At 49.5% G+C, this 71753-nt stretch overlaps 2 protein-coding genes across 3 annotated transcripts in view; both read left to right on the top strand.

The window, feature by feature from the left end:
• Positions 1-2178: 2178 nt before the first annotated feature.
• Positions 2179-35052, top strand: rab10 (RAB10, member RAS oncogene family). Of its 2 annotated transcripts, XM_031901511.1 has the most exons (6): positions 2179-2640; positions 21976-22036; positions 28154-28292; positions 33107-33196; positions 34196-34297; positions 34486-35052. In XM_031901511.1, the coding sequence occupies exons 1-6, from the start codon at positions 2514-2516 to the stop codon at positions 34567-34569; spliced, it is 603 nt and encodes a 200-aa protein (XP_031757371.1). In that variant the 5' UTR covers positions 2179-2513; the 3' UTR covers positions 34570-35052. The 2 variants fall into 2 exon arrangements, with proteins under 2 accessions (XP_031757371.1, NP_001120218.1); NM_001126746.1 differs by lacking the exon at positions 34196-34297 and having other exon boundaries at positions 2366-2640; positions 33107-33175; positions 34652-34744.
• A 25486-nt stretch (positions 35053-60538) lies between these two features.
• The window catches only part of garem2 (GRB2 associated regulator of MAPK1 subtype 2), a 50162-nt gene continuing 38947 nt past the window's right edge, over positions 60539-71753 (top strand). The window contains exon 1 of the mRNA XM_004914970.4: positions 60539-60884. Within this exon, the coding sequence (XP_004915027.2) occupies positions 60773-60884 (112 nt within the window). The 5' untranslated portion in view covers positions 60539-60772. The remainder of the gene's footprint in view (positions 60885-71753) is intronic.

A 71753-nucleotide genomic window follows, 5' to 3' on the forward strand; every position in this document is an offset into this window, starting at 1 on the left:
TGGGTGGTACAATTGGCTGCCCATGATTTCCTTCTTTATTGACATGTTTTTAACTTCTTCACTGGAACTATGACAAACTAGATATATAAATATACCGTGCTGGTTGGAGAGCAACACTTCAGACTTAATACTGTTAACCCTATGTAAAGGGTCAATGTAGAAGCCCATAGGGCAGGAATGAACAAGGGCATGGTGGGAAGGGGGGCATTTCCCTTTTTTGGGAAAATAACTCCTCACCATGATGCAAGTACGTTAGGTGACCCCTCCCCAGGGTTGTGAGATTTATTTTTCCAAACCAGCCAAAGTCAGTTCTAATACCAGCCCAAAACTAGCCAAAAGCCTCTTTGAAAATAGCCCAAATATAGCCCAATACGCGCAATGAAAAAAATATGGGAATATATGGGAGTATATATATGGGAAAACTTGCCTTTTTAAAGAGTATAGTCACTACCATACCCCCCAACTGTCCCGCTTTTCGCTTGACAGTCCCGGTTTTTACAGCGCGTCCCGCTGTCCCCGATTGTTCAATGAATGTCCCGCATTATGGAAATGCAGAACATTCATTAAACTATCCAGGCCAGCGGGACGCACTGGCTACAGTGGATCGCTCCGGCTCCTTCTTCGGCTCCTCGTACGGCGGCGACAGGTCCTTTTATAAGGTTGCGCCCGTGCGTACGTGTGACGACACACGTACGCACGGGCGCAACCTTATAAAAGGTCCTGTCGCCGCCGTACGAGGAGCCGAATAAGGAGCGGGAGCCCAAGAAGTCTATGGAGGCCGCAATGGGGGCCGCTATGTATGAGGTACTCACTATGGGGGCAATTGGGGGGGGTACTGTGTATGGGGGGGCTCTGTGTATGGGGGGCTCTGTGTAAGGAGGGCTACTGTGTATGGGAGGACACTGTGTAAGGAGGGCTACTGTGTATGGGGGGGCACTGTGTATGGGGGGCACTGTGTATGAAGGGCTACTGTGTATGGGGGGGCACTGTGTAAGGAGGGCTACTGTGTATGGGGGGGCACTGTGTATGGGGGGCACTGTGTAAGGAGGGCTACTGTGTATGGGGGGGCACTGTGTATGGGGGGCACTGTGTAAGGAGGGCTACTGTGTATTGGGGGCACTGTATGGGGGGGCACTGTATGGGGGGGCACTGTGTAAGGAGGGCTACTGTGTATGGGGGCACTTTCTATGGGGGCATTGTGTATGGAGGGTACTTTCTATGGGGTGCTGTCTATTGGGCCATCGTGGGCACTATTTTAACTATTTTAAAAATGGGGTGTGGCAATTGGGGCGTGGCCAAAATTTTTGGGAGGTATGCACTACCCCTGCCCTATGCCTCCTCTCCAGTTACTGGCATGGCTGATGTTTCCCTGCCCTCTGTGCCCAGTCCATGAGGTTATTGTAGTTTTGCAGCTTCAGCAAAGAGGAATAGAAAAGGGAGCTTCTGTCTACCCAATTGCATGCTGGGTAATGTAGTTTTATATTAATCTTATTCTGTAGGCTAATTGTAAGAGACAAACTACATTACCCAGCATGCACTGAGATGCAAGGGGAAACAAATCCTTGACTAGTTCCCAAACTACAAACCTGCCAAGACTCCAAAAACAGTCCAAATTTGTACCTTGTTGGGTTTGTACTTTGGAAACCCGCCCAATAAGTAGCCCAATTTGGTGGAAAACCCGCCAACCTGGCAACCCTGCCCCTCCCCGTCTGACTTTGGTACCGAACCGTGATTGTCATGTAACTGCCTAATGTATAAAGTTGGATTAAGAAAAAAAAAATCCCTTAGGAGACAGGCGGTAGCGCGCAAACCATCAGGCTGAGGGGAGTGGCCGCCATTTTGTTGACTGCATCGCAAGGTGGGCGGTGCCTGCTCTGTTGGGACGCGCAGAGGCCAGCATTCAGCCAGTGTATGGTTGCGCGCTCCCGCGGTGGGCGGTGCCTGCTCTGTTGGGACGCGCAGAGGCCAGCATTCAGCCAGTGTATGGTTGCGCGCTCCCGCGGTGGGCGGTGCCTGCTGTGTGGTGACGCGCAGAGGCCAGCATTCAGCCAGTGTATGGTTGCGCGCTCCCGCGGTGGGCGGTGCCTGCTCTGTGGGGACGCGCAGAGGCCTAGGGAGAGGCCTGCATTTAGCCAGTGTATGGTTGCGCGCTCCCGCGGTGGGCGGCGCCTAGCTGTGGTGAGTACGCGGAAAGTCTGTGGGAGGGATAGCCATTTTGTCCGGAGTCTCCCAGCGAGGCCGGAGAGGAGGGGCTCAGAGAAGGTGGGAAGAGGCCGGGACAAGCAGGCGGCACTTAGCGAGCCGAGAAGCGCACTGAGCTGGGTGTGGGGCCGCCGGCTTTCTTTCTCTTTTCCCCTGTGTGTGCGTGTGCTTCACCCGGTGCTGGGGGCACCCTCCGGCCGGACAGTCTCCCGTCCCGTCCCCGCTGGGCCTCCCCGCCCCCCCGTGTATGAGGAGCCGGCCGAGCCGAGGCCGCAGCCCCAGGCGGAGGGAGTGAGACGGAAACAGTGCCCATGGCGAAAAAGACGTACGACCTGCTCTTCAAGCTGCTGCTGATCGGGGACTCCGGGGTGGGCAAGACCTGCGTGCTCTTCCGCTTCTCGGACGATGCCTTCAACACCACCTTCATCTCTACCATCGGTAAGCGCAGGGGGGCCCGGGTGGGCTCATTGGCTATGGGGGGGGGGGGCTTTGCTCCTCCCCTTGGGTCATCTGAGAGGGGCAACTTCGGGTTTGATGGGTAACTGACAGTAGGCAACTAACCTACATGGGGCATTGCCAGCTGTCCCTATGGGCATATTGACTGGTCCCTATGGGCATATTGACTGGTCCCTATGGGCAGCTGATAGGGACATATTGACTGGTCCCTATGGGCAGCTGATAGGGGCATGTTGACTGGTCCCTATGGGCAGCTGATAGGGGCATATTGACTTGTCCCTATGGGCAGCTGATAGGGACATATTGACTGGTCCCTGTGGGCATATTGGGCATATTGACTGGTTCCTATGGGCAGCTGATAGGGGGACATTGACTTGTCCCTATGGGCAGCTGATAGGGACATATTGACTGGTCCCTGTGGGCATATTGGGCATATTGACTGGTTCCTATGGGCAGCTGATAGGGGCATATTGACTGGGCCCTATGGGCAGCTGATAGGGGCATATTGACTGGTTCCTATGGGCAGCTGATAGGGGGACATTGACTGGTCCCTATGGGCAGCTGATAGGGGGACATTGACTGGTCCCTATGGGCAGCTGATAGGGACATATTGACTGGTTCCTATGGGCAGCTGATAGGGGGATATAGACTGGTCCCTATGGGCAGCTGATAGGGGGATATTGACTGGTCCCTATGGGCAGCTGATAGGGGCATGTTGACTGGTCCCTATGGGCAGCTGATAGGGGCATATTGACTTGTCCCTATGGGCAGCTGATAGGGACATATTGACTGGTCCCTGTGGGCATATTGGGCATATTGACTGGTTCCTATGGGCAGCTGATAGGGGCATATTGACTGGTTCCTATGGGCAGCTGATAGGGGCATATTGACTGGTTCCTATGGGCAGCTGATAGGGGGACATTGACTGGTCCCTATGGGCAGCTGATAGGGGGACATTGACTGGTCCCTATGGGCAGCTGATAGGGACATATTGACTGGTTCCTATGGGCAGCTGATAGGGGCATATTGACTGGTTCCTATGGGCAGCTGATAGGGGGACATTGACTGGTCCCTATGGGCAGCTGATAGGGACATATTGACTGGTTCCTATGGGCAGCTGATAGGGGGATATAGACTGGTCCCTATGGGCAGCTGATAGGGGGATATTGACTGGTCCCTATGGGCAGCTGATAGGGGCATGTTGACTGGTCCCTATGGGCAGCTGATAGGGGCATATTGACTTGTCCCTATGGGCAGCTGATAGGGACATATTGACTGGTCCCTGTGGGCATATTGGGCATATTGACTGGTTCCTATGGGCAGCTGATAGGGGCATATTGACTGGTTCCTATGGGCAGCTGATAGGGGGACATTGACTGGGCCCTATGGGCAGCTGATAGGGGGACATTGACTGGTCCCTATGGGCAGCTGATAGGGACATATTGACTGGTTCCTATGGGCAGCTGATAGGGGCATATTGACTGGTTCCTATGGGCAGCTGATAGGGGGACATTGACTGGTCCCTATGGGCAGCTGATAGGGACATATTGACTGGTTCCTATGGGCAGCTGATAGGGGGATATAGACTGGTCCCTATGGGCAGCTGATAGGGACATATTGACTGGTTCCTATGGGCAGCTGATAGGGGCATATTGACTGGTTCCTATGGGCAGCTGATAGGGGGACATTGACTGGTCCCTATGGGCAGCTGATAGGGGCATATTGACTGGTCCCTATGGGCAGCTGATAGGGGCATATTGACTGGTCCCTATGGGCAGCTGATAGGGGCATATTGACTGGTCCCTATGGGCAGCTGATAGGGGCATATTGACTGGGCCCTATGGGCATATTGACTGGGCCCTATGGGCATATTGACTGGGCCCTATGGGCATATTGACTGGGCCCTATGGGCATATTGACTGGGCCCTATGGGCATATTGACTGGGCCCTATGGGCATATTGACTGGGCCCTATGGGCATATTGACTGGGCCCTATGGGCATATTGACTGGGCCCTATGGGCATATTGACTGGGCCCTATGGGCATATTGACTGGGCCCTATGGGCATATTGGGGACATTGACTGGGCCCTGTGGGCAGCTGATAGGGGGACATTGACTGGTCCCTGTGGGCAGCTGATAGGGGGACATTGACTGGTCCCTGTGGGCAGCTGATAGGGGGACATTGACTGGTCCCTGTGGGCAGCTGATAGGGGGACATTGACTGGTCCCTGTGGGCAGCTGATAGGGGGACATTGACTGGTTCCTATGGGCAGCTGATAGGGGGACATTGACTGGTCCCTATGGGCAGCTGATAGGGCCTGGTAGGTCTGTGCCACACACAGACAAGTTAGAAGTAAGTAACCATTGTACTGCCCCATGTACAGACATGTCAGTGGGCTACAGACCTTATGTTACCCCTGTTAGGAGTCACCTGCTCACAGAGCCATAGTCGCTGGGATTCGTCTCCCTGTTCCCAGCCCTCACTGGTGGATTAGCACTTTCCTTTCAGGCAGATACTGGCATTCTACAACAGCAGCGCCGCCGCCTGCCCCAGGAGAGGTGATTAATTCACCCCACTCCGCCTACACAGACACATAACTAATGCTCCCAGGAGCCGCACTCGGGGACGCACAGACCTTGCTTGGCTAGCCATCCCTTCATACGGCAACAATCCCCCTAGCCGCCTTATAGCACCTGAGCCCTTCCTGCCCCGGTCTGAGGGCCAAATCAGTGACTGGCCCCACTCATCATGTAGGCTTCTGCTTCTTGCACTGCCTGCTCTCTGTATGCACCAATGAGTATCCTCCTAACTAGTCTAACCCATCTACTGCCCAGGGGGGTCCTGACTCCCCCATCTACTGCCCAGACTGGTCCTGACTCCCCCATCTACTGCCCAGGCTGGTCCTGACTCCCCCATCTACTGCCCAGGCTGGTCCTGACTCCCCCATCTACTGCCCAGACTGGTCCTGACTCCCCCATCTACTGCCCAGACTGGTCCTGACTCCCCCATCTACTGCCCAGGCTGGTCCTGACTCCCCCATCTACTGCCCAGGCTGGTCCTGACTCCCCCATCTTCTGCCCAGGCTGGTCCTGACTCCCCCATCTACTGCCCAGGCTGGTCCTGACTCCGCCATCTACTGCCCAGGGAGGTCCTGACTCCGCCATCTACTGCCCAGGGGGGTCCTGACTCCGCCATCTACTGCCCAGGGGGGTCCTGACTCCGCCATCTACTGCCCAGGGGGGTCCTGACTCCGCCATCTACTGCCCAGGGGGGTCCTGACTCCGCCATCTACTGCCCAGGGGGGTCCTGACTCCCCCATCTACTGCCCAGGGGGGTCCTGACTCCCCCATCTACTGCCCAGGGGGGTCCTGACTCCCCCATCTACTGCCCAGGGGGGTCCTGACTCCCCCATCTACTGCCCAGGGGGGTCCTGACTCCCCCATCTACTGCCCAGGGGGGTCCTGACTCCCCCATCTACTGCCCAGGGGGGTCCTGACTCCCCCATCTACTGCCCATCTGGCATTTTTAATATTCACCGCCTACTGTCTGTGGGGTATTCAGCTCTTGGTACCTGGGAATCAGCATTGCTACTTAGATGTTCCTTAATTGCATGTAACTAAAATAATGGGAATCCCTCAAGGGAAACCCCTACCCCTAGTGCACTGCTGCAATCTAAACTGGCCCCTGGTGTATATTATAAAGTTCCGGTGTAGTAGGTTTTACTCTTATTCCTTAGGGTGTTGTTAGGCCACAACTACTGGACTGGGGTAGCTTGCCTGTGCCATATATATATATATATATATATATATTATTTGACAGGGCTGTTGGGCCGAACAAATGGAACAGTAGAAAGGAGGCCATACCTTGCATGGTGTCCATTCATTCTGCCCACAAGCCAGACTCTGTATAATTAAGTGCCAGCTTTTGGCACGAAACGCATCAGGCTGGAGATGTTTTTTCTTTCAATAAAAAACGGACATGTTCTAATTGCACCACTTTAGGCTAACTGGTCCAGTGCCTTGTTTTTGCTTTGCTGTAGGGGACAGGCCAATGTATGGCCGATAGCAGCCCCAGATACAGCAGGTAAGGCTATAAGCTCAGACTGGCAGTAATACCCTGACTGGCGTCTCTGGGCATATGATAGAACTGATCCCAGGGTATTTAGGGCACTGCCAGGTAGCAGCAGCCTTAGGAGCCGGTATAGCCGGCCCTCGGGGGAGCCCTGCCCTGGGCTGGACGTGGAATCCGCTATTAAATAGCATATTTGTATAGATTGCTTCACTCCCAGTGAGCCATCTGGTTTTTATTGGGCTTTAGTTACGACACAGATGATAAAATAAGCAGCTTGGATTGTGTGAGAAAGTACCGAGCGAGTCTCATTGGGGCGCAGAACCCTGGCTATGCACCCAGCACCCAGTCATTCTGCGTATGGGCTGAGCCTGGTTAATGTGTTATTTGCAAGCTCATTCCCTCTGTACCTACTATCAATATGTAATGAGTGTCACCGCCATGATAACAAGTGTTCATACAATGGCTGTGCTATCAGGTACCAGGGGTGTAGCGGCGAGGGTTTAGGGTTCCTACACGGAGTAACATTACACGCGTGTGCGCCTATCGGAAACTTGTCATTGTGTGCCATAGCGCTACATGGTGTCGACACGACCGGGGCCTTTTGTAAGCAGTTTTTCTTGCTGGGTAAGCATGTGATGTATAGCTACACCCTCCGGATCCGTCAGAGCCCGTACCGTATAGATTCCAGCACAAGGATTGCTTCATACCAACACACGTTCCTTTGTTCCACTGCCGCTTCTGATCAGTCGCAGTTAAACAATGGAAGGTTTGGGTACAGAAGTTTTATACATTGGCTTATAGGCAGCACAATGGCCCACGGCACCCTGATTGTTACATTGCAAGGGCTCTGGGACTGTTTGGTTTGCTCTCTGCTGTATTAGAAGGATCCGTGGGAGCCGTGTCCCCCGGGTTCTGCTCATTCTTCTCCTTGTGCAATAGCCAGCTGAGCCGGGAATGTGCTCACAGCTCAAAATAACCTGACTCACTCTGAACATGTCTGCCCAGTGACGGCTCCTGGCAGCTTTGGTGCCTTATGTTACACCATTGTGCTGCTGGGAACAGAAATGTGATGCCCTGGCAAAAGCTACAGGCTCGCCCAATATGCCAATCATTCCTTTCTGCTCCTCTGTGGCAAGCAGTATGGGAGTCCCTTTGTTTGTGGGGTAACAGACCCTTCAAGCCTTGGGGCGCATAGCTTCTGTGCACCCTATGCTTCTATGCACCCATGTATCTGTGTGGCAACTTTAGGCCAAGCTTATGGCAGTGCATGCTAATATTGTGGGCCTGGTCCTATTGGAGTGTAAAGCTGCCTCCACATGGCCTGGTCCTTTAGGAGCATAAAGCTGCCCCACGGGGCCTGGTCCTTTAGGAGCATAAAGCTGCCCCACGGGGCCTGGTCCTTTAGGAGCATAAAGCTGCCCCACGGGGCCTGGTCCTTTAGGAGCATAAAGCTGCCCCACGGGGCCTGGTCCTTTAGGAGCATAAAGCTGCCCCACGGGGCCTGGTCCTATAGAAGCATAAAGTTGCCCCACGGGGCCTGGTCCTATAGGAGCATAAAGCTGCCCCATGGGGCCCTGGTCCTATATAAAGGAACCCTAAGTGACAATAGGTAAATAATCCCCTTGGGGTACAGAGCCCAAGAAGCACAGCTGGGCACATACAAACTGCTGTAAATAGTGAGGAAACAGTGAAATCAGCCAGAAACACTGCGCAGGTTGTTTTCCCCATTAACATGATTCACATGTAGGGCCTGTAGTTTCTCTTTCACTTTATTCTTGCGCTCACTATAACCTGCTCGTGCCTTCGATGGTATGGCACTGCCAGCTTCCTTGTGCCCACACAGGTTTCCCTGGTGCTTTCTCTCCATGCGATTGGTACATGCAGTTAGTGAGTTGCGCCCATTGGTGTATTTGCCCTATTCCAAAAATTATGTTGAATTTTCAAAACATTCCTGAGAGATAATAAAAATATTCCCAGTACCCAGAGGCCCAGACAGCCCCCCCGGCCCAATAAATAGTTACTGTCTGTGGCACCTTACAGCCCCCTGGCATTCCCAGTACCCAGAGGCACAAACAGCCCCCCCCCAGCCCAATAAATAGTGACTGTCTGTGGCACCTTACAGCCCCCCTGGCATTCCCAGTACCCAGAGGCACAAACAGCCCTCCCAACCCAATAAATAGTGACTGTCTGTGGCACCTTACAGCCCCCCTGGCATTCCCAGTACCCAGAGGCACAAGCAGCCCCCCCCAGCCCAATAAATAGTGACTGTCTGTGGCACCTTACAGCCCCCCTGGCATTCCCAGTACCCAGAGGAACAAACAGGCCCCCCCCCCCCGCCCAATAAATAGTGACTGTCTGTGGCACCTTACAGCCCCCCTGGCATTCCCAGTACCCAGAGGCACAAACAGCCCCCCCCCAGCCCAATAAATAGTGACTGTCTGTGGCACCTTACAGCCCCCCTGGCATTCCCAGTACCCAGAGGCACAAACAGCCCCCCCAGCTCAATAAATAGTGACTGTCTGTGGCACCTTACAGCCCCCCTGGCATTCCCAGTACCCAGAGGCACAAACAGCCCCCCCAGCCCAATAAATAGTGACTGTCTGTGGCACCTTACAGCCCCCTGGCATTCCCAGTACCCAGAGGCACAAACAGCCCCCCCCCCTAGCCCAATAAATAGTGACTGTCTGTGGCACCTTACAGCCCCCCTGGCATTCCCAGTACCCAGAGGCACAAACAGCCCCCCCAGCCCAATAAATAGTGACTGTCTGTGGCACCTTACAGCAGCCCCTCTGGCATTTGCTTGAACCCACAGATTGCCAGTCCCGGGCCTGTGCTGTATCATTTTGCTTATGGGACATATAGTTTTAAAGGGTTAATATACCTCCCTTTTTAACATAAGGCCAATAAATAGAATGTGTGCAGGACATATGTTATGCATATTGGTTTAATTAGGAATCGCTACGGCTTTCACTTTTAAACCTTCTAAATCAGTCAAGTCACTGTTTGAGGAGGAACAGGAAAAAACAAATTAACTGTCCACGAAAGACTAATCTGTATAATGAGCTGATCCTTATCTCAAAGCCTAAAAAAAGGTGGCAGCTTAGGTAACGGAAGAGTTTGTTTAAACAGAGGTCATTATCTTCATTCAACAATGTAACCATTTGTGATTTAGGAAACCGTTGCCAGAGTTCTGTTGTATTCAGAAACTAATTATTAGAGTATAAAGAAAGCAAAACAAAGCCTTTAACCACGTGTTCCCCAGCCTTGGGCTGTCTGTGTGACGCCGGGGGCTTCAGTAGTTCCCCCCCCCATGTCTGGAAGGTGCCCATGGAACAGCCTTGAAATCTGAGCCGAAGGAGATGAAAGGTAGATCTATATTTAGGCAGTGTTTCTGTGCTTCCCAAATTTCCCTCTTTCTGGGTCAGTTGGGCTATTATGTACAAGCTGCCTGCTCTGCTCTTGCGGGGGTATTCTGTATTGCCGGGGGTATTCTGTATTGCCGGGGGTATTCTGTATTGCCGGGGGTATTCTGTATTGCCGGGGGTATTCTGTATTGCCGGGGGTATTCTATACAAGCCCGTGGTTTCTGAGAGCCCACCTCCTAGTACATTTGGGATGGGGGCTACAAGCCTGTGGCTACCTCAATATCCTCCCACTTCATTTGAGTGTGGCTCCTGGAATTGTTCCTCTACTCAGAATAAAATATTCAAAGCTCTTGTTCCTTCCGGATATGATCAATAAGTCTGTGGCTACTGAGTTCCTTCCCTGCGCATTTGGGATATTATCTGTGAACATCTGTCTGCTGGGATCATCCGGGACATTATCTACAGGGCCCCGGAGCAAGATAGCAGCTCGCAGTAGGTATCAGAATAGCACTCAATTGTAAGAAATCCAAGTCCGGCTTGGGACTCCTCCAGTTACATGGGAGTAGGAGAAACAATAGGTTAGCTGAAAGCAGTTCTAATGTGTAGCGCTGGCTCCTTCTGAAAGCTCAGACTCAGGCACACTTTACTGCTGCGCTGCAAGTTGGAGTGATATTGCGCTGCAAGTTGGAGTGATAATGGAGATTGGCTATTCCCGCCCGCCTCTGCACTTAGTATCACTGCTTGGAAATGACCCCAGTGTATCCTTGTAATCAGCCGCCATTCCACCAAAATAACTGCACGTTCAGCCTTGAATGCGTGCCATCTTATGCGCATTGGCGGCTGGCAGGGGCTGATAGTAGAAGAGGCAGAGACCCCGTGGGAGATATTTATCAATGGGCCATTGAGCGGTGGGGCAGGACCCTTACAGCTGTTCAGCAGAAGGATATGATGTTTCCTGTAGGGGAGTGAAGCCGTGTAACCCCCCCCCCATGGTTCTATTCACTGCTGCTAATAGCAATTATATATACAGGTATAGGACCCCTTATCCAGAATGCTCGGGACCAAGGGTATTCCGGATAATGGGTCTTTCCGTAATTTCGATCTCCATACCCTAAGTCTGCAAAAAAATCAATAGTACAATAATTAACCCCAATAGGAGTGTTTTGCATTCAATAAGGATTATTTATATCTTAGTTGGGATCAATTAGAAGACACTGTTTTATTATTACAGAGAAAAGGGTAATCAGTTTTAAAATTTTGCATTATTTGATTAATATGGAGTCTATGGGAGATGGGCTTTCCGTAATTCAGAGCTTTCTGGATAATGGGTTTCCGGATAAGGGGTCCGATACCTGTACATATAAGTCACAAACCATTGCACATTTGTAATGAATGTATATTGCATAGTGGCATAGAATTATATTTTATTAGTGTAAAGATGTATTTTGGGTTGACTTGTCCTTTAGCCGCTGCTTTGTCTGAGGAATAAACAGTACCTATGTGTGCCCTTGTTCTCTCCCTGTAACAAGGTCTAATGGCTGGCTCTGTCTGTACTGGCTGGGATACTAGTTAGACTCAGAACCAGTAGCCGGACCCCTGGCACAACTAATGTTCATTTCACTGTAATCCTTGCCTAGCTGCACTGCTGTGAGGTGAGACCTGTGATACACGTGTAATGTTATTATACAGGGAGTTTAGTAGAGCCAATAGCTGCCATTCAGTGCTCCACTATTCCCAATTATCCTTAATATTAAGCTTAACCTTAAATATGTGATAGAATGGCTAATTCTAAGCAACTTTTCAATTGGTCTTCATTATTATAGTTTTATTTTTAAATATTTGTCTTCTAACTCCTTACACCTTTCAAATGGGGGTCGCTGACCCCGGCAGCCAGAAACCATTGCTCTGTGAGGCTCCAGTTTTATTGTTACTTTTTATTACTTATCTTTTTATTCAGCCCCTCTCCTATTCATATATCAGGCTCTTAACCAAACCACTCCCTGGTTACTAAGGTTAATTGGACCCTAGCAACCAGATGAACTGCTGAAACTCCAAGCTGCGAAACAAAAAGTAAAATAATAAAAAACTACCAGTAATAAAAAATGAAGACCAATTGCAAATCATCTCAGAATAGCACTCACTACGTTATACTAAAAGATCATGTAAAGGTGAACAACCCCCTGCCCGGCAACTGTGTGTGGCTTGCTGTGCCCAGGGCTGTACCATGAGCGGCCAGAGGGGTGAGTGGGAATATACCATCTATATACACCCCGCTTGGGTAACGTTTGCCCGACTTGGTTTCGCATAAGTAACTCAATGGGATTTGACAAGGGGGCAGATTATACTGTGACTTCAGAAAAATGACTAAAGTGGATCTGTTTCCTAGGTAACCCGATTGGCCCATTTCTGTCTGTGGGTTTGTTCATATTTTATTTCCTTTGCAAAAAAAAATCCTTGTTGGATGTATTTTTAACTATTCGGGGGGGGGGGGGGGGGTGTACATTGGTTCTTAAAGGAACAGTAATGCAAAAAAGTCTAAAATATAATGTACTGCTGCCCTGCACTTGAAGAACCTGTGTGTTGGTACAGTAAAGGGGGCCATACACTGGCCGATTCTAGCCACCGATTTGGGTCCCTTAGACCCGGCAGCTTATTGGCCCGTGTATGGGGCACTAACAACGGGCCTGTCCAACCGACATCTGGCCTGAAATCGGCCATATCTCGATCGGGCAGGTTAAAAAATTTAGTTGGATCGGGGACCGCATCGGCTCATTGATGGGGTCCCTGAACGAACTGCACCTATTAATGGCGGGGGGGGGGGGTGCACAATGTTAGGCACCCACCTGTGATTGTAATCACTTAACTGATACCCCAGGTTGGTGCGGTTGTCTGCTAACAGGAGCACCGTCCCCCGGGGTATTGGGTAAGTGGTTACAATCTTTGGGGGGGGGGCTAACATTATGCCCTCCCCCCCAGTGTTTATACCTTTCTTTCTCCTTTGATATCCCTCTTTTCCCCTGTATTTAGCGCAGCTCACAAATAATGTAACAACCTTCTCAATTATTTACCGTCATTTATAAAGCAAACAGATCAAGTGGCAACACCGGCGGCCATATTGGCTCGATGAGAATAAATGTGTCTCGCTCTTTGTGTAAAACGAGTTGTGTGCATAGGGGGGAACAAAGAACATTCCGGGCAGGGCGACCCTGTCCCCCCAGGCTACTCATTGGGTCACATAACATCTCGTACTGTAAGTGGGAAAGCGGATAGGCCCTCCATTCCTTGTCTTCCAGAGTAGCGCACCAATGGCAGCCCCCCAGCTGTTGTGCCAATGTCTCTGTATTGCCCATCTCTGAATTCTTAGGATGTGTCCACAGGCTTGAGTCTTTCCTTTGGGCTACTAATAACCCCAAAGAAAGTGGAATCCCCCGGATATGTCACTTCCCCTAACAAACAGGAAATAGAACTTCCTAAAGGGAAGGCTTGTGTAGCCAGGTGTACTTTAAATTAACATTCAGTATGTTGTAGGAGACAATGGGTCTTCATTTTTTATGAGTTTTTTTAGTTATTTAGCTTTTTGTTCAGCAGCTCTCCATTTAATATTTTAGCAGCTATCTGGTTGCTAGGGTCTTTTTTACCCTAGTAACCAGGCAATGGTTTAAACAAGGGACGGGAATATGAATAGCAGAGGGCCTGCATGGAAAGATAAGTAATATAAAGTAACTATAACAATAAAACTGGAGCCTCACAGAGTTCTGGCTGCCGGGGTCAGTGACCCCCTATTTGAAAGCTGGACAGTAGAAGAAGAGAGAGGCAATAAAAGACAAATAATGAAGACCAGTTGCAAAGTTGCTATGTACTGTTATCAGTCACTGGTATAAACTGCGCCTTTTACTTTAGTTGCTTGAGTATCACTTATATAAATAAGCTGCAGTGTTGCTATGGGGGCAACCATTCCACCCCAAATAGGGCACATCTTTATATAGCTCATACCAGGTAAGCTCTGTGGCATACAATGGGTGTAGTTTTTACACAAGAAGGTAAATTGGGGCCCAACGTCATTCATGGCTCTTTACAGAACTATAGAATGGAAATAAAACAGGGCATTTGTTGTCTAAATAATAGTTCTAGAAGCTCATTGGATAGATGCAATCCCTATATAGATATATATCTCTGTCCTTGCTGTTCCTTTAATTGGCAGCATTGGGTGGGGGGCTGCGGCGGGGTGGGGGCCCCTGCCCTAGATACGGAGCAGTTGGAGGGGAATAATAAAGTGCTTTCCTGGACCGGCCTGAGAAGGACAAAGTGATCTCATATTAATGGAATGTTAATTGCCGAAACAAGCGCCGCCATTGCCAATGCTAAACTTCTGTTTTCTATTATGGGATGTGCTTGTAGCAGAGCTTTGCCCCAAAGGGCACCAACACCCCCCCCCCCCCCCCCCAAGGGGCAAATGCCTTGTCTCTGGCTGTGCTGCTTCTCATCTATGGCAGCATTATGGGCTCTCTGAGCTTCCCCTTCAGCTGCTGTAAGCTTGACCATCCCTCTGGCCCCGGGTACGGGATCCCTTATCCAGAAAGCTCCAAATTGCAATAAGGCCATCTCCCATAGCCTCCATTTTAATTACGTAACTTAGATTTTAAAATGATTCTCTTTTCTCTTTAATAATAAAACAGTACCTGTACTTGATCCCAACTAAGATATAATTACCCCTTATTGGGGGCAGAACAGCCCTATTGGGTTTATTTAATGGTTAAATGATTCCCTTTTCTCTGTAATAATAAAACAGTACCTGTACTTGATCCCAACTAAGATATAATTACCCCTTATTGGGGCAGAACAGTCCTATTGGGTTTATTTCATGGTTAAATGATTCCCTTTTCTCTGTAATAATAAAACAGTACCTGTACTTGATCCCAACTAAGATATAATTACCCCTTATTGGGGGCAGAACAGCCCTATTGGGTTTATTTAATGGTTAAATGATTCCCTTTTCTCTGTAATAATAAAACAGTACCTGTACTTGATCCCAACTAAGATATAATTACCCCTTATTGGGGCAGAACAGTCCTATTGGGTTTATTTCATGGTTAAATGATTCCCTTTTCTCTGTAATAATAAAACAGTACCTGTACTTGATCCCAACTAAGATATAATTACCCCTTATTGGGGGCAGAACAGCCCTATTGGGTTTATTTCATGGTTAAATTATTCCCTTTTCTCTGTAATAATAAAACAGTACCTGTTCTTGATCCCAACTAAGATATAATTACCCCTTATTGGGGCAGAACAGCCCTATTGGGTTTATTTCATGGTTAAATGATTCCCTTTTCTCTGTAATAATAAAACAGTACCTGTACTTGATCCCAACTAGGATATAATTACCCCTTATTGGGGGCAGAACAGCCCTATTGGGTTTATTAAATGGTTAAACTGATTTTTCAGTAGACTTAAAGTATAGTGATCCAAATTACAGAAAGACCCCTTATCCGGAATAACCCAGGTCCTGAGCATTCTGGATAATGGGTCCTGTACCTGTACCACCGAGACCGGGAAGGGGGTGCCTTCCCCTTACTCTGTGCCCCCCCCCCCCCCCCGGGCAGTAGTGCCATAGCTATTTCCCATGGAGCATTGAGGCAATGAATGGGGCTGTACAAGGCCAGACCTCTGTCCTTTGTTTCCCCTTTAGCATTATTACCCCTGTGAACTTGGCCTTTCAAGTAAAAAAATAAAATCTGCCTTTGTCCATTATGTGTTTTTGAGGTCCCTCCCCATTCCCCTGGCCGTGCCAGTACAATTTCCTTTTGTGTGCGCTGCGGCGGGGCCCGTGGCCAGTGTAGGTGGGCCAGCTGGGCTTGTGCTTAGCCAGCACCCGGCTCTGTGCGTCACACTCGGGCACATGACTTGCTGGGATATTTTGGGTAACTGTGTCATGGGTACAAGTGCTTGTGTTATGTGTTATGGGCTGGGAATGGGTCCCCCAGGCACCACTACTGGTCCATCTAAGCCCTGCCCTATTCATCAGGATAGGATCCGGGGTTAACTTGTCCTTTAATCCTGTCCCCCAACAGTTGCCATTTTAAAGGGGTGGTTTACGTTTTCGTTAACTTTTTGTATGTTATTGAATGCCTGATTCCTAGCAACTTTGCAATTGGTTTTCATTACTTTGTATAGTTTTTTAATTATTTGTCACCCCATTCTGACTCTTTGCAGCTTTCAAATGGGGGTCACTGACCCTGGCAGCTCTATAAGGCTACAATTTTATTATTATTGTTACTTTTTATTACATATCTTACTATACTATGCTCTCTACTACTCATATTTATATCTCTCGTCTAAACCACAGCCTGGTTGCTAGGGTAAATAAGACCCTAGCAACCAGATAGTTGCTAAAATACCAAATGGAGAGCTGCTAGATAATTGAAGATCAATGGCAAATTGTCTCAGAATATCAATGTCTAAATCAGTAAATTAACATTTGTGAATGTAAAATCATATTCATTTTGCAATAGGGATGCACTGAATCCACTTTTTTGGATTCGGCCGAACCCCCTAATTCTTCGTAAAGGATTCGGCCGAATACCGAACCAAATCTGAATCCTTATTTGCGTATGCTAATTAGGTTTTGGAAGGGTTAAATATTTGCCACACACAAAGTGAGCAGCAAAAAATATTCACCTTCCGTGTTTATGTAAGTAAATTAGAGCAGGGATAGGTGCGGCCATATATGTGGCTGCCGGCATGGTGTTGGCATTGACACGGCGGCTAGTTCCCGGCTAGGCAGTTGCACCCACACACAGTGTATTTGCGCCAATAACCGTATGTGAGAAGCGCACTGTGTGCCCCATTCAGCTCTCAGCGCTGTGCCGGGGGAATAATAATGGGATAAAGAGTCGGATACCCGGGCAGTGCCAGGCTGTGTAAGGGTGCTGGGTGTGGCTCCCACATGATTACTGTGCCGGCCTCGCCCTCGCATTATTCCCCGGGGATAGAGACGCTCATGCTTGCTCCTACAGCCTCATACTTGTCTGCCTAAGCAATGACACATACATATATACACACACTGACACATACGCAATGATACACACACACACACACACACATACATATCACTGACACATACGCAGTGATACACACACACATGCAATGACACATACATATATACACACAATGACACACACACACACACACACACTGACACATACATACACACACACTGACACGTACGCAATGATACACACACACATGCAATGACACATACATATATACACACAATGACACACACACACACACACACACTGACACATACATACATACACACACACACACACACACACTGACACACACACACACACACACTGACACATACGCAATGATACACACACACATGCAATGACACATACATATATACACAAAATGACACATACATACACACACACACACACACTGACACATACATACACACACACACTGACACAATGAGCTGTGTGGGGATTGGCTGTGTGTTTGCTGCTGCTGGCAGTAATGTGAGTAACGGCTGGGTGGATACGGCTTAATGCACAGTGGGACCTCGCTTCCCCCCATTTCTGCTATGATTTCTAGGAAGTTGGCACTTACAACGTTCCCCCCTTATGCCTCTGACTCCTGAAGGCATGCTGGGAGTTGTAGTGCAGTAGTGTAGTGTAGTTGTGGTACAGGTATAGGACTCGTTATCCAGAATGCTCGCGGCCAAGGGTATTCCGGATAAGGTGTCTTTCCATAATTTGGATCTCCATACCTTAAGTCTACTAAAAAAATCAATAAATCATTAATTAAACCCAATAGGATTGTTTTGCATCCAATAAGGATTAATTATATCTTAGTTGGGATCAAGTACAGGTACTGTTTTATTATTACAGAGAAAAGGGAATCATTTAACCATTAAATAAACCCAATAGGACTGTTCTGCCCCCAATAAGGGGTAATTATATCTTAGTTGGGATCAAGTACAGGTACTGTTTTATTATTACAGAGAAAAGGGAATCATTTAACCATGAAATAAACCCAATAGGGCTGTTCTGCCCCAATAAGGGGTAATTATATCTTAGTTGGGATCAAGTACAGGTACTGTTTTATTATTACAGAGAAAAGGGAATCATTTAACCATTAAATAAACCCAATAGGGCTGTTCTGCCCCCAATAAGGGGTAATTATATCTTAGTTGGGATCAAGTACAGGTACTGTTTTATTATTACAGAGAAAAGGAAATCGGTTTTAAAATTCTGAATTATTTGATTAAAATGGAGTCTATGGGAGACGGCATTCCATAATTCAGAGCTTTCTGGATAATGGGTTTCCGAATAAGGGATCCCATACCTGTACCATGTTATCCTCACGGGATAAACTAGCAAGTGTTTTGTGGTGCTGGATTCCTACGTGTGCCGGTAGAAAGGCATTCTGGGGCAGTTAGTTGCTGATGGTACCAGGGATCTATCGCGGGTGAGTAACACGCTCCGTGGGAGCCTATAGAGACAGGCACTTTGATCCTGCCACGCCTGTGACTCTGGATCTGCCCCCACCCCTGTTATTAAGCCTTTAGGTAAGTAACAGGCGTAATGGCCCACAGGTCAGGTAGGTTCAGGTTGCAAGTTGAGTAAATATATTAAATTTCTATAGTGCCGCTCAGTGCTACATGTTTACCTACTGTCAAAGCGCCACTTCACTGTTCAGATAACTTTTATTATGTCATAGGCTGTGTTATTTATAGCGTCTTTTCAAATTTTTTTTTATTTAGATTTTCAGTTATTTCCCTTCACCTTCTGCCTCTTCCCAGCTTCCCCCCCCCCCCCCCCCCCGCAGCCGAGCTCTGCTTAGGCAACAATTTTATTGTTATTGTTTCCTTGTATTGCCTACCTTATCATTTCACTTGTTTACTGGCATAAAGGATAAGAACAAGTGTCCCAGGTCAATAAACGTGTCCGGCTCTGTATGTTTTACATAGCTTGGCTGCAAAGGGTTAAACACACTTACAGTATTTTTATTGATTAACCTTTATTTATTTTGAATGAGCAGCATCTAAAGGCAAAAATGTCAGTGTCAATATGGAGTGAAGCACTAGTTGAAAAGCTGCTCAGATAACAGGAATCTGAAGTATGTGGGATGTTTAACTTCCCCTTTAATTGCACTGGCCTCTTCAAGTGAAGGTGTGGGCTTGAATGGCAGCGGCTGGTTCAGTACATACACTGTATTTTCTGTACTGTGTAAATATATGGCTTTCTGTAGGGGAATGTCAGACGCTGGGCTTGGATCTGGGAGTGCTGTCGGTTTTCCAGTCATAGTGATTAAAGGGAAACTAAATTCACGTACATTTTATCAGAAGAGTAATATTGACAAAATGACCTTGTTGTGTGGGAGGCAGGCAGGGAGGGGTAGGGCAGAACCCATACACTAGTATAGACTGGACTTATTGGAAGAAATCCTGTCCTAATGAACTGCAGCTCGATACCGGGGAGTGTGCCTTACACAGATTATACATCCTGCACACCAGTCCCTGCTTTAAAGGGGAAGTTCACCTTGAAGCTTTTTTTTTTTGACCTGTAAGCAAAGGCTGGGGAGCATCACAAGCACAAAAACCTTCCTAGTAGGTGACCAATAAGGACTCAGATTGGTTAATTAGTAGCCCAAGTTTGAGGCCACTGGGAGCAACATCAGAGAGGTTGGTGAGCAACATGTTGCCCCCGAGCCACTGGTTGGGAATCGCTGACGTAGAGAGTAATATTCTGAGATGATTTGCAATTGGTCTTCATTTTTTATTACTGGTAGTTACTTTTTTAATTGTACTTTTTGTTCCGCAGTTCTCCAGTTTGGAATTTCAGCAGTTATCTGGTTGCTAGGGTCCAAATTACCTTAGTAACCAGGCAGTAGTTTGAGAGAGTGACTGATATATGAATAGGAGAGGGGCTGAGTAGAAAGATAAGGAGTAAAAAGTAACTAACAATAAAACTGGAGCCTCACAGAGCAATAGGTTTTGGCTGCCGTGGTCAGTTATCCTGTTGCTAGGGCTCCAATTACCTTAGCAACCAGGGAGGGGTTTGAATGAGAGGCTGGTATATGAATAGGGGAGGGGCCTGAAGAAAAAGATAAGGAATATAAAGTAACAATAATAATAAAACTGGAGCCTCACAGAGCAATAGGGTTTGGCTGCCGGGGTCAGTGACCCCCATTTGAAAGTTGCAAAGAGTCGGAAGAAGAAGGCAAATAATAAAAAAAAAAAATGAAGACCAGTTGAAAAGTTTCTTAGAATTGGCCATTCTATAACATTAAAGGTGAAGCACCTCTAACAGCCACCTGTACAATATATAGAGCGGGGGGGGGGGCAGTAATTCCAGTTGTGCCCCCCTGTTGCTCCCGGGAGGGGGTCTGGTTGGGGCTGTGTCTGTGTGATGGGCTCCCTGTCACTGCTGTAACACCCCTGGTAGTGCGCAGGGGCCGCAGCGGGGCTGACAGCAGTGATAAATAATAAGCACATTCCTTGCATAATTATCCTCTCTGTTTCCCATATGTGGAAATCCTTAGTGTCCTATGTGCGGCCAATCCCCGGCCGCCTCAGCCTGCGGCGTATCTACCCGTACTGATGTCACTGCCCAAACTCTCACTTTCTCTGCTTCATTCACAGAAACATGTCCTGAGCCAAACTGTGTGTTATTCCATAAAGTAACTTGTTGGGAGGATCCCCCTATTGTAAGCAGCAGTCCTGCCCTGCTTTATGGCTGAGATTCTAGCTATCTGTATAACAGAGCATTCTGTCACAGTGGCACAGATCCTATCTGATCCCCCCCATTGTAAGCAGCAGTCCTGCCCTGCTTTATGGCTGAGATTCTAGCTATCTGTATAACAGAGCATTCTGTCACAGTGGCACAGATCCTATCTGATCCCCCCATTGTAAGCAGCAGTCCTGCCCTGCTTTATGGCTGAGATTCTAGCTATCTGTATAACAGAGCATTCTGTCACAGTGGCACAGATCCTATCTGACCCCCCCATTGTAAGCAGCAGTCCTGCCCTGCTTTATGGCTGAGATTCTAGCTATCTGTATAACAGAGCATTCTGTCACAGTGGCACAGATCCTATCTGATCCCCCCCATTGTAAGCAGCAGTCCTGCCCTGCTTTATGGCTGAGATTCTAGCTATCTGTATAACAGAGCATTCTGTCACAGTGGCACAGATCCTATCTGATCCCCCCATTGTAAGCAGCAGTCCTGCCCTGCTTTATGGCAGAGATTCTAGCTGTCGCTGGATGAGAGCGCTAGCAGTAGGATGAGCATCCCCGCTGTGGGCTAAGCTTAGCTGCTGTTCATGTGCCTTTCAGAATGTTTGGCTCTCATCCCAAATACTTCCACGTAGTAAGTTCCGAACTGTAGGCATTTCTTTTCTGCCTTTGTTTATTAAGAGAATAGCATTATCTGAGCAGAGGCAGTGAGCGCTATGAGAATAGCACAGAGTAATTACAGATAATTATAGCCGTGCCCAGGAAACCTGTGCCCATGATTGCACATCAGTCTCTGTAGCAGAATCAGAGAGAGGAGGAGTGGGTGGGATTGGCACCATTTACCCCAATCTCCTCTGTGAGCCCTGTGCCATCCTCTGTAGGCAAATGCCCGTCACAGGGCGCAGTATGGCAGCACTTAGCAGGTAGGAACGCCCCGTTTCTCAATCAGTGTGTCCCCCGGGGAGAATATTCGGCAGGGCTGTTAGTTGCTTTTTTTTTATCCTTAGGAAATCTGTTCCTGATTTACAGCTCCCATCATTCTGTGATTTGAAATCAATAGGCCCAACAATATCGCTTTATAGTTCTGCAGAGCCGCTATTACTGAGATCTAACGATTGTCTTATTCTTCTCATAGGAATAGACTTCAAGATCAAAACCGTGGAATTACAAGGAAAAAAGATCAAGTTACAGATATGGTAAGTCTGAATTGAGCCTACCGTATCCTCCCAGCCGGCCCATTGGCCCAGTGTAAGCCCATCCTGCCCTGCTCAGGGTATAGTGTTGCCTTATCCTCCCAGCCGACCCATTGGCCCAGTGTAAGCCCATCCTGCCCTGCTCAGGGTATAGTGTTGCCTGATCCTCCCAGCCGACCCATTGGCCCAGTGTAAGCCCATCCTGCCCTGCTCAGGGTATAGTTTTGCCTTATCCTCCCAGCCGACCCATTGGCCCAGTGTAAGCCCATCCTGCCCTGCTCAGGGTATAGTGTTGCCTGATCCTCCCAGCCGACCCATTGGCCCAGTGTATGCCCATCCTGCCCTGCTCAGGGTATAGTGTTGCCTTATCCTCCCAGCCGACCCATTGGCCCAGTGTATGCCCATCCTGCCCTGCTCAGGGTATAGTTTTGCCGGCCCATTGGCCCAGTGTAAGCCCATCCTGCCCTGCTCAGGGTATAGTTTTTGCCGGCCCATTGGCCCAGTGTAAGCCCATCCTGCCCTGCTCAGGGTATAGTTTTTGCCGGCCCATTGGCCCAGTGTAAGCCCATCCTGCCCTGCTCAGGGTATAGTTTTGCCGGCCCATTGGCCCAGTGTAAGCCCATCCTGCCCTGCTCAGGGTATAGTTTTGCCGGCCCATTGGCCCAGTGTAAGCCCATCCTGCCCTGCTCAGGGTATGAGGCACCCAGTTGCACAGTGACCAATCTCACTAGGGTTAATGTGGGTACAGTTTAATATACAAGCATAGTTCCTAGCTAGACTAGAGGTGCAGGTAGCAGTAGATCACTGCGCAGCACTGCTGCAAATGCTGTATGTTCTGGAGCGCTTTCCTGCGGTTGCCAGAGCTTTCCCATATCTCATACTTGTCCTGCCCTGCCCAGCTGTCACATTGCTTCCTAGCTGTACATTACTTTCCCATGAGTCAGCAGTCACATATTCCCCTGCACTCTCCCTACCGTGTCCCTGCTGTCTCCCCTAACCCTTACTCCTTTACTGTGGCTGTATCACTGGGGCAGGAGGGAGGGGGATAAAGGGGGACCCCACATAACCTTGCGGTGATGGGGGTCTAAATACAAAGACCTCTGCCCCCTGTGGGCCTTCTGGCTGAGAGAAGGTCACATCTTCTTTGTAACTTGTCCCCCTCATTCTGTTCTTACTGCTGTGACCAATCCCATTCATGCATTCGATAGGTACTGAGTCTGCGTTTAGTCATGCCCAGATCGAGCCCCCCCCTGACCCTAACTTGTCTTCTCCCAACCCACCTTGCTGCCAGCCTGTGGCTTCTGGGGTGTAGTCTCCCCGGGTTCTCCAGATTGCTGCCATTTCTGCTGTGCTGTATCTTTAAACGCTTTTGTCGGCCCTCCAGCTCACTTGCCAATCTGCCTCTGATACAAAATTGCCCTGCTTTTTTTTTGGAGGGGGGTTAGTTTTTTGGGGGATTGTTGCATATACTATCCAGGAGATAGTGGTGCCTGGGGCAATGTGTATCAATACTGTGAGGCTGCAGTTGAACTGGGTATGATGGGTACTGGGGGGGTGACACAGAGAGAGGAATGTAAGTAGCCATGCTGTATTGCCCTTGGCTTGTAGCACTGGCTACAGAAGCTCAGCGGTACTGGCCCATTCTCCTCTCTTTCCTGTGGGTGAATGGTCACGCTGTGCCTGCTCCTTGCGATCTCCTTGCCTTACAGAGTGGGGGGTCCCGCTACTGCACCCCTTTCCTTGTTCAGCCGCAGTGCTACAGATGCCCGCAGGGCCTGGGAATGTGACCCTTTCCTGAATCAATTGGCCCGGGGCCCCACTGAGTTGTAAAGGAGCGACACTTAGAGCGTCTGTAATGCCCCCTAATCCTATTGGTAATGTGCCCCCGTCTCCCATCTGTCCCAAGTGACTGACAGACACGGCTCCTCTGGGTAGGTGCCTAGGGGGTCCCTAGTGCTGTACTTTGGGGGTCTCTGCTTCAGGCACATGGGGGGCATTTAAACAGTGCTCATTCATCAAATGTTCTTTATCCCCCCCCCTCTCCTTTTCTGCCTGCAGAGATTAAACCTCATTAAACCTTTCCTGAGAACCCACAGCTGCAGCTCTGTGAATAGCCCTTCTTAGGCTCCCTGTGCCACCTGTCTTCCCTTGGCACTCACTGCTGCCCTCCAGCTACCAGCCTGCCAGCCTACCCAGCATGCACTGGGGGGGGGGGGCTGTCTATTTCTGCTCTTATTGGGCCTGGAAATATACAGAACTCCATAGGGTCACTATAGGCTTCCCTCCAGTTGCCAGCCTTCCCAGCATGCACTGGGGTGAGGTGGGGGGGGGGGTGCTTTTATCAGTGTCCCCACTTTAAAGGAAAAGTAACGCTTTCATTGTTACAGGAGTGTAGTTTGTAGTATAATAAGCCGTAGTGTTCCTATTCCGTAGGCACGGGGGCTGCCATGCTGATTGAGCACTCAGTAATGCTAATAACCCACCTTGCTGTCGGTATGTTGGGGTTACCTGTATGCGGGGTTCCCGTGAGTGGGCACGGGGATACCGCCAGTCGTGTAGCTGACCCCCCCCCCCCCCCCCCCCGTTCCACTCGCTCAGGCCTGACTTCCCTTTGGAGAAATGTAAATATTGAGTGTCAGTGTTTGGGAAGGGAGCAGTGCCGGCAGCCCTATGTAGCAACAGCTCATTTGTTTTCACAACCACATAAACACTCACTCCTGTGCCCCGGGCCGCGGCTTGTCCCATCTGTGAGCAGCCAGTCACTGCTATACGTAGCCGCCACCGCGTTCCTCCCAGGAACATGGCATTCTCTCTAATCAGGGCAACTCACTCCCTATTCCCTTCACTGTCTGGCTGTGTGCCACCTACCCATCTGCCCCTGCATTCCTCAGTCTCCATTATTATTTGGGGCCATAGAATATCATCTGGTTATACCCAGGCACTGAGCATTCTGGGTACATGTAGACAGCAACAAGAGTCCATTCTGTGCATTAATCTCTCAAGCAATGCCCCCCCCCCCAAGCAAAACAGGGATTGTTTGTCCTTATATTGCAATATATTAAAGCTGCCCAACTGTGTCCCACTCACTCAGTCTGGCCAGTCCTACACTCACTCACCCCCGGTCTGGCCCGTCCTACACTCACTCGCCCCCGGTCTGGCCCGTCCTACACTCACTCACCCCCGGTCTGGCCCGTCCTACACTCACTCACCCCCGGTCTGGCCTGTCCTACACTCACTCACCCCCGGTCTGGCCAGTCCTACACTCACTCACCTCCGGTCTGGCCCGTCCTACACTCACTCGCCCCCGGTCTGGCCCGTCCTACACTCACTCGCCCCCGGTCTGGCCCGTCCTACACTCACTCGCCCCCGGTCTGGCCCGTCCTACACCAAGTTTAAAAACCCCCAAATGGTGGCCCTTTTATTGGCCCATTGGCATCACCTGACTGCAGCTGGGAAGGGTGGTAGCTACAACATGGAGCTGGCCCCTGCCCCTGTATAAACTATAGCAAACAAGGGAAAGTTGTGCTCACCCCTAAATATTAAACCAGAGGATCTCTTGCTGTAACCCACCCCTTAGCGGCACTAGAGTTGGCCTGGGCCTTTTATCTGGACACCGGCAATCTGTTCTTTATTGCGACTGCACCAAAAGCATGTAATAAGCACAGGGTGCCAAGCGGCTATCAGGGAAGCCAGATCTGATCTGAAAACACCCTTGGGTGCACACCCATGGAACAATGGCGCAATGAAATGGAATCTAATTGGCTTGTATCACAATTTTCGCATTCCTGACTTTCAGCCATTTTCCCTGGGGAAGTTAAGACAGGAAGCTGCTTATTGCCCTCTGTGCCATAGACGTTGGGCAAGGGAATAGCGGCCTGTGTATCCTATACTATAGTATCTATAGACTCTCCCAACAGGCAGGTACAAGTGGCTTATTTACCTAGGGAGGCTACGTGTCTCGTAATGCAAGTGAGCTTCAACGAAATATCCTGCTTTAAGCTTAAAATCCTTTTAGAAGCAGATATTCTCGCCAGAACTGAGCAGAAAAGCCAGAGGTTTACAAATATGGTGACGAATACACCCAGAAATATCTCTGAGCCCAAGTCCGCAGGCGGCAGCGCTCCCGGAGTGACTATGGGCTGCAAAAAGCCACTAAAGAGCCAAAATTTAGATTTTTAAATTAACTCTTCGTATGATGTAGAGAGGGGTATTCTAAGACCATTTGTAATCGGTCTTCATTTTTTTTTATATGTAGTTATTGAAATGTTTAGCTTTAAATGTAGAAGCTCTCCAGTTTGGAGTTTCAGCAGCTACATGGTTGCTAGGGTCCAGGCTACCTTAGCAACCGGGGAGTGGTTTAGACGAGAGACTGGTATATGAATAGAAGAGGGACTGAATAGTTAAAAAAAAAAAAAAGTATCAGTAAAACTGGAGCCTCACAGAGCAGTAGGTTTTGGCTCCCGGGGTCAGTGACCCCCATTTGAAAGCAGAAGAGAAAGCTTCTCAGAATCCTTAGGCAATGGGTAGTTCCGAGCATCCCGGGGACAGACTTTGGCCGCCGTACACGTTCCTGTCCCTGCGAGTAATCCCAGCCTGGCTCAGAGACATTGTGCAACCATTCCTTGTTTTCCTTTTCACTGCCCAAAGGAATTTGGGGCCAATCAAACGTCTCCCTGATAGTAATACATAATGGGTAGGATCTGCCCACCGTATATTTGTCAGCCCTTCAGTTTTCCCCAGATTGCTGCTGTTTGTGGGAATGCACCCCCCCACCCCCCCCATCCATACCGGATATATATGTATTTAAAATTCTGAGCTGTCAATTTTATATTGATTGACAGCTCAGATTTTTAATTATAGTTACTTTCACTTCCCGTTCAGCACTTCCTAGATATCACCCAGATGGCAAATGCATAAGATTTGGGGGGGATGTGAAGCTTGCCTGAATAACATTGTTATTGCTCAACTAACATTATAGAAAAGGATTTGGAAATACTTTTTAGGGTGGTAGGTCCCCTTTAAATTACACACACACACATCATACTGTTTGTGCAAAAGGAATGTTAGCAGCTCTGACACTAAAGCAGAACACACATAATGACCCTCTGACAGTAGCCTTCTTAAGACGTTTGCACAGTTCTTTACTATAAGGATTTTGTTTGAGTAACAATGTTGTGGCCGGGGTGCGGGTGTCTAAATATTAAGCTTCTAATGGGACTTGAGCAAAAAAATGTTTAGAATTTCTGCGTTAAAGGATCAGGTTGAGTTATACAGGGAACTCTGAGTATCACTCATGTATTATAAGGGATAATGTACCCCCTACTGTAAATGATAAGGATATTAGCAGTCACTGAGGGGTTCTGTGCCCCCCCTATAAAGGCACAAGGCTGCAGGCTGAGTTATACAGGGAACTCTGAGTATCACTCATGTATTATAAGGGATAATGTACCCCCTACTGTAAATGATAAGGATATTAGCAGTCACTGAGGGGTTCTGTGCCACCCATATAAAGGCACAAGGCTGCAGGCTGAGTTATACAGGGAACTCTGAGTATCACTCATGTATTATAAGGGATAATGTACCCCCTACTGTAAATGATAAGGATATTAGCAGTCACTGAGGGGTTCTGTGCCCCCCATATAAAGGCACAAGGCTGCAGGCTGAGTTATACAGGGAACTCTGAGTATCACTCGTGTATTATAAGGGATAATGTACCCCCTACTGTAAATGATAAGGATATTAGCAGTCACTGAGGGGTTCTGTGCCCATATAAAGGCACAAGGCTGCAGGCTGAGTTATACAGGGAACTCTGAGTATCACTCATGTATTATAAGGGATAATGTCAGGGAACAACAAGGTTCTATAATACACAAGTGCTGCCTAGTGACATCACTAAGTGCTGATTATAACCAATAACATCTCTACCCACAGTTGACAGGGAATTGTTGGGTTATGCTCGAAGGTTTTGGCAAAAAGAGCATGTTGGAAATTAGTGATATAAGGGATATAGAGGTTTGTGGGGTACAGGCTGGTAACTGGGGGGTTCTGGTTTTAATATGTTCTATTGCCGACTTGTAATGTGTCACTAACTGTTTGTGTCTCCCTTTCTCCCCCCCCCAGGGACACAGCAGGCCAGGAGCGGTTCCACACCATCACAACCTCGTACTACAGGGGAGCCATGGGCATCATGCTTGTGTATGACATTACCAATGCCAAAAGCTTTGAAAACATCAGCAAGTGGCTCAGAAACATAGATGAGGTAAGTCTGGATGTTTATAGTCTCTGCACTGCTGGTTTTGACTCCTGAAGAAATGTAGCAGAAGCCAGCTGATTAAAGTACTCACAAGAGAATTGACTTCTCTTCATTGTTTCAGCAGTCGGCAGAATGGGAGGAACAAATACTACTTTAAAGGAACAGTAACAAAAAACCAAAAAATTAAAGAGTTTTAAAGTAAATGAAATATAATGTACTGTTGCCCTGCACTGGTAAAAGTTGTGTGTTTCCTACAGTAACTCTACTATAGGTTATATATAATAAGCTGCTGTGTAGCCCCGGGGGCAGCCATTCAAGCTGAAAAAAAGGAGAAAAGGCACAGGTTACATAGTAGATAACGGATAAATTCTGTAGAATACAATAGTGTTTTATCTGTTATCTGCTAAGTGCCTGTGCCTTTTGGCTACACAGCTGCATTCTTTATATAAACCATAGTTGTGTTTCAGAGGCAGATAGGGCCCTTAGATTGTAAGCTCACTGGGGCAGGGACTGATGGGAATGTGATAGGGACCTTAGATTGTAAGCTCACTGGGGCAGGGGCTGATGGGAATGGGATAGGGACCTTAGATTGTAAGCTCACTGGGGCAGGGACTGATAGGAATGTGATAGGGACCTTAGATTGTAAGCTCACTGGGGCAGGGACTGATGGGAATGTGATAGGGACCTTAGATTGTAAGCTCACTGGGGCAGGGACTGATGGGAATGGGATAGGGACCTTAGATTGTAAGCTCACTGAGGCAGGGACTGATGGGAATGGGATAGGGACCTTAGATTGTAAGCTCACTGGGGCAGGGACTGATGGGAATGTGATAGGGACCTTAGATTGTAAGCTCACTGGGGCAGGGACTGATGGGAATGTGATAGGGGCCTTAGATTGTAAGCTCACTGAGGCAGGGGCTGATGGGAATGGGATAGGGACCTTAGATTGTAAGCTCACTGGGGCAGGGGCTGATGGGAATGTGATAGGGACCTTAGATTGTAAGCTCACTGGGGCAGGGGCTGATGGGAATGTGATAGGGACCTTAGATTGTAAGCTCACTGGGGCAGGGGCTGATGGGAATGTGATAAGATAAGTTAAGATAATACTGACATGTATGTTTGTTTTTATTGTTGCCTCTCAGTATTTATTCTGTGTAGTTCAGACTTCTCCCTCACTGATGTATTGGCCCCGCCTTCCTTCGTTTCAGTAATTAGCTGCCGCCCTGACCCTGCATGAAAATGTCACCATGCCCGTTAAGAACATTGAGGCAGCCGGTTAGGCCTCACTTAGTAACTTTAGCCAGTTCATTTAAATGCAAAATACAGGGCAATCTTCCTCAGAACAACTCTTATTGGAGATTAGCCTTTTATTTATTCCTCTAGCAGAATGCTTAAAAAAACAGAAATGCATACCCAGGGTACCGTGCAGGGATCAGCTGGCATTGTTACTCGCCCCCAGGGTACCGTGCGGGGATCAACTGGCATTGTTACTCGCCCCCAGGGTACCGTGCGGGGATCAACTGGCATTGTTACTCGCCCCCAGGGTACCGTGCGGGGATCAGCTGGCATTGTTACTCGCCCCCAGGGTACCGCGCGGGTATCAGCTGGCATTGTTACTCGCCCCCAGGGTACCGTGCAGGGATCAGCTGGCATTGTTACTCGCCCCCAGGGTACCGTGCAGGGATCAGCTGGCATTGTTACTCGCCCCCAGGGTACCGTGCAGGGATCAGCTGGCATTGTTACTCGCCCCCAGGGTACCGTGCAGGGATCAGCTGGCATTGTTACTCGCCCCCAGGGTACCGTGCGAGGATCAGCTGGCATTGTTACTCGCCCCCAGGGTACCGTGCGAGGATCAGCTGGCATTGTTACTCGCCCCCAGGGTACCGTGCAGGGATCAGCTGGCATTGTTACTCGCCCCCAGGGTACCGTGCAGGGATCAGCTGGCATTGTTACTCGCCCCCAGGGTACCGTGCAGGGATCAGCTGGCATTGTTACTCGCCCCCAGGGTACCGTGCGAGGATCAGCTGGCATTGTTACTCGCCCCCAGGGTACCGTGCGAGGATCAGCTGGCATTGTTACTCGCCCCCAGGGTACCGTGCGAGGATCAGCTGGCATTGTTACTCGCCCCCAGGGTACCGTGCGAGGATCAGCTGGCATTGTTACTCGCCCCCAGGGTACCGTGCAGGGATCAGCTGGCATTGTTACTCGCCCCCAGGGTACCGTGCAGGGATCAGCTGGCATTGTTACTCGCCCCCAGGGTACCGTGCAGGGATCAGCTGGCATTGTTACTTGCCCCCAGGGTACCGTGCAGGGATCAGCTGGCATTGTTACTTGCCCCCAGGGTACCGTGCAGGGATCAGCTGGCATTGTTACTCGCCCCCAGGGTACCGTGCAGGGATCAGCTGGCATTGTTACTCGCCCCCAGGGTACCGTGCAGGGATCAGCTGGCATTGTCACTCGCCCCCAGGGTACCATGCAGGGATCAGATGCCATTGTTACTATGTGCCTTATCTATCCCTTGCTGAACTACAAATCCCAGAATGCCCCTGGCTAACAGATTGAGTGCAGTAAGTTGCAAGTCACTGGTATGTAATGGAGGCGGCTCAGAGCCTTACAGATATACTGTGCGAGTGTGCCGGGCTATACCCCCCCCCCCCCCCCCCAGGGCTGTCTGATATATGGGTATTGTGTGGCCCCCAGTCTGGCCAAAGGCTCCATAGCAGCTGTATTGTTTTACATAATTTAATATTACCGGACCTGGGGTGCATCAATCACGCTTTATGAGAAATAATCAGCCCACTGCATGGTTGGCCGGCACTGCCCTATAGCAACCGTGTCCAGCCGTTTCCATGCAGTGAGCCAGTTATTTCCCATAAAGTGTGCTTGAGGGCCCAATTAAATTTGGCCTTTGAGCTCAGTGGGGGCCGTAAAATCCTTCAGGGGGGGCCTCCGGTTGGACAGCCGTGCCCACCATTATGTTGTAGCTTTGGGAAAGGCATCTTTACCCATATTGAATTTAACAGAATATGTTCTGCTGGCAGATATATGGGTTTTGTGGGGTCACCTTACTGTTAAGGGTTACTGTTAGTGGGGTTAGGCTGTCTCGGCACGAGAGTGCCAGCTGTGAGTCTTCTTATTCATTCATTTCCGGGTGCCTACACACCCCATGCTTGGGTGCAGCTCTGTATATCGGCCATTGGACTGTTAAGAAGATTTATGTTTGTGAGAGAACATGCAGTGTATTGGTTTATTATAAGAAACTTTGTAAATCTCAGATTAAAGGTCAAAAACTGGCAAAAATAAAGATTAGACTTCCCCTGTGTCCTCATATTCCGTAAGGGGGAAGACACACGGAGCTACTAGTAGCAGCTACTAAAACAGACAATGCTGATCATTTACTGATAACTGTCTCTATGTGTGTTTAGCAGGGGCAATTCTCATTATTGTCTATGGCAGGGGATTTTCTGGTGTTTAGTAGCCGTGAGAAGTAGCTGCTACTAAGTAGCTCCGTGTGTCTTCACCCTAACAGCTCACTAAGGAATTCCCTGATTTGTGCAGTTGATTCTACATTCCAGCTATATATAAAATACAGCATTTAGATTTAGGCTTTACTTCTCCTTTAATAAAGGTCTATACATTAGTGCAGGGGGGGATTTTATGCCCCCAAGTCAGGAATTTAAAAATAATCCCCTGCTTTGAGGCCACTGGGAACAACACCCAAGGGGTTGGAGAGCAACATAGTGCTCTGGGGTCACTGCATTAGAGGGTACAGTAAGTAGTATTGCCCCCCGCAGGGCAGATAAACGATACACAATGGGATTTCTGCCGGAAAGCTTTCTCTCTCCTGTCTCTGACCTTTCAGTGAGCTGATTGCTGCTTTTAGCCAGATGCTGGGAATGGCCTAATGCAGATTCTATTCACTATTGCCATTTCCAGTATATATATATATATATTATACCCGTCCCATACTGTACAGCCTGCTCTGGCAGCATGGATTGGATTCTTTATCCAGCTCCATTATAGCAAACTCCTCCTTATCTGTAAACCTGAGAGACGGGAAACAAGGAAGCGGCTCCTTTATATTGTGCAGAATGTCCAAATAGTAACAACTTTCCTACAACACAGTATCCCTGTGGGTTCCCAGGCAGGTTACTGCCCAACGTGGTCCGGAAAAACGGGGACTTTCTGCCCCAAACCCGACTGCTTTGCAGGTATTCTGGGGGGCCCGACCCAATACAGGACCTCAAATGGAAGGTCTCTAGATGGATTGTAATGTTTTACCCACAGCAGTTGGAACAGGGGGCGACACACAGGTGTTTTGTGGTGTTTCCTGCTGGGGGTGCTGTTATACAAAACAGACCTGCGTTCCAGTTGTTGAAACTATGGTGTTGTATAGAGCTTATCTGATTCCTGCAGTGTATATATGTGCCCCCGTGGCTTATTAACTGTATGATAAGAATATACAGGAAGCACTGGAAGCAATTCAGGGCCCTTCGGTACAACATTGCCCAGTAGGGGTGGGAGCTGCCATATGGAACAGGTAGCCGAGCTGTCACATGACTAACGGGAATATATATATTTTTATATTTCCCTTCTGGTCCCTGAGTTATTCTGTGCCGCGGCTCCCACTCGTGTTCCCATATAAGTGTGCCACGGGTGTTTTTGTTGGTTCCCAGGCATAAGCTGCTGCTCTTGTGTCGGTACTGAGTTTGTTTAATGTTTAAGTGAATATAGTAATGGTAACACACTGTGTAGCGGTATTATTATTATTATTATTATGGAACCGGCGGCTGCTCACACTGTGCCTCTCTCTCTCGCAGCACGCCAACGAGGATGTGGAGCGGATGCTGTTAGGAAACAAGTGCGACATGGAAGATAAGCGAGTGGTGCCCAAAGCAAAGGGAGAGCAGGTACTGTGTGTGTGTGTGTGGGGGGGGTTTAATATACACAGCGGGGTCTCAGTGGCAGCACAGGGCGCAATAACACATAAAGGGCTCCTCCACTCAAACAAAAGCTGAAAGTAAATACATGTGATCTGCTGGGAATGGGCTCACAGCGAGGGGGACACTGGCCCTGGGCTACCCAGTCACAGCCCTAAAAGTAAAGGTGCCCATACACGAGGTCGCCAAGCGAGCGGATCTTCTCCCGATATCCCCACCTACGGGTAAGTGATATCAGGCGAATTCGGTCGTTTTGCCCTGGGGCCATGGTAATGGGGATGGTAATAGTCACAGTCGGTTCGAGAACCGCATAAATGAGGCAATGGGGTCCCAGGTCTAACTAAATTCTTTAACCTGCCCCATCGATATCTGGCTGATTTGAGGCCAGATGTCGGTCGGGCAGGCCCGTCGTTGGTGCCCATACACAGGCCGATAAGCTGCCGAATCTGTCTAAGGGACCCATATTGGCAGCTAGAATCCCCCCGTGTATGGCCAGCTTTAAAGGTGGCCATACATGGTAAGAGCCACTTATTTGGCGAGGTCGGCAAATGAGTGGATCTTCTCCCAGTATGCCCACCTAAGGCCAAACGAATGAATTACAACAGGGGGCATAGGCGCCATTGGACCATGGACCACATCAACGAGCCATTGTGGTCCCAGATCCAATGGGGAAATCAAATCTGCCCAATCGATACCTGAACGATTTTCAACCAGATATTGATCAGGGAGACGTGTGGGAGGGCCCCATACATGGGCAGATAAGCTGCCGAATTGGTCTGATGGACCTCAATCTAAATCTGCCCGTGTATGGCCGCCTTAAGAGGGGTAGGTGTGTGTTTCTGGGGCGGGGCCATTCTGTGAGTGGCGGCAGTTCATTGGGGCACAACACAGACAATGAAGTTTTCCCGTTTGAGTTTGTGCCCGGGGGGTCCTGTGCTTATTAACCCTTTGTGTCCCTTTCCTCCTCAGATTGCTCGGGAACACGGAATTAGGTTTTTTGAGACTAGCGCGAAAGCAAATGTAAACATTGAGAAGGCATTCCTCACGTTAGCAGAAGACATACTACGAAAGGTACGTGCTGGGGGGCCGCTTATCCCTCTGCCTGACCCCCATTCCCTGGCAATAAGCACTGTGGCGCATAAAGCTTTTGATTGGTCAGTACAGAGTGGGCTGCAAGTCATGGGCCCTGCCCACGTGCATTGGAGGTGCTTTAATGTGATTGGCCGCTAAATAACCAGGATTCTTCCCTCTTCTTCCAGACTCCCGTTAAAGAGCCCAACAGTGAAAATGTAGATATCAGCAGCGGCGGAGGGGTCACGGGCTGGAAGAGCAAATGTTGTTGAGCGTCTCTGGTTGCGACTTTCACCATCCACCGCCCCTTACACCTCCCCCTCGCAACATAAACCACTCCCCCCACCCCCTCTCCCCTCCCCCGTCCATTTTAACCTTAATATGAATGTTTCCTGACCTCCTTCTCTCATATTAACACATTATATCCCATCGCCTCTTCCATTTAAAGAAATGCTTGCTGGGATCTTTTTTTTTTCCTCAAGGCAAAAATGTATAGAAAGTGGGAAAAAGACCCCCCAACACACACACACACACACGGAGTAAATAAATCATGTTTGTGACATTCTCGCGTTACCATGACCCCCCCGGTCACTACATTTTGGTTGTATCGCTGTAACCCAGTCCTGCCATTACTAACATGGGAAGTCACGCGGATCCCTTCGGCCATCCTTACAGTTCTGTTCTGGGGGGAAATAAGAGCCCTGTACAACAATAAAAGTTAGAATGAATCCTTTCTTTTGTATCCATAACAGGAAGTAGCGTGTCCGTGTACCTTTGTGCGTCTCTATTGGGGGAGCGCTTTCCCAGGAAGTGCTGGTCCCGCTGGTACTAGGGATGTTCTGCTGATCTGTATATGGTTCCATGGACCTCCCCAGCCCAGTGCAATGGGAAACCATTCCCCTATGCCCAATTCTGAAAGGCTACAAAAGCCCAGTAAGAGTAGGAAGGAGTGTGTAACTGGCCCAGCTACACAACCCTTACATTTACTGACAGAGGTCTCTATGGGTCCCAGGCAGATATGAGTGTTAGCCTTAGAGCCCAGCCGTACAGCCCTGAGTGTCTCCTACAGAGCAGGAAGGATTTGCTACTGGGCGCTGGGCTTGTAGGATTGGGTTTCCATGATGAGCCGGGGACATGTGACACGGGGAATGGATTCTCTCACTGCCCTTCCACATTCTCCCCCTTCTCTCTGTCATCTCGGTGACACGGCCGAGCCAAGTGCCAGGACTGGTTATGGACTGAAGCAGCTGCCAGATTGCTGCCCAGCTGCTAAACGATTATTTATTCCCCCCCTCTAAACTGAATGTTTTACTTGGCACCTAGTCACCCAGTGTGAGGATCAAGCCTTCCCTACAAGCATTCTCTCTGTTCCGACATGTATCCCATTGTTCCGTTCCCTTTGATCTGATTGGCCCACGCCTCCTCCCATTGCTCTTTCCCTTACACCAAAAGCCCCAAATTATAGTTAAAAAGCTGCGGAACCTTCAATGCCAAGAGCTGGGTAAGATTAGGCAGGACTCTGAGAGGTACATAGACTGTGCCCCCCCCCCCCCCCGGGTGGGGTCCCAGTAATCTCTCCCAGTACAGTGGCATCGCTTTGTTCTGTAGACAATGGTAATTATAATCAGGTGGGTAAGTCTACAGTCTACAATTCTTGGCTTGCAGGTAGAGTGCTGTATGGGGGGGGTTGTTAGGCACCCTTGTAGGTAGGATGTACTGTACTGATGGGGGGGGGGGGGGGGGGTTGGGGGTGGTAGGCACCCTTGTGGGTTGGGGGTGGTAGGCACCCTTGTGGGTTGGGGGTGGTAGGCACCCTTGTGGGTTGGGGGTGGTAGGCACCCTTGTGGGTTGGGGACCGTACTGATGGGGGGGGTTAGGCACCCTTGTGGGTTGGGGACCGTACTGATGGGGGGGGTTAGGCACCCTTGTGGGTTGGGGACCGTACTGATGGGGGGGTTAGGCACCCTTGTGGGTTGGGGACCGTACTGATGGGGGGGGGGGGGGGGGGGGGGGTTAGGCACCCTTGTGGGTTGGGGACCGTACTGATGGGGGGTTAGGCACCCTTGTGGGTTGGGGACCGTACTGATGGGGGGTTAGGCACCCTTGTGGGTTGGGGACGTACTGATGGGGGGTTAGGCACCCTTGTGGGTTGGGGACCGTACTGATGGGGGTTAGGCACCCTTGTGGGTTGGGGACCGTACTGATGGGGGTTAGGCACCCTTGTGGGTTGGGGACCGTACTGATGGGGGGGGGGTTAGGCACCCTTGTGGGTTGGGTGTTAGGCACCTTTGTGGGTCGGGGACTTTACTGACGGGGGGTTAGGCTCCCTTGTGGGTAGGGGGACTGTACTGACGGGGGAGGGTTAGGCTCCCTTGTGGGTAGGGGGACTGTACTGACGGGGGAGGGTTAGGCTCCCTGTGGGTAGGATGTACTGTACTGACGGGGGGGGTTAGGCTCCCTTGTGGGTAGGATGTACTGTACTGACGGGGGGGGGTTAGGCTCCCTTGTGGGTAGGATGTACTGTACTGACGGGGGGGGTTAGGCTCCCTTGTGGGTAGGATGTACTGTACTGTACTGACGGGGGGGTTAGGCTCCCTTGTGGGTAGGGGACTGTACTGATGGGGGGGGGGGGGGGGTTATGTACCTTTGGGGGTTGGGGACTTTACTGACGGGGGAGGGGTTAGGCTCCCTTGTGGGTAGGATGTACTGTATTGACGGGGGGTTAGGCTCCCTTGTGGGTAGGATGTACTGTATTGACGGGGGGGTTAGGCGCCCTTGTGGGTAGGGGACTGTACTGACGGGGGGGGTTAGGCGCCCTTGTGGGTAGGGGACTGTACTGACGGGGGGTTAGGCTCCCTTGTGGGTAGGGGACTGTACTGACGGGGGGTTAGGCGCCCTTGTGGGTAGGGGACTGTACTGACGGGGGGGGTGTTATGTACCTTTGTGGGTCGGGGACTGTACTGACGGGGGGGTTAGGCTCCCTTGTGGGTAGGGGGACTGTACTGACGGGGGGGGGGTTAGGCTCCCTTGTGGGTAGGGGGACTGTACTGACGGGGGGGGTTAGGCTCCCTTGTGGGTAGGGGGACTGTACTGACGGGGGGGTTAGGGGGACTGTACTGACTGGGGGTCCCTTGTTGGTATAGCCTTGTTATTAGCTAAGAGGAACCCCAAAAGGGTAAGCAGGAAAAGTGCTGCAGTATCAGTGGAACAGAACCACTTACAGTCGGTACTGAGGGGTTGGGGCTCAGCTTGTACTTGAATTTGTTCAATAAAAGGAGTTTCACTCATTGTTCTGGGTGCTGGCACTTTGCTCAGGAGATTATGGGATTGTGCTGTCTAGTCACACTGATCAAAGGAGGTTGGGGTGGGGCACAAGACTTAGGGTCCCCCCTCCCCACAGAGGCCACCCACATTTTTTTTTTTTCTTTGCATAGTAAGAAAATGTTTCCCATGTACATTAATTACTTATTGTGCCCTGGGTGGGTACAGTTCATTATACTGATATATGATTTATACTGTACAGAAAGCTGTGGGCACACAATAAGCTGTACCCCCATACTGTACTGTCTAAGGGAAACACAATGGCACCTCCCTCCCATATGTATAAATACAAATATACAGAGAAGGAATGTTCTGGGCACACAATAAGCTGTACCCCCATACTGTACTGTCTAAGGGAAACACTATGGCACCCCCTACCCATATGTATAAATACAAATATACAGAGAGGGAATGTTCTGGGCACACAATAAGCTGTACCCCCATACTGTACTGTCTAAGGGAAACACTATGGCACCCCCTACCCATATGTATAAATACAAATATACAGAGAAGGAATGTTCTGGGCACACAATAAGCTGTACCCCCATACTGTACTGTCTAAGGGAAACACTATGGCACCCCCTACCCATATGTATAAATACAAATATACAGAGGGAATGTTCTGGGCACACAATAAGCTGTACCCCCATACTGTACTGTCTAAGGGAAACACTATGGCACCTCCTACCCATATGTATAAATACAAATATACAGAGAAGGAATGTTCTGGGCACACAATAAGCTGTACCCCCATACTGTACTGTCTAAGGGAAACACTATGGCACCCCTACCCATATGTATAAATACAAATATACAGAGAAGGAATGTTCTGGGCACACAATAAGCTGTACCCCCATACTGTACTGTCTAAGGGAAACACTATGGCACCCCCTACCCATATGTATAAATACAAATATACAGAGAAGGAATGTTCTGGGCACACAATAAGCTGTACCCCCATACTGTACTGTCTAAGGGAAACACTATGGCACCTCCTACCCATATGTATAAATACAAATATACAGAGAAGGAATGTTCTGGGCACACAATAAGCTGTACAAAAGGTTGAAATCACCCTCCTTCCGCCCCGGAGCAAATGATCAGCCCGAGATTCCTGACTGGCTGTGATGTCACTGATGAAAGACCCAATCAGCGCTCGGCCCAGTGGATACAGAGCCCCTGCCAAGTCCAACAATGATGTTATTGAGACCTTTGTCCTGGCTCCGTCCCCGCTGTTTCCAGGCAAACAAACGGCCCGTGTCGTGTTCCTGTGTGTTGCTGCTTAATGTGGAAATGATTATAAGAGAGAGATAAAATGATTTGATATGGGCTTTATCTCTTCCCTGCGCCTGGGGGGGTCTGTCCTATACGGCTTCCTCCCCTTAGTGGGACATTACTTAGTTTCTACTATTGAAGTATATCATTGGGCCTTTTCCCTAGCCCCTACCTGCTTGGCCTTACAGTGGCTCCTCCCACTCTGTGACATCAGCAGTGAGTTTGCCTCAGGCCTGGTCATAAACTGGGCGTCGGTTTAAATCTTTTCTCACCCTGCACTACTGTGTGCTCGTTCCTGACCAGCCCATGGCATTAGTTCTCTAAATAGCATATCTCTGACTCCGCCCCCTTCTGCCACATCCCATATAAGTGAGTATGAGAGTGCCGCTGGCACAATGGGGCTCTCAGGGTCTCTTACCAAGAACCTTGTAATTCACATTCTTACCACTGGAGGCGCAGAGATCTAAAGTTTTCCCAAAGGTCCCAGCAGCCCCCACTATAACAATCTCCCACTGCGTGGCGCTAAAGGGATAGTATATTGAATCATAAAGGGGTGGGGTTAGAGACAAGAGTATAAGGCATTTAGAGGAGGAGTTACAGGTGCAGGACTGTGTGGGATAGCATATAGGGGAGGAGTTATTGATAGGGGAACAGAAGGGGGTTAAACTAGAATACACTGGAGGAATAATGGGTGAGTTAGAGGTGGGGCCACATATTCCTTAGAGTAGGAGGAGCTATAGGTGAGGTTATATATTAATAGTGTAGGGGGGCTACAGAAGCAGTACAGTACTTAGCATTTGTGGGTGGAGTTACAGATTTAGAGGGTGGGTTATAGGTGAGACTACATATTTAGGGGTGGGGCTACAGAAGCATTGCAGTACATTTGTGGGTGGAGTTAAAGATTATAGGCGAGACTACATATTTAGGGGTGGGGCTACTGAAGCATTGCAGTACATTTGTGGGTGGAGTTACAGATATAGGTGAGACTACATATTTAGGGGTGGGGCTACAGAAGCATTGCAGTACATTTGTGGGTGGAGTTACAGATATAGGCGAGACTACATATTTAGGGGTGGGGCTACTGAAGCATTGCAGTACATTTGTGGGTGGAGTTACAGATATAGGTGAGACTACATATTTAGGGGTGGGGCTACAGAAGCATTGCAGTACATTTGTGGGTGGAGTTACAGATTATAGGTGAGATTACATATTTAGGGGTGGGGCTACTGAAGCATTGCAGTGCATTTGTGGGTGGAGTTACAGATTATAGGCGAGATTACATATTTAGGGGTGGGGCTACAGAAGCATTGCAGTACATTTGTGGGTGGAGTTACAGATTATAGGCGAGATTACATATTTAGGGGTGGGGCTACAGAAGCATTGCAGTGCATTTGTGGGTGGAGTTACAGATATAGGTGAGACTACATATTTAGGGGTGGGGCTACAGAAGCATTGCAGTACATTTGTGGGTGGAGTTACAGATTATAGGCGAGATTACATATTTAGGGGTGGGGCTACAGAAGCATTGCAGTACATTTGTGGGTGGAGTTACAGATTATAGGCGAGATTACATATTTAGGGGTGGGGCTACAGAAGCATTGCAGTACATTTGTGGGTGGAGTTACAGATATAGGCGAGATTACATATTTAGGGGTGGGGCTACAGAGCCTGTATAATATATAGCACTATACACACACACAGGCTACACAGCCATTAGCAGATAGTGACACACATGTTCCACGCCGCCCCCTGCTGGCAGCCTTGGGTTAAACAGGGCAAGTTCCATAGACAAATAGAATTTACCTCCAAGTCACTGTGGGAATTGCAAAATGGATCCGAAAGAAACAGGTTTTTCCAGTTCTTGTTCCAGAATCTTTACATTGTTCTGCGGTTGGTTCCACATGTAACGATGTTATCCTGCTCCGTCAGCCTAACCCCCAACTTGTAACGATGTTATCCTGCTCCGTCAGCCTAACCCCCAACTTGTAACGATGTTATCCTGCTCCGTCAGCCTAACCCCCAACTTGTAACGATGTTATCCTGCTCCGTCAGCCTAACCCCCAACTTGTAACGCTGTTATCCTGCTCCGTCAGCCTAACCCCCAACTTGTAACGATGTTATCCTGCTCCGTCAGCCTAACCCCCAACTTGTAACAATGTTATCTGCTCCGTCAGCCTAACCCCCAACTTGTAACGATGTTATCCTGCTCCGTCAGCCTAACCCCCAACTTGTAACGATGTTATCCTGCTCCGTCAGCCTAACCCCCAACTTGTAACGATGTTATCCTGCTCCGTCAGCCTAACCCCCAACTTGTAACGATGTTATCCTGCTCCGTCAGCCTAACCCCCAACTTGTAACAATGTTATCTGCTCCGTCAGCCTAACCCCCAACTTGTAACAATGTTATCTGCTCCGTCAGCCTAACCCCCAACTTGTAACGATGTTATCCTGCTCCGTCAGCCTAACCCCCAACTTGTAACGACATTATCCTGAGATTCATCCTATCACAGAGTCACATAGCAATATCCATCTGCCTAAAGCTCTTCCTATAGCAAAAATGAGCCTAACTTTATATTAAGGTGAACTTGCCCTTTACTTTCCTTTAGGCAACATTAAAGGGGCCCCTGGTCACACTGCACAGGATCATATGAGCTACACAATGCAGCTTGGTCAGGGGGCAGACTAGGCTTGTGGTGCCATCTAGTGGTGAATGTGAGGAATAGCAGCTTGGATTTACACTAAAATAAAGGTGCCAGCGAGATAACTCCTGAGGGTTCTGTGAGACTCCTGTACCCTAATCCCATCTCATTCGGACATGTCGGAGATACAAGGCTCATTCAGGTATTGTACAAGCTCTCTGCTTTGTTAGTTATACCATAGCCAGGCTGTCTCATCCCTTCTACTCTCACAGCCAATCATAAGCCTTTCTGTTAAAGGGTAACTAACCCACCTGCGTCTGATGCTCAGTATAGAGCTAAACTTCTGCCATAAAGCAAAGCCAGGCTGCTGTTGTGTGCCGGAAGGTAAGTACCATCCCCCACTAAAGCACAGGAATGAACTACATTACTTTATACAATATTTAACATAGCAGAGAGTAAATAATGTATTCCCTATAAAATATAGATAGTCTCTTACCCAGTGTCAGACTGGGACTCCAAGGGCCCATCAGAGAACCTGATGTCCAGGGGCCCACTAGCCAGAACCCTCAAAACAAGGGTACAGCAATATGAAAACACTGCTGTACCCCCTACTGTAAATGATAAGGATATTAGCAGTCACTGAGGGGCTCTGTGCCCATATAAAGGCACAAGGCTGCAGGCTGAGTTATACAGGGAACTCTGAGTATCACTCATGTATTATAAGGGATAATGTACCCCCTACTGTAAATGATAAGGATATTAGCAGTCACTGAGGGGTTCTGTGCCCCCCATATAAAGGCACAAGGCTGCAGGCTCAGTTATACAGGGAACTCTGAGTATCACTCATGTATTATAAGGGATAATGTACCCCCTACTGTAAATGATAAGGATATAAGCAGTCACTGAGGGGTTCTGTGACCATATAAAGGCACAAGGCTGCAGGCTCAGTTATACAGGGAACTCTGAGTATCACTCATGTATTATAAGGGATAATGTACCCCCTACTGTAAATGATAAGGATATTAGCAGTCACTGAGGGGTTCTGTGCCCATATAAAGGCACAAGGCTGCAGGCTGAGTTATACAGGGAACTCTGAGTATCACTCATGTATTATAAGGGATAATGTACCCCCTACTGTAAATGATAAGGATATTAGCAGTCACTGAGGGGTTCTGTGCCCATATAAAGGCACAAGGCTGCAGGCTGAGTTATACAGGGAACTCTGAGTATCACTCATGTATTATAAGGGATAATGTACCCCCTACTGTAAATGATAAGGATATTAGCAGTCACTGAGGGGTTCTGTGCCCCCCATATAAAGGCACAAGGCTGCAGGCTGAGTTATACAGGGAACTCTGAGTATCACTCATGTATTATAAGGGATAATGTACCCCCTACTGTAAATGATAAGGATATTAGCAGTCACTGAGGGGCTCTGTGCCCATATAAAGGCACAAGGCTGCAGGCTGAGTTATACAGGGAACTCTGAGTATCACTCATGTATTATAAGGGATAATGTACCCCCTACTGTAAATGATAAGGATATTAGCAGTCACTGAGGGGTTCTGTGCCCCCCATATAAAGGCACAAGGCTGCAGGCTGAGTTATACAGGGAACTCTGAGTATCACTCATGTATTATAAGGGATAATGTACCCCCTACTGTAAATGATAAGGATATTAGCAGTCACTGAGGGGTTCTGTGCCCATATAAAGGCACAAGGCTGCAGGCTGAGTTATACAGGGACTCTGAGTATCACTCATGTATTATAAGGGATAATGTACCCCTACTGTAAATGATAAGGATATTAGCAGTCACTGAGGGTTCTGTGCCCCCATATAAAGGCACAAGGCTGCAGGCTGAGTTATACAGGGAACTCTGAGTATCACTCATGTATTATAAGGGATAATGTACCCCCTACTGTAAATGATAAGGATATTAGCAGTCACTGAGGGGTTCTGTGCCCATATAAAGGCACAAGGCTGCAGGCTGAGTTATACAGGGAACTCTGAGTATCACTCATGTATTATAAGGGATAATGTACCCCCTACTGTAAATGATAAGGATATTAGCAGTCACTGAGGGGTTCTGTGCCCATATAAAGGCACAAGGCTGCAGGCTGAGTTATTCAGAGAACTCTGAGTATCACTCATGTATTATAAGGGATAATGTACCCCCTACTGTAAATGATAAGGATATTAGCAGTCACTGAGGGGTTCTGTGCCCATATAAAGGCACAAGGCTGCAGGCTGAGTTATTCAGAGAGTACCATAAGGACATTCAATCAGATCCCCAATAGTTTTGGGTCCCCCTCCACATAGTATTGCCATGAAGACCCCCTTTCACCCCCACTTGCATTGGCATGAATACGACAAGAGGGTCTGTCTGGGACTCTATAGTCTATATAAGAACTTCCCCTTTAGCCAACTGAATATTGGTGTAAAGGTGAACTTGCCCTTTAGGCAGTAAAGCAGGGGTTAATAGCAATAAGCTGAGTAGTACAGAAGTCACACACAGTAAGGATGGGTCCCTCCTGGCCCTGCCGGGATCTGTTTTGCCATTTCCTACAGCTCACCTGGCTCCAGGGAGATTTCCAGCAGATCCATACAGAGGGCAATTAGCTCAGGCTTGTAACGACCCCCCCCCCCCCCCAGACAATGTGACCCCCACAGATACGGATCATTGGCTTCCTGAGTGACATCATTCTGTCCAGACGATGAGAACATTTCAATCATTCAGAGACTCCCATCAATACGGAACTGTCTCCCTCGGTCATTAATGAATCACTCGGCCTGGTCTTCCTTCAGCATTCTGCTTTATTGTAACCCAAGATTTCCTACCAAATAAAGCCCCTGTAAGCTGATAGGGTGCATAGAGGCCCCTAATAGCCAATCACAGCCCTTATTTGGCTCCTCCATGAACTTTTATGGCGCTTGTGTTGCTCCCCAAGTCTTTTTCCATTTGACTGTGGCTTCCGAGTAAGAAAGGTTGGGGAACCCCTGGTCTAGGGGATGTTGTGTAGGTAGAACCCCATAAGCAGCACCAGTGTAGGACAAGTGGCCAATACGTGTCACAGTCAGGGTTTGCGCTACTTTCTGACACACAACCTTAGTCACAGTGGGACACAGTGGGACACTCCCTGCTGTCGAGGTTCAGAGACCGGAGATTGCCCCGGACAAAAGTCTTCCCTGAAGGCCAAGCCAGTTGATGTCAAAGTACTTGGGGGGTATTGTACTGTTATTGAGCCGCCGAAGGCTGTGGGACAGAACATCCCCTGTACAATCCTTTAAAGACAGAAGAGACGTAAAGTAGGTCTTGAGGACCCTCCAATAAATTTGCCTTCTAGGGGTGGATCTGAGCTCTTCCAGACTAATAATGTCCCACTTTCTCAGCAATTTCAGCCCCAACGCAAGATGTGGTGGGAGAAAACCACGAACCTGGACTTCCTTCACGCTACCCCCACGTACCCAGTCTCCCACCAAAGGCAATGCCCAGCTGGGCCTGCCTACTGTATCATCTGGTATAAATAATACCCTTCAGATCTGCTGGGATTTCCTGACCGATCTTCAGGCCTCAGTACCTGGTTGAAGTCACCAGCCAAGATAACTGGGAGTGACGTGTGCAGGAAGGGTCGGATCTCGGCCAACAAAGCCCTCCTAGCCGCCACAGCCTGTGGCCCATAGATATTAGTGAGATGTAGGCGCCTCCCACCCACAGTCACATCCAGAAGAAGGCAACGTCCTACCTGGATTTCATGGAAACAATGCACTCTAACGTTGAGGTTATCACTAAAATAGCACATCAACACCCCCATATGTTTCCTCAGCTATTGGCCAAAACGAGGGACCATACCGCCAATCAGCCTTCACCCTTCTAAGCTCCGCCCTAGTAGCAAGACTGGTTTCCTGAAGGAAAATAACCTCAGCACCAGATCTAGCCAGGCTCTCAAAGGCTAAAAATCTAGTTTGCCCAGCCTTAATGCTACAGATAGTGATGAGCGAATCTGTTCCGTTTTGCTTCGCCGAAAAATTTGCGAATCTTTCAAAGGATCCGTGAAACGGCGAAAATGTTGTGCAACAAAAAAAAATTGTCGCCCGCGGCTATTATTTTGACGCCCGCGACAATTCTTTTTTGATGCCCGTGACAATTTTTGCCCGTGCGGCGAATTTTTCCGCGGCAAATTTTTTCATCCGTTTCGCGAAACAATCCACCAATTGCGAAACACAGAAATTCGCCGCGAATCCATGCCTGGCGAAACATTTCCCATCACTAGCTACAGACATTAGACGTTAAAAAATGAACTGGAGACTGAGCCATCATGAATGCTCTTTGGATTTTTCTTGCCTCCCTTAACTGGAGAAGTGCTTTCCCTATAGCGCTTAACTTGATCACGTGGGGAATCAGACCCTCCTCCATCACCATAAACAGCTTCAGGCTTTCCCAAAGAATCAGTGACTGCCCAATAGGTTTCCTCCTAACAGGGTGATCTTCAGTTTCCCTGCTTCTCTTTTGGGATGCCAAGTGCACCTCCATATCCTCCTGCTCCCTCTGCTCCTCCTCCCTCCCTATCCTGGCAAGCTCCTCCTGCTCCCTCTGCTCCTCCTCCCTCCCTCTCCTGGCAAGCTCCTCCTGCTCCCTCTGCTCCTCCTCCCTCCCTATCCTGGCAAGCTCCTCCTGCTCCCTCTGCTCCTCCTCCCTCCCTATCCTGGCAAGCTCCTCCTGCTCCCTCTGCTCCTCCTCCCTCCCTATCCTGGCAAGCTCCTCCTGCTCCCTCTGCTCCTCCTCCCTCCCTATCCTGTCAAGCTCCTCCTGCTCCCTCTGCTCCTCCTCCCTCTGTATCCTGGCAAGCTCCTCCTGCTCCCTCTGCTGCTCCTCCTCCCTCTGTATCCTGGCAAGCTCCTCCTGCTCCCTCTGCTCCCTCTCCCTCCGTATCCTGGCAAGCTCCTCCTTCCTCCGTATCCTGACAAGCTCCTCCTGCTCCTCCCTTTCTGCCCTATTACCCCAGGAATCCGGGTCCTCCTCCAGCGAGTACTTATTCCCATTGCTGACTGAGAAACCTCCAGACGCACCTTCCCCTGGGTCAAGGGAGTGAGCCTGCTTTCTGTTCTTTTTATTGTGGGCAATTTGCCCCCCATCTTTATTTGTATGTTTAGGCCTGGCCTCCTTTCTTTTGGCTTCACCCCTAATCATCAGTTCTTTTGCCTTCTCTGGTTTCCTTTCTTGCTTTTTAGTATTTCTTGCCTTTGCCCCTGATCTTTTCCTAACTACCTCCTCCTGTGCAGCTGAAACCCCTGCAGTTGGCTCCTGACTAGTTGGCTCTGCTGGGGGTGACATCTCCTTTCTCATCTCTATTGGCTCCTGACTAGTTGGCTCTGCTGGGGGAGACATCTCCTTTCTCATCTCTATTGGCTCCTGACTAGTTGGCTCTGCTGGGGGAGACATCTCCTTTCTCATCTCTATTGGCTCCTGACTAGTTGGCTCTGCTGGGGGAGACATCTCCTTTCTCATCTCTATTGGCTCCTGACTAGTTGGCTCTGCTGGGGGAGACATCTCCTCTCTCATCCCTTTATCCAGGCCGGGAAAGAGACGGACCATGTTATGATAGGCCTCAGGGCGATAAAGCGCTTTTGCCCCGACTTCTCCTGTTCCTGGACATTGCGTTCATTAAAGGCCAAGTTCTGCCAGTTTATCCTTTCCCCGTACCTTGGGGGTAGCGGCTTTGCACAATCAGACTGGGCTGCTGGTAGTTGATTGATTTTTGTCTTTTTCTTTACTTGCCCGGGTCCTTCCACGGCTCCACTTCTGTATACAGACCCTCTATACGGGACTCCAGCTCTGCTAACTCAGCATATATTGCATCTCTTTTGGCCATGTTTGATTGTTTCACGTCTCCAGCTGAGCCGGCAATCAGATTAGTCAGGTACCTAATGGATATGTGCAGACTCTTTTCCCTGATTTGCAATGTCTCTAGCTCTTTAAGAGCCTCTGCAACTCGCTCTGCAGAAACTTGAGTTGGTTTGACTGTGGCGGTAACTGAGCGCTTAGCATTATGTGAGTCCACTAGCTTTAATTGCACCTCTGACACCTGTGCTAGCTCCTGGTTGCTTCCCAGCTGAAGCCATCTTTGTTACTGGCATGCCCTCACCAGCAATGGCTGCAAGGTAATTTGCTTGCTGAGAGTTCTCCCCCTCAGTCTGAAACATTACTTCACCCCCAAGGGACTTACCATCTTCTACCTCAGCAGTTTGTAGGGAATCCCCAGGGGCAGAGCCGCTCTTCCTTCTGATTGGAGCAGGAACCGACATCTGGTCAGGTTTAAAAGCCATTTTCCCTCCTGCATGGCCAATGGGAGTTCAGCATTACCAGGTTGCACAGACTTTTCCTTTTCTGCCACATTTCTTTCAATCTTTACCTTTTGCTGAAGCTTTTTTTCTTGAGCCCCCGTCACTTCAGCATCTGCAGAGGGGCTGCTTATTCCCTGCTGGATACCGCGGCGTGCTTCCATTTGTAAATCACGTGCAGCAGTGTTTCTTTGCTTCAAAAACCTTCTTTCAGAAATAAATATTTCCTTCTCTGTGTTGTCTTCATTATTATTTCCTTTAGTGGATCTTGAGGCTCCCACAGAGAAAGACCTCAAACCTGGAGTTTCTGCCCAAGGGCAAGGCCCCAAAGCCTGGGCCTCAGTTTGCCAACCAACACTAGCAGGGCCTGGGCTCACTCCAGCCATCCTGGGGCCTGGGGCTGTGGGATAGCAGGTATAGTAGGGTGAGATGGTGCCTATAGTAGCAGTGGGATAATAGCCTCTGGGAAGGGACTGGGGCTGTGGGATAGCAGGTATAGTAGGGAGAGATGGTGCCTATAGTAGCAGTGGGGGGATAATAGCCTCTGGGAAGGGACTGGGGCTGTGGGATAGCAGGTATAGTAGGGAGAGATGGTGCCTATAGTAGCAGTGGGGGGATAATAGCCTCTGGGAAGGGACTGGGGCTGTGGGATAGCAGGTATAGTAGGGAGAGATGGTGCCTATAGTAGCAGTGGGGGGATAATAGCCTCTGGGATGGGACTGGGGCTGTGGATAGCAGGTATAGTAGGGAGAGATGGTGCCTATAGTAGCAGTGGGGGGATAATAGCCTCTGGGAAGGGACTGGGGCTGTGGGATAGCAGGTATAGTAGGGAGATATGGTGCCTATAGTAGCAGTGGGGGGATAATAGCCTCTGGGAAGGGACTGGGGCTGGGGGATAGCAGGTATAGTAGGGAGAGATGGTGCCTATAGTAGCAGTGGGGGGATAATAGCCTCTGGGAAGGGACTGGGGCTGTGGGATAGCAGGTATAGTAGGGAGAGATGGTGCCTATAGTAGCAGTGGGGGGATAATAGCCTCTGGGAAGGGAGTGAGGCTGTGGGATAGCAGGTATAGTAGGGAGAGATGGTGCCTATAGTAGCAGTGGGGGGGATAATAGCCTCTGGGAAGGGACTGGGGCTGTGGGATAGCAGGTATAGTAGGGAGAGATGGTGCCTATAGTAGCAGTGGGGGGATAATAGCCTCTGGGAAGGGACTGGGGCTGTGGGATAGCAGGTATAGTAGGGAGAGATGGTGCCTATAGTAGCAGTGGGGGGATAATAGCCTCTGGGAAGGGACTGGGGCTGTGGGATAGCAGGTATAGTAGGGAGAGATGGTGCCTATAGTAGCAGTGGGGGTAGAGTAGGGATAGAGTAAGTTGTCGTACAAAGCTGCTGATTGTAGTGACAGGGTAATTAGAGGGTAGAGGGTAATTAGTTGCATTAATCACAGGCCAATGTGTCAGGAAGGGAATGGATATAAATAGAAGAGATTGAGGATATAATGATTTATTCTCAGTTGGACGGAAAGACGCAGCACAAACGTTTCCATCCGCTGAGCTAAATCCAGGCTTCCTCCTTTATTTTTATCCGCAGAGCATTTCACCTTCCCAAGGTCCATCTCCGCAGAGCCATTTAGTTCCCGTGGTATAAATACAACCTGGAAGTTCATGTCATCGATTCTTCGGAAGGTTTTCAGCATATTTTCCTGCCTCTTAAGGCATAAAAGTAATATGGCAGATTGTAGGCAGCACCTGAGAACTATGGAGGCTGAAACTGCCGGCTGAAACTGCCGGCTGCTCCAGTGAGAGCAAAGCAACGGGGAATAAATGTCGGCTCCTCTCTAACATTTACATTTATAGAATAAAGTACAGTTGATTATAAATACTGCAATGAGTTAATATGAACACTAGAGGGAGGCAGAGTTCAGGTCTCCCTGAGTGAGGAGCTGATGGACTTTCCTGTCCCATGTGACATTGGTTCATTATTGAGCTGTGAGTGCGGCTTGGCCTCCCTTTCTACTGCCCCATGGGGTATTTATTTTATATACATGCCGAGGGCCCCACAAACACATGCCCTGACCACCCATTGGACCATCATTATATAAAGCTGCAATTAGAAAGGTCACACAAGGGCTCCCAGGGGATACGCAGACCCTAGAGTGGGTGTCTTTGGGCATAAATAGCAACTTTCCTCCATGTTTTTCCCATAGTTACAGTTTTCTACCAACAATTCCACTGCCATTCTCTCTGGGAGTTTGTCTGGCGCTGATATACTGGGGCTGCAAGGGGGCATCGGCAGAGCTTGGTCACTAACACCCAGGGCAAGATGGAGTCAGCAGGGGAAAGTGATGAGAGTTGGATAGAATAAAGGGAGTAGGGCAAGATGCAGACAATACAGCAAGATGTTGAGGAAAGAATGGAGACAGTAGGGTGATATGGAATCCTTAGGGCAAGATGGAGACAGTAGGGCAAGATGGAGACAGTAGGGCAAGATGGAGACAGTAGGGCAAGATGGAGACAGTGGGGCAAGATGGACACAGTGGGGCAAGATGGACACAGTGGGGCAAGATGGAGACAGTAGGACAAGATGGAGACAGTAGGGCAAGATGGAGACAGTAGGGCAAGATGGAGACAGTAGGGCAAGATGGAGACAGTAGGGCAAGATGGAGACAGTAGGGCAAGATGGAGACAGTGGGGCAAGATGGACACAGTAGGGCAAGATGGAGACAGTAGGACAAGATGGAGACAGTAGGGCAAGATGGTGACAGTAGGGCAAGATGGAGACAGTAGGGCAAGATTGAGACAGTAGGGCAAGATGACAAGAAGAACAAGATGGAGACAGTAGGACAAGATGGAGACGGTAGGGCAAGATGGAGACGGTAGGGCAAGATGGAGACAGTAGGGCAAGATGGAGACAGTAGGGCAAGATGGAGACAGTAGGGCAAGATGGAGAGAGTAGGGCAAGATGGAGACAGTGGGGCAAGATGGACACAGTAGGGCAAGATGGAGACAGTAGGGCAAGATGGAGACAGTAGGACAAGATGGAGACAGTAGGGCAAGATGGAGACAGTAGGGCAAGATGGAGACAGTAGGACAAGATGGAGACAGTAGGGCAAGATGGAGACAGTAGGACAAGATGGAGACAGTAGGGCAAGATGGAGACAGTAGGGCAAGATGGAGACAGTAGGGCAAGATGGAGACAGTAGGGCAAGATGGACACAGTAGGGCAAGATGACAAGAAGAACAAGATGGTGAGAGTAGGGCAAGTGGGAGAAGGTGCAGGCTGCAGACATGTTACTATAAGGAATTTTCCAACCTGCACCCATAGAGTAGAAGGAATGAAATATATATATAGAGATTTTAGATTGTACTGTACCTTTAAGGGAATGGGCACCCACTGTGGCTCTTACCTAATGGGCCGGCGGTTCTGGCCCGGGGCCCTGTAATGTATATTTAAGGATCTAATGATTTGCTAACTCTTCACTTTGCCAGTTATCTGGGCTAAACCTGACCCCTCTGCTCCCAGGAGCCCCCCCCCCGATGCATCAAATGCGCTTTATTAATGCAATTAGGCAACACGTCGGCCTGTGCCCCCCCCCGCACCCCCCGGCACTCAGCCACTTACACTAACTAATCCTTATGGGCTATTGATCCGCAGTTTCCATTCCCCCCCCCCCCCTTCCGCTGCTGCTGGATGAGAATTACAGGTAATTAATGCTTTAACCCCGTCCCTGCTGATGTCTGTAATGGATATTCATTCCGTGCCCTCTGCCCCCGATCAATAGCCGCCATATTTCCGCCCTGCACAGTCTACTCATCTGCTAGAGCCGGGGGTCCCGCAGCCACTGGGCTACTGGTGGGGACTGGGAACCAGTTTATACTTGTAATGGATTTCTTACCTTCTTCCAGGGCTTTATCATAAAAAGGTATTTAATTACATTATAAAAAGCTTTCTTGGCTTCATGTCTGTCTGTATAACAGAGATTGTAAGCAGCAGTCCTGCCCTGCTTTATGGCTGAGATTCTAGCTATCTGTATAACAGAGCATTCTGTCACAGTGGCACAGATCCTATCTGATCCCCCCCATTGTAAGCAGCAGTCCTGCCCTGCTTTATGGCTGAGATTCTAGCTATCTGTATAACAGAGCATTCTGTCACAGTGGCACAGATCCTATCTGATCCCCCCATTGTAAGCAGCAGTCCTGCCCTGCTTTATGGCTGAGATTCTAGCTATCTGTATAACAGAGCATTCTGTCACAGTGGCACAGATCCTATCTGATCCCCCCCATTGTAAGCAGCAGTCCTGCCCTGCTTTATGGCTGAGATTCTAGCTATCTGTATAACAGAGCATTCTGTCACAGTGGCACAGATCCTATCTGATCCCCCCATTGTAAGCAGCAGTCCTGCCCTGCTTTATGGCTGAGATTCTAGCTATCTGTATAACAGAGCATTCTGTCACAGTGGCACAGATCCTATCTGATCCCCCCATTGTAAGCAGCAGTCCTGCCCCGCTTTATGGCTGAGATTCTAGCTATCTGTATAACAGAGCATTCTGTCACAGTGGCACAGATCCTATCTGATCCCCCCCATTGTAAGCAGCAGTCCTGCCCCGCTTTATGGCTGAGATTCTAGCTATCTGTATAACAGAGCATTCTGTCACAGTGGCACAGATCCTATCTGATCCCCCCCATTGTAAGCAGCAGTCCTGCCCTGCTTTATGGCTGAGATTCTAGCTATCTGTATAACAGAGCATTCTGTCACAGTGGCACAGATCCTATCTGATCCCCCCCCCCATTATAAGCAGCAGTCCTGCCCTGCTTTATGGCTGAGATTCTAGCTATCTGTATAACAGAGCATTCTGTCACAGTGGCACAGATCCTATCTGATCCCCCCATTGTAAGCAGCAGTCCTGCCCTGCTTTATGGCTGAGATTCTAGCTATCTGTATAACAGAGCATTCTGTCACAGTGGCACAGATCCTATCTGATCCCCCCATTGTAAGCAGCAGTCCTGCCCTGCTTTATGGCTGAGATTCTAGCTATCTGTATAACAGAGCATTCTGTCACAGTGGCACAGATCCTATCTGATCCCCCCATTGTAAGCAGCAGTCCTGCCCTGCTTTATGGCTGAGATTCTAGCTATCTGTATAACAGAGCATTCTGTCACAGTGGCACAGATCCTATCTGATCCCCCCATTGTAAGCAGCAGTCCTGCCCTGCTTTATGGCTGAGATTCTAGCTATCTGTATAACAGAGCATTCTGTCACAGTGGCACAGATCCTATCTGATCCCCCCATTGTAAGCAGCAGTCCTGCCCTGCTTTATGGCTGAGATTCTAGCTATCTGTATAACAGAGCATTCTGTCACAGTGGCACAGATCCTATCTGATCCCCCCATTATAAGCAGCAGTCCTGCCCCGCTTTATGGCTGAGATTCTAGCTATCTGTATAACAGAGCATTCTGTCACAGTGGCACAGATCCTATCTGATCCCCCCATTGTAAGCAGCAGTCCTGCCCTGCTTTATGGCTGAGATTCTAGCTATCTGTATAACAGAGCATTCTGTCACAGTGGCACAGATCCTATCTGATCCCCCCATTGTAAGCAGCAGTCCTGCCCTGCTTTATGGCTGAGATTCTAGCTATCTGTATAACAGAGCATTCTGTCACAGTGGCACAGATCCTATCTGATCCCCCCATTGTAAGCAGCAGTCCTGCCCTGCTTTATGGCTGAGATTCTAGCTATCTGTATAACAGAGCATTCTGTCACAGTGGCACAGATCCTATCTGATCCCCCCATTGTAAGCAGCAGTCCTGCCCTGCTTTATGGCTGAGATTCTAGCTATCTGTATAACAGAGCATTCTGTCACAGTGGCACAGATCCTATCTGATCCCCCCCCCCATTGTAAGCAGCAGTCCTGCCCTGCTTTATGGCTGAGATTCTAGCTATCTGTATAACAGAGCATTCTGTCACAGTGGCACAGATCCTATCTGATCCCCCCATTGTAAGCAGCAGTCCTGCCCTGCTTTATGGCTGAGATTCTAGCTATCTGTATAACAGAGCATTCTGTCACAGTGGCACAGATCCTATCTGATCCCCCCATTGTAAGCAGCAGTCCTGCCCTGCTTTATGGCTGAGATTCTATGAAACCATACACCGGGGGCCCAGTCTCCAAACAATTTTTCCTTCTCTCTTCACTCGCATTATAATCAATTCCCCATATATATTATTATTTATTTTTCCTTCTATTTAGTTTCTTATATAGAATTGAGTAATGACCATGCTAGAGGCATACAAGGGAAATGGCTGGGTGAGCAGGAGGGCCCACTGGAAGTTGGTGGGGGACTGTGGGGCTCATTTATAAACACTGGAGAAATTTGCACCAGGACAGTAACCTATAGCAACCAATCAGTGGTGGGATTTTTCCATCCGGCTGCAGGTTGAACACTGAAAGTAATCATCTGATTGGTTGCCATGAGTTGCAGCCTAGTGTTTATAAAGTGTATTTTATGTACTAGTGAGATAGGTCCCCACGTGCCCCCAGGGCAGGGCTGTTTATTGCATTAGATGCTTGTTGCATAAATTTACTTTTACATTTTATTTTTCCTGGTGGAATCCCCCGAGCTGTACCCCTCAGTGGCCACTAGGTGGCGGCGCTGTAAATCCCAGTTCCCCAGTATCTTTCATGCGAAGAGGGTCAGGCTCCTGGATTCCAAATACAGGTAAACAGCCAAGAAAAGAGAGTGCAAAACAATTCTACAGGAGTGCAGTAAGAAATGGGTTAGAGTTGGTTATCTGAAAAATTAAGAGAGGCTTTGGGGCCTATCCCTCTGGCTGAACTCAAAGCCAAGCTGAGCTATTTGTCTATTGTGACCCCCAAGAACACCTCGGGGGGAAACCAGCAGTGATAAATAAGTTAAAGTGAGATAAAAAAGTTTGCAGAAAAATGTAGCAGCAGCTCATACTCAGCAGATAAAAGCCCACAGAGGTGCATTTTAAGCAAATACTGACCCTCTGGTAAAGGGGAAATAGGGTGGCAAGCAAAGCATAAAAAAAAGAGGGATTTAAAGGGGAAGTTACTGTTACAACAGCTGATGCACTGAAAGAAATAACTGCTCTACAAAATAGAAAAAAATCTTTGCAGCGTCAAGGGCTTTCTTTACATCCTGTATCGGTTGCTTTATATGTTACTCCTTGTAGAGTGTAAGCTCTTTTGGGCAGGGCTCCCTTCCCCTCCTGTATCGGTTACTGATTGCTTTATATGTTACTCCTTGTAGAGTGTAAGCTCTTTTGGGCAGGGCTCTCTTCCCCTCTTGTATCGGTTACTGATTGCTTTATATGTTACTCCTTGTAGAGTGTAAGCTCTTTTGGGCAGGGCTCCCTTCCCCTCTTGTATCGGTTATTGGTTGCTTTATATGTTACTCCTTGTAGAGTGTAAGCTCTTTTGGGCAGGGCTCCCTTCCCCTCTTGTATCGGTTACTGATTGCTTTATATGTTACTCCTTGTAGAGTGTAAGCTCTTTTGGGCAGGGCTCCCTTCCCCTCTTGTATCGGTTATTGGTTGCTTTATATGTTACTCCTTGTAGAGTGTAAGCTCTTTTGGGCAGGGCTCCCTTCCCCTCTTGTATCGGTTACTGATTGCTTTATATGTTACTCCTTGTAGATTGTAAGCTCTTTTGGGCAGGGCTCCCTTCCCCTCCTGTATCGGTTACTGATTGCTTTATATGTTACTCCTTGTAGAGTGTAAGCTCTTTTGGGCAGGGCTCCCTTCCCCTCTTGTATCGGTTACTGATTGCTTTATATGTTACTCCTTGTAGAGTGTAAGCTCTTTTGGGCAGGGCTCTCTTCCCCTCTTGTATCGGTTACTGATTGCTTTATATGTTACTCCTTGTAGAGTGTAAGCTCTTTTGGGCAGGGCTCCCTTCCCCTCCTGTATCGGTTACTGATTGCTTTATATGTTACTCCTTGTAGAGTGTAAGCTCTTTTGGGCAGGGCTCCCTTCCCCTCTTGTATCGGTTACTGATTGCTTTATATGTTACTCCTTGTAGAGTGTAAGCTCTTTTGGGCAGGGCTCTCTTCCCCTCCTGTATCGGTTACTGATTGCTTTATATGTTACTCCTTGTAGAGTGTAAGCTCTTTTGGGCAGGGCTCTCTTCCCCTCTTGTATCGGTTACTGATTGCTTTATATGTTACTCCTTGTAGAGTGTAAGCTCTTTTGGGCAGGGCTCTCTTCCCCTCCTGTATCGGTTATTGGTTGCTTTATATGTTACTCCTTGTAGAGTGTAAGCTCTTTTGGGCAGGGCTCCCTTCCCCTCTTGTATCGGTTATTGGTTGCTTTATATGTTACTCCTTGTAGATTGTAAGCTCTTTTGGGCAGGGCTCTCTTCCCCTCTTGTATCGGTTACTGATTGCTTTATATGTTACTCCTTGTAGAGTGTAAGCTCTTTTGGGCAGGGCTCTCTTCCCCTCTTGTATCGGTTACTGATTGCTTTATATGTTACTCCTTGTAGAGTGTAAGCTCTTTTGGGCAGGGCTCTCTTCCCCTCCTGTATCGGTTACTGATTGCTTTATATGTTACTCCTTGTAGAGTGTAAGCTCTTTTGGGCAGGGCTCCCTTCCCCTCCTGTATCGGTTATTGGTTGCTTTATATGTTACTCCTTGTAGAGTGTAAGCTCTTTTGGGCAGGGCTCCCTTCCCCTCTTGTATCGGTTACTGATTGCTTTATATGTTACTCCTTGTAGAGTGTAAGCTCTTTTGGGCAGGGCTCCCTTCCCCTCTTGTATCGGTTACTGATTGCTTTATATGTTACTCCTTGTAGATTGTAAGCTCTTTTGGGCAGGGCTCCCTTCCCCTCTTGTATCGGTTACTGATTGCTTTATATGTTACTCCTTGTAGAGTGTAAGCTCTTTTGGGCAGGGCTCCCTTCCCCTCCTGTATCGGTTACTGATTGCTTTATATGTTACTCCTTGTAGAGTGTAAGCTCTTTTGGGCAGGGCTCCCTTCCCCTCCTGTATCGGTTACTGATTGCTTTATATGTTACTCCTTGTAGATTGTAAGCTCTTTTGGGCAGGGCTCCCTTCCCCTCTTGTATCAGTTACTGATTGCTTTATATGTTACTCCTTGTAGAGTGTAAGCTCTTTTGGGCAGGGCTCCCTTCCCCTCCTGTATCGGTTACTGATTGCTTTATATGTTACTCCTTGTAGAGTGTAAGCTCTTTTGGGCAGGGCTCCCTTCCCCTCCTGTATCGGTTACTGATTGCTTTATATGTTACTCCTTGTAGAGTGTAAGCTCTTTTGGGCAGGGCTCTCTTCCCCTCTTGTATCGGTTACTGATTGCTTTATATGTTACTCCTTGTAGAGTGTAAGCTCTTTTGGGCAGGGCTCCCTTCCCCTCCTGTATCGGTTATTGGTTGCTTTATATGTTACTCTTTGTAGAGTGTAAGCTCTTTTGGGCAGGGCTCCCTTCCCCTCCTGTATCGGTTATTGGTTGCTTTATATGTTACTCCTTGTAGAGTGTAAGCTCTTTTGGGCAGGGCTCCCTTCCCCTCCTGTATCGGTTACTGATTGCTTTATATGTTACTCCTTGTAGAGTGTAAGCTCTTTTGGGCAGGGCTCCCTTCCCCTCTTGTATCGGTTACTGATTGCTTTATATGTTACTCCTTGTAGAGTGTAAGCTCTTTTGGGCAGGGCTCCCTTCCCCTCCTGTATCGGTTATTGATTGCTTTATATGTTACTCTGTATGCCCAATGTATGTAACCCACTTATTGTACAGCGCTGTGGGATATGTTGGTGCTTTATAAATAAATGTTAATAATAATAATAATAATGACATCATGGTACCAGTCTCTTGCGAGAGTGCTGTCCAAGACAATCGGAACTCATTAAAAGGCCTCTGGGTCTCTGGTCAACGTGGATAAGTCGGAATCTTTCGAACCAATGAACGAGGAGCCTTTCTGCTCCAGGGATTTTAAACAGCCCCGACTCAGATTAGAATCTTAGGGGTCAAAGAAGGAGGGTTGGGCAAGTTATGTTCTTTGGATCCATCCAAGTTCAAGTTTGGGCCAAAGAACTGATTCCCTGTGGGAATGCTGCGTCAGGCGTTGGGTATTGCCTGTGGTGGGAGATTGGGTGCTCGGCGGTAGCGTGAAGGCAGTCCGGGTGCGTCATCTCCTTTCACATCTTGAGTTGGGGGCTAAAGCTTTTGAGGAGGTTGAATGTTGGAAATGGGGGAACTGGGTTTCATTGTCCCTTTGGCCTTGAGGGACTGTGTGGGGGACATTCTTTCCCAGAGCCTCCGGTGGCTCAATGACAGAAGGGTGCCCCCCAAATACTTTCATCTGAACTGGCTCGCCCTTCAGGGAAGGCTTTTTGTCCGGGGCAATCTCAGTTACTTGAACATCGCAGACAGAGAGTGCCCGGGGGGCCGCGCCACCAATGAGACCCAGGAACATTTTCTACTGGACTGCGGGTTCAGTTGGCAGAAACTCCCAAGGTGCCGTACATTAGGCAAATCTCTCATGCCAATGCGGCCTATGGAATCTGTCGGTCCCACACCCCCCGGATACAGGAACGGTGTACGTGATAATATGAGTGCTGAGGTACCACCTATGGCTGTCTCTCTTGCCAGGATCTTATAGTGACGTCTGTGGTGGCCGATTTGGGTTTCCCGAGGGAAAGGGAGATCAGATGCCTCAACATGGAGGAATATCAATCTATGAGGTTTCTTGCCCTTCTCTTTGCCATTAACCCTGTGTGTTTAATAAGTTTGGTTTCTCTTGCTTTGGCTCAGGGTACCGGCTTTTACAGGGGAGTTATTATAGCAACGTGTAAATATCATGGATGGGCCCCTCCTGCCAGCAACTTGCTTTCATACGTTTTGGAATTTTCTTTTCCTATGTGTGGGCAAATGGTGGGCTGGAGGAGTTTTATCCCATGGACAATTGGGAAGACTTTGCTGGGAGCCCATGGAGGGGTTGGTGTGTGCTGGGGCTAAGGACTTTAGGTTATTATCATGGAAAACTTTTTTTTGCAAATGGTTTGAGCAATAGTTACATATTGTTTTGTTTGAAGTGAACATTGCCAGCACCGCATCCTGCGGCCCAGTCGCTGCCTAAACAATAATCATTTCCCTCCTGACAAATAATCCAACCCCACAGATTTTCTACCCGCTGACCCAAATCCCACAGTAACACCTCCTTAATGGCACCTATCACCCTAAAACTGCTTCCCACACCAGGTAAGGGGAAAACCCATGAGTTGGGGGCACCCACACCAGTATCTCCCTCCCGGTGGGGGCAGCCTAGCACTGTAGGGGGCTTTGGTTTTTTGTTTTTTTAAAAAGACGATTGTTTTGTTTCCCCCAAACCGGAGTGTGGGCTCAATTTTAGGGTGATAGCTGCTCTTTAGCTGTTAATTCCAGGGCACCTTCTGTCTGTCTGTGCACCCCGGCTTTGCACCTTGCCCCAGTCATTCATGGCAACCGGCTCTTACTTAAAAGTATCTAATATATCTGCCATTACAGCTGCTATAGCAGGGGTGGGCAAACTACGGCCCGCTGGCCTTTTCAATACAGCCCGCTGACTCCGGCCCCCTTAAGAGAATTCTGGGCTCTGATTGGTTGCGCAAATATATAAAAGGATGCAGCGGGGAGCCGGGGTCAGAAGCAGCCAGAGGATTCAGGGAGCGGCAGGTTACTGGGGGGGGGAGAGATGGAGGATGCTGGGAAGGACGCTGGGGGAGCTGGGGAATGGAGCTGGAGGATGCTGCTGGGGGGGGGAGCTGAAGGAGGCTGGGGGGAGCTGGAGGATGTTGGGGAGGATGCTGGGGTGGGGAGCTGAGATGCCCTGTGATTTCTGATGGCAGCCCTGGGTGTAAGGCTGGCCCAGCCCTGCCTGTCTGTAAGTCAATGTGGCCCCTGAGCCAAAAAGTTTGCCCACCCCTGTGCTATAGGAACCCTGCCTGCCATGATTTTCTTATATAACATCGCCCTCCAGTGGTCAGGCTACCAGGGATAGTGGCACAATGCCTGCTTAAGGTCCTCATACATGATCCCTTAGACCGTCTCGGCAGCTTATCGGCCCGTGTGTGGGCACTACCGACAGGCCTGCCCGACCCATATCTGGCTGGAAATCGGGCAGATATTAACTGGGCAGGTTTAAAAATGTAGTCGGATCGGGAGCCGATGTGGTCCCCGAACCGACTGCGCCTGAACCCATCGTTATAATTCCATCATTTGGCCCCAGAACCAAACTATCAATTTAGCCTGAATTAGCCCGATATCGCCCGCCCGCAGGTGAGGATATTGGGAGAAGATCTTAGCGTGTATGGCCGCCTTTAGACTTTCCCAGGCAATCAGTACTGAACGAAGTATCTCTGCTGACATGGGAATGCCGCTTGGGAAGAATATCCGTATGAAGCCATGGCATAGTTCCCCTTTAATCAGCCCCTTAGCACAATCCCACATCAGGACACAGTTGTACTTCTTGCTGAGTGTGTTGGGGACATAAACTCAGAATTGGTCCCTGCAGGGGATGCAATTGATGCTTCTCAGAGCAACCCCCCCCCCCCCCCCCGCTCTTTCCACTCCAAGGGAGGGGCCTGGGATAAATTCTCTGAAAGGCACCATTCCCCCAGGAGGTGTATAGAGAGGGGCTGGGGGTGGGAGGCGGAGCCGTCGGACTCCCGTCCTGTAAAGAAATCTGTGAATGCAATGAGGCATCTGGCTGGGAGCACAAGCAGCATGGCACATCCCGGGGAAGCCGCAGCCTGCCGCCCTGCCCTGCTCACTCTGCCTTCCCACAGCTCCGCGGGACTGAGGATGAGGATGATGGGGATGCTGCTGGGGAGCAGAGTGCAGCCTCAGGACCCATGAGTTCTTTATTCCGGAGGACTATGCATTATCCGCAGGGGGGCCATGGAGAAAATAGCGTCCGGCGTCTCCCAACTCAGCTGGAGCTCCGTGTCTTTGCCCCTGGACGTGATCGTCAGTAAATTCCGGCTTCCCACGCTGCTCAAACTGGGCAAAGGTAACCGCCGAAACTCCTTTATATCTTACCCTCAGGGGTATTTACTAGAATCTGCCCCCCCCCCGGGGCAAAACGAGGGCCAAGAAAGTATGGAAATGTTGCAGAAAGTCGTAGAGGAGAGAGTAGGAGGGTTAGGGGTTGATATTGATTCCTTTCTACAGTATTGGTTTCTGCTCGCTTGGCTGTCAGGGGATGCTGGGAAATGTAGTAGGGGAGCTGCAGGTTGCACTTCCCAGGCATCGCTGGAACCCTAAGATAAGATAAGATAAGAGAGAAATGAGTAATCATGTATTTAATCAGAGTGTTCTATGGAGTATCTAGAATGGGATGTTTCTCCCCCACAGAGCTGACAATTATATGTACAATATACTTTACTCTAGAGACAGAGATTGGCTCTAGAATATCTAGAATAGATAGCTCCCCCACAGAGCTTACAATTATATGTACAATATACTCTACTCTAGAGACAGAGATTGGCTCTAGAATATCTAGAATAGATAGCTCCCCCACAGAGCTGACAATTAAATGTACAATATACTTTACTCTAGAGACAGAGATCAGCTCTAGAATATCTAGAATAGCTCCCCCACAGAGCTGACAATTAAATGTACAATATACTTTACTCTAGAGACAGAGATCAGCTCTAGAATATCTAGAATAGATAGCTCCCCCACAGAGCTTACAATTATATGTACAATATACTTTACTCTAGAGACAGAGATCAGCTCTAGAATATCTAGAATAGATAGCTCCCCCACAGAGCTGACAATTATACATACAATATACTCTACTCTAGAGACAGAGATCAGCTCTAGAATATCTAGAATAGATAGCTCCCCCACAGAGCTTACAATTATATGTACAATATACTTTACTCTAGAGACAGAGATCAGCTCTAGAATATCTAGAATAGCTCCCCCACAGAGCTGACAATTAAATGTACAATATACTTTACTCTAGAGACAGAGATCAGCTCTAGAATATCTAGAATAGATAGCTCCCCCACAGAGCTTACAATTATATGTACAATATACTTTACTCTAGAGACAGAGATCAGCTCTAGAATATCTAGAATAGCTCCCCCACAGAGCTGACAATTAAATGTACAATATACTTTACTCTAGAGACAGAGATCAGCTCTAGAATTTCTAGAATAGATAGCTCCCCCACAGAGCTGACAATTAAATGTACAATAAACTTTACTCTAGAGACAGAGATCAGCTCTAGAATATCTAGAATAGCTCCCCCACAGAGCTGACAATTATACATACAATATACTTTACTTTACTCTAGAGACAGAGATCAGCTTCCCACAGCACTAAAAGGGTTAATGTATATGTAGGATATTTAGGACAAAAAAATAAATAAATGGGGTCTTTAGTGTATTAAAATTCGTAGGACTCTCGGGGGGATCTGGCTATCTAGCCCCCCCTGAGCCCAATATCCGGGCCCCCCTGGAATCCATGGTCATTGATTCAGTAGAATTCCTGCGTTTCAGCACTTTGGTCACCGTTGTGACGTAACTAGGGAGCCGTTGCACACGGTTACAGCAGTTCCCTGATCTCTGATTGGCCCAAAATGCCACCCACTCAGCGCACTGACAGTCGAGGGGCAGTCTCTGTTTTGGTACAGTGAGTGCAGGGCCCCCCCATCTGACGGGTAGGAAGTTGCCTAAACTGAGCTTGTCCCACTCCGCACCATCTGGGGGGCCGGCACCCCCAGTGTATATAATAAACATTTGGCTATAGAACATATTTCCTTTCTAAACATTTCTTTGCTTGGATTCCGACCGACGCTGGGGGCCCTGGACGGACACCCAAAGCCAGTCCTACCGGAACCATGGGGGGAGGGGTTCCTATAATGAGACCCCCCCCATAATATCAGGGTTCCCCAAGTATGTGCTGGACTGCAGTTCCTGGGGTAGTCGCTGTGGATCATGGGAGCTGTAGTTGTTGCTCAGCTGGGACAGTAGGGTCGGTAAGTTTGATGCCATTTATGGTACAGGTATAGGACCCGTTATACAGAATGCTCGGGACCAAGGGTATTCTGGATAAGGGGTCTTTACATAATTTGGATCTCCTTAAGTCTATTAAAAAATCAATAAAACATTAATTAAACCCCATAGGATTGTTTTGCAACTAATAAGGATTATTTATATCTTAGTTGGGATCTGAGGGGGCTGAGGAAGGAGGAGCTGGTTCCTATTAGTAGAGGGGGGAATCTGATACTGTTTTATTATTACAGAGAAAAGGGGAATCATTTAACCATTAAATAAACCCAATAGGGCTGTTCTGCCCCAATAAGGGGTAATTATATCTTAGTTGGGATCAAGTACAGGTACTGTTTTATTATTACAGAGAAAAGGGAATCATTTAACCATGAAATAAACCCAATAGGGCTGTTCTGCCCCAATAAGGGGTAATTATATCTTAGTTGGGATCAAGTACAGGTACTGTTTTATTATTACAGAGAAAAGGGAATCATTTAACCATGAAATAAACCCAATAGGGCTGTTCTGCCCCAATAAGGGGTAATTATATCTTAGTTGGGATCAAGTACAGGTACTGTTTTATTATTACAGAGAAAAGGGAATCATTTAACCATGAAATAAACCCAATAGGGCTGTTCTGCCCCAATAAGGGGTAATTATATCTTAGTTGGGATCAAGTACAGGTACTGTTTTATTATTACAGAGAAAAGGGAATCATTTAACCATTAAATAAACCCAATAGGGCTGTTCTGCCCCAATAAGGGGTAATTATATCTTAGTTGGGATCAAGTACAGGTACTGTTTTATTATTACAGAGAAAAGGGAATCATTTAACCATTAAATAAACCCAATAGGGCTGTTCTGCCCCAATAAGGGGTAATTATATCTTAGTTGGGATCAAGTACAGGTACTGTTTTATTATTACAGAGAAAAAGGAAATCAGTTTTAAAATTCTGAATTATTTGATTAAAATGGAGTCTATGGGAGACAGGCTTTCTGTAATTCGGAGCTTTCTGGATAATGGGTTTCCGGAAAAGGGATCCCATACCTGTAGTAGAGTAGGCGCTGGCGGTGCCCAGGGGGTTCTACACATTTGCACTTACCCAGGTAGGGGCCCCCATACTCCTGTGGGCTCTTTTCCTCTTAACCAGACGCCACAGTGATTTACCCCCGACGCTGAGCATTAAGGAGAGGAGCCCCAAGGGAACCCCCCAATGGCTGCGCGTCTGGGTAGCACCGCTGCACCGTTACTCCTGGGGGTCCGATGCTATGGATGCTCCTCACAAGCAGGAAGAGATTAAAAGCAACGGCTCTGGGCAGTGTCGGGGGGCAAAGGGGTCTGGGGGTGTGTGCGTCACATGGTATCACTGAACCAATGAAGGCAAAGTGCCCCTAGATACAAGGAACCTCTCATATAAACTACTTGTTACAGGCCCCTCCCACTTACCCATCATTCTCTGTGTGTGTGCGTCACATGGTATCACTGAACCAATGAAGGCAAAGTTCTCCTAGATACAAGGAACAACTTATATAACTACTTATTACAGGCCCCTCCCACTTACCCATAACCAGCTGCTGTTTGATGGAAAGAGACACAAGGTGACACTCAGGACTGGCCATTATATATAACCAACGAGGTCACATGACCTAGCAATATCCAGGCAATACTAATCAATCGCGGTTACTCGGAGTAGGAACAGGAGTCCATAACCCTTTGAGGTGTTTGTAGAGAGGGGAAAGCAGTGGTCATGTGACTGGCTGTTATTCCCTGTCAGTAGCACAGCATGCAGGTCTTGCTTTATGGCTGACATGGCTTTGTGGCACCTAATGCTCCTTATGGTTGGAAGCTGATGCCATGGGGCAAATGATTTGGCTGAATATCCAACCTAGTCATGTGATTTGGTTGCAGGTTGGATTCTGGCACCATCTTGCCTTCCTATACACACTCCCCAGGGACGCTGCCCCCCATACATACATAAACTATAAATACAACCACTAGTACTAACTGTAGATATTAGTATCACAATAGCCTTGGATATTCTGATTGTTCAAGAACTTATCCAGGCCCCTCTTATAGGCATTAACAGAGTCTGCCATTACCCCATCACTAGGAAGGGCATTCCCCAACCCCCTCACTGCCCTCACCATGAGGAACCCCCTACCCAACATCCCCCGGCAGGGCATTCCCCAACCCCCTCACTGCCCTCACCGTGAGGAACCCCCTACCCAACATCCCCCGGCAGGGCATTCCCCAACCCCCTCACTGCCCTCACCGTGAGGAACCCCCTACCCAACATCCCCCGGCAGGGCATTCCCCAACCCCCTCACTGCCCTCACCGTGAGGAACCCCCTACCCAACATCCCCCGGCAGGGCATTCCCCAACCCCCTCACTGCCCTCACCGTGAGGAACCCCCTACCCAACATCCCCCGGCAGGGCATTCCCCAACCCCCTCACTGCCCTCACCGTGAGGAACCCCCTACCCAACATCCCCCGGCAGGGCATTCCCCAACCCCCTCACTGCCCTCACCGTGAGGAACCCCCTACCCAACATCCCCCGGCAGGGCATTCCCCAACCCCCTCACTGCCCTCACCGTGAGGAACCCCCTACCCAACATCCCCCGGCAGGGCATTCCCCAACCCCCTCACTGCCCTCACCGTGAGGAACCCCCTACCCAACATCCCCCGGCAGGGCATTCCCCAACCCCCTCACTGCCCTCACCGTGAGGAACCCCCTACCCAACATCCCCCGGCAGGGCATTCCCCAACCCCCTCACTGCCCTCACCGTGAGGAACCCCCTACCCAACATCCCCCGGCAGGGCATTCCCCAACCCCCTCACTGCCCTCACCGTGAGGAACCCCCTACCCAACATCCCCCGGCAGGGCATTCCCCAACCCCCTCACTGCCCTCACCGTGAGGAACCCCCTACCCAACATCCCCCGGCAGGGCATTCCCCAACCCCCTCACTGCCCTCACCGTGAGGAACCCCCTACCCAACATCCCCCGGCAGGGCATTCCCCAACCCCCTCACTGCCCTCACCGTGAGGAACCCCCTACTCTGCTTCAAATGGAAGCTCCATTCCTCTAATCTAAAGGGGGGGCCTCTGGTGCGCTGATTGTTTTTATGGGAAAAAAGAACATCCCCCAACTGCCTATAATCCCCTCTAATGTACTTGTACAGAGTAATCATGTCCCCTCGCAAGAGGGGGACATGAAAACAACCCCAACCCTGACAGTCTCACCTCATAGTTTAACCCTTCCATCCCCTTTACCAGTTTAGTTGCAGTCTCTGCACTCTCTCCAGCTCATTAATATCCTTCTTAAGGACTGGAGCCCAAAACTGCCCCCCATACTCACTGTAACTGCCCCCCATACTCACTGTAACTGCCCCCATACTCACTGTAACTGCCCCCATACTCACTGTTACTGCCCCCCATACTCACTGTTACTGCCCCCCATACTCACTGTTACTGCCCCCCATACTCACTGTAACTGCCCCCCATACTCACTGTTACTGCCCCCCATACTCACTGTTACTGCCCCCCATACTCACTGTAACTGCCCCCCATACTCACTGTAACTGCCCCCCCATACTCACTGTAACTGCCCCCCATACTCACTGTAACTGCCCCCCCATACTCACTGTAACTGCCCCCCATACTCACTGTAACTGCCCCCCATACTCACTGTTACTGCCCCCATACTCACTGTAACTGCCCCCCATACTCACTGTAACTGCCCCCCATACTCACTGTAACTGCCCCCCATACTCACTGTTACTGCCCCCCATACTCACTGTAACTGCCCCCCATACTCACTGTAACTGCCCCCCATACTCACTGTAACTGCCCCCCATACTCACTGTTACTGCCCCCCATACTCACTGTAACTGCCCCCCATACTCAAGGTGAGGCCTTACCAGGGACCTATAAAGAGGCAAAATTATGTTCTCATCCCTTGAGTCAATGCCCTTTTTATACAAGACAGCACTTTATTTGCTTTAGTAGCCACAGAATGACACTGCCTGGAATTAGACAACTTGTTATCAACAAAAACCCCCAGATCCTTCTCCATTAAGGAAACCCCCAACTCACTACCATTCAGTAGATAGTTTGCGTTTATATTATTTCTACCAAAGGGCAGAACTTTGCACTTATCAACATTGAACCTCATTATCAGCAGAAATAGAAACAGTACTGTCTATGCCCACCTCCAGGTCATTAATAAATAAGTTAAAAAGCAAAGGCCCAAGGACTGACCCCTGCGGTACCCACTAACCACACTGGCCCAATCAGAAAATGTTCCATTTACCACCACTCTGTGTAATCTATCCTTCAGCCAGTTCTCTATCCAATTACAGATATTATGTTCTAGGCCAATATTCCTCAATTTGATCATTAACCTTCTGAGAGCAATACATTCCTGTACATCCAGAAATACATATATATAGCTGTTTAGATTGTAAGCTCTATGGAGCAAGGCCCTCTTCTTTCCCCTGAGTTACCCAGGGCAGAGTACTGTGGGCACACTGGGCACAGTAGAGACAAATAGACATTTCCTTGCTCCATAGAAGGTCACATGACACAGTTGTATGTGAGTGAGTTCTAGGCTCCCCTCCTGCCCCCTGGCATTGCCCCCCCCGTGCCCCCGGCGGCTCATTAACATGCAGGGCCGGCCGTGCAGAAGGCAAAGGCTGAATTCTCGGCACACACAGCGCCCCTGTTCCCCGCTCCCCTCCTCCAGCGCCTTTATCCTCTCTCAATGGAGCAAAAGAAAACACCGTTAACCTTGTGTGTGCCAGAGGGGGCAGCAGGGAAAACATTGATGGGACCTTTATGTAGAGCAGCCAGGCATTTCCCAGGCATTTCCCAGGCATTTCCCAGGCATTTCCCAGGCTCCCAGCGAGAACTTTCTGTGGTTTCCTGGGTGCCAGCGAGACATGGGAGACTGTACAGAACTGCTGCCCACAACTGCCTCGCTGGCACCCAGCAACACCACTGATATGTGCATGTTGCAAACTACTGGGGTCTGCTGCTGGGGGCTTAAAGGGGGACAGGGGAGTTAGAAGGGGGACAGGGGGGTTTTAAGGGGGACAGGGGAGTTAGAAGGGGGGCAGGGGGTTAGAAGGGGGACAGGGGGGTTTTAAGGGGGACAGGGGAGTTAGAAGGGGGGCAGGGGGGTTAGAAGGGGGACAGGGGGGTTTTAAGGGGGACAGGGGAGTTAGAAGGGGGGCAGGGGGGTTAGAAGGGGGACTGGGGGGTTAGAAGGGGGACAGGGGGGTTAGAAGGGGGACAGGGGGTTTTTAAGGGGGACAGGGGAATTAGAAGGGGGACAGGGGGGTTAGAAGGGGGACAGGGGGGTTAGAAGGGGGACAGGGGGGTTAGAAGGGGGACAGGGGAGTTAGAAGGGGGACAGGGGGGTTAGAAGGGGGACAGGGGAGTTAAAAGGGGGACAGGGGGCTTAGAAGGGGGACAGGGGAGTTAGAAGGGGGACAGGGGGCTTAGAAGGGGGGCAGGGGGGTTAGAAGGGGGACTGGGGGGTTAGAAGGGGGACAGGGGGGTTAGAAGGGGGACAGGGGGTTTTTAAGGGGGACAGGGGAATTAGAAGGGGGACAGGGGGGTTAGAAGGGGGACAGGGGGGTTAGAAGGGGAACAGGGGGGTTAGAAGGGGGACAGGGGGTTTTTAAGGGGGACAGGGGAATTAGAAGGGGGACAGGGGGGTTAGAAGGGGGACAGGGGGGTTAGAAGGGGAACAGGGGGGTTAGAAGGGGGACAGGGGAGTTAGAAGGGGGACAGGGGGTTAGAAGGGGGACAGGGGAGTTAAAAGGGGAGTTAAAAGGGGACAGGGGGCTTAGAAGGGGGACAGGGGAGTTAGAAGGGGGACAGGGGGCTTAGAAGGGGGACAGGGGAGTTAGAAGGGGGACAGGGGGCTTAGAAGGGGGACAGGGGGCTTAGAAGGGGGACAGGGGGCTTAGAAGGGGGACAGGGGGGTTAGAAGGGGGACAGAGGGGTTAGAAGGGGGGCATGGGGCTTAGAAGGGGGACAGGGGGGTTAGAAGGGGGACAGGGGGGTTAGAAGGGGGACAGGGGGGTTAGAAGGGGGACAGGGGAGTTAGAAGGGGGACAGGGGGGTTAGAAGGGGGACAGGGGAGTTAGAAGGGGGACAGAGGGGTTAGAAGGGGGGCATGGGGCTTAGAAGGGGGACAGGGGGGTTAGAAGGGGACAGGGAGTTAGAAGGGGGACAGGGGAGTTAGAAGGGGGACAGGGGGCTTAGAAGGGGGACAGGGGGGTTAGAAGGGGGGCATGGGGCTTAGAAGGGGGACAGGGGAGTTAGAAGGGGGACAGGGGGCTTAGAAGGGGGACAGGGGAGTTAGAAGGGGGACAGGGGGCTTAGAAGGGGGACAGGGGGGTTAGAAGGGGGACAGGGGAGTTAGAAGGGGGACAGGGGAGTTAGAAGGGGGACAGGGGGCTTAGAAGGGGGACAGGGGAGTTAGAAGGGGGACAGGGGGGTTAGAAGGGGGACAGGGGAGTTAGAAGGGGGACAGGGGGGTTAGAAGGGGACAGGGGGGTTAGAAGGGGGACAGGGGGGTTAGAAGGGGGACAGGGGGCTTAGAAGGGGGACAGGGGAGTTAGAAGGGGGACAGGGGAGTTAGAAGGGGGACAGGGGAGTTAGAAGGGGGACAGGGGGCTTAGAAGGGGGACAGGGGAGTTAGAAGGGGGGCAGGGGATTTAGAAAGGGGACAGGGGAATTAGAAGGGGGACAGGGGGGTTAGAAGGGGGACAGGGGGGTTAGAAGGGGAACAGGGGGGTTAGAAGGGGGACAGGGGAGTTAGAAGGGGGACAGGGGGGTTAGAAGGGGGACAGGGGAGTTAAAAGGGGAGTTAAAAGGGGACAGGGGGCTTAGAAGGGGGACAGGGGAGTTAGAAGGGGGACAGGGGGCTTAGAAGGGGGACAGGGGAGTTAGAAGGGGAACAGGGGGTTAGAAGGGGGACAGGGGAGTTAGAAGGGGGACAGGGGAGTTAGAAGGGGACAGGGGGCTTAGAAGGGGGACAGGGGAGTTAGAAGGGGGACAGGGGCTTAGAAGGGGACAGGGGAGTTAGAAGGGGACAGGGGAGTTAGAAGGGGGACAGGGGAGTTAGAAGGGGGACAGGGGCTTAGAAGGGGGACAGGGGAGTTAGGAAGGGGGACAGGGGGCTTAGAAGGGGGACAGGGGGTTAGAAGGGGACAGGGGAGTTAGAAGGGGGACAGGGGAGTTAGAAGGGGGGCATGGGGCTTAGAAGGGGGACAGGGGAGTTAGAAGGGGGACAGGGGGCTTAGAAGGGGGACAGGGGAGTTAGAAGGGGGACAGGGGGCTTAGAAAGGGGGACAGGGGGGTTAGAAGGGGGACAGGGGAGTTAGAAGGGGGACAGGGGAGTTAGAAGGGGGACAGGGGGCTTAGAAGGGGGACAGGGGAGTTAGAAGGGGGACAGGGGGGTTAGAAGGGGGACAGGGGAGTTAGAAGGGGGACAGGGGGGTTAGAAGGGGGACAGGGGGGTTAGAAGGGGGACAGGGGGGTTAGAAGGGGGACAGGGGGGTTAGAAGGGGGACAGGGGGCTTAGAAGGGGGACAGGGGAGTTAGAAGGGGGACAGGGGAGTTAGAAGGGGGACAGGGGAGTTAGAAGGGGGACAGGGGGCTTAGAAGGGGGACAGGGGAGTTAGAAGGGGGGCAGGGGATTTAGAAAGGGGACAGGGGGGGTTTAAGGGGGACAGGGGCGTTTTAAGGGGGGCAGGGGCGTTTTAAGGGGGGCAGACAGATATGTAAGTAAGTGGGGGGGTTGAGTGTGAGACTGGACACCAATACTATGTGGCCTCACTCTGCTTCCCCCACTTTAGGGGTCACTTTGGCAGAGAATGAAGGACATAAAACAGGCGCAATGTACTGATTGGACGCCTGCACCCCCCTTACACCTACGCCTGAGCGTAACACCATGAGTTGAGCAGAGCGCCCCCCTGAGGTATAAAGAGATAGAGAGAGTGGCACCCAGGGTTGGGCAGTAGGTCTGTGCCATTTCCCTGCCCGACACTGTAGGGATCCTGGGATAATGGGGGGGGCAGTGAGCAGGGTCACGTGGGGGCAGATTATATGGGTCAGGGCTTTGCCTTTAATTGTCAGAGCCTTTCAGTCTGTGGGAAAAGCAAGAGATCAATGGTTGATCAGCTCTGCCCCCCTACTTACCCTTTAATCCCAGTAACGCCAGTGATACAGCACTAACGGGGGGCTCTGGAATACTATTTGGGGTGACAAGACCCAGGGACACATGATAAGAGGGCAGCGGGGGGGGGGGGGTAGCGCCCAGGGAGGCTTGTAGGGGGCGGGATCTCTGGTGTAAAACCATCAATGTGATTGGCTGACCCAGTTACTCAGGGGGCTGTGTCTATACATGGGGCAAATATTCTGTTCAAAATTTTGCCAAAACATCACAGCAATTGTTTTAATAGGAAAAGGTGTTACAATGATCTATACAGAGTGGGGGGTGGGCATAGCGAGCCCCCCCTGAGCCAAAGGCTCCATCTGTGCTTTATTCACATTATAGAAAGGCTTCGGCCCCATTCCCACCCAACCGGGAACCAAAGAACACTGGGGCCCAAACAGCTCCCCACAAGCCCCATAAACAGGTGTTAGTGCTGGTTCAGTTGCCGTATTCCCATAGCCCTGCGCTTTAACCCCTGTACCCTCTGGCACCCTCCCCAGCCCCTGTATATTGGGTGGCAGCTGGGTGCTGGGGGGGTGCCCCTTGGTACAAAGAAGGGTCAGTTATGCGGCTCATCACTGTCTCCTGAATGGGCACCAGATAATTACATGGGGGTTTTTTATAAATAAATTCCTGAGATACCGTTACT

Source organism: Xenopus tropicalis, chromosome 5 (assembly GCF_000004195.4).
Source record: "Xenopus tropicalis strain Nigerian chromosome 5, UCB_Xtro_10.0, whole genome shotgun sequence".
NCBI classification, from domain to species: domain Eukaryota; kingdom Metazoa; phylum Chordata; class Amphibia; order Anura; family Pipidae; genus Xenopus; species Xenopus tropicalis.

What these genes read in the sequence shown, in the direction of transcription:
- rab10 (XM_031901511.1), top strand. Translation starts at nt 2,514, where the DNA reads ATGGCGAAAAAGACGTACGACCTGCTCTTCAAGCTGCTGCTGATCGGG. An exon ending in CACCTTCATCTCTACCATCG is followed by an intron (nt 2,641 to 21,975) that starts GTAAGCGCAGGG and finishes TTCTTCTCATAG; the next exon opens with GAATAGACTTCAAGATCAAA. An exon ending in CAGAAGACATACTACGAAAG is followed by an intron (nt 34,298 to 34,485) that starts GTACGTGCTGGG and finishes CTCTTCTTCCAG; the next exon opens with ACTCCCGTTAAAGAGCCCAA.